Source organism: Oryctolagus cuniculus, chromosome 13 (assembly GCF_051225735.1).
Source record: "Oryctolagus cuniculus isolate XC-2025 breed Fujian yellow rabbit chromosome 13, ASM5122573v1, whole genome shotgun sequence".
Lineage (NCBI taxonomy): Eukaryota > Metazoa > Chordata > Mammalia > Lagomorpha > Leporidae > Oryctolagus > Oryctolagus cuniculus.
Window position 1 is genome coordinate 17725245 of NC_142879.1, and position 62611 is coordinate 17787855.

Genomic DNA, 62611 nt, shown 5'->3' on the forward strand with positions numbered 1-62611 from the left:
CTTCGGGGAAAATCAGAGGTGACTTGACCCCCAACAGTTAGCGATTGGGCATCCACAGCCCCTGGGACTAACAGGAATTGCCAGCTGCTTTCCTTTGCCATTGGCAACGAAAGAGTTCCCGGGAGCCATTCGTAAGGTGCGAAACCCGAACAGCTTACTCGGAAATCCCTGTTCTCGCTCCCACCCCGTAGCACGCCTTTCTCCCCGCAGCCACGCGCCGCGCTAGCCTCCAGCCCTGCATTCCAAACCCTGCACGCGGATCCTCTGCACCTGCTCCACCGTTAAGCCTCGGTCCCTAGGGCCACTCCCTCAGGCCGGGCCCTGATAGCCACTCCCACTACTGCCCTGTGTCTGCAGTGTCCGGCCAGACTTCTCGGGGAAAGCCATGTATGCACTGACCGCTAAAAGGATTGGTTCTGGGTCGCACCGAGGACACTGGGCCGAAAGCCACCGGCACTCCCCACGCCCATCTTTAGATTCCTGAGGCTTGGGGGTAAAATAAGCTGGTTTTAAAACAGCTCTTCCTGATGCAGACCCCTCTCCTCCATCCCCACCCCAAGCCCTCCCTCCTAGCAAGTCCATCACGGCCTTTACTCCGAACGAGATCGCTGACCTCACCTAGGACCCGCGTTCACCTAAACCCTCAGCGACCCCGGCCGGAAAAGGCGCAGTCTTCGCTCCAGCGGCAGAAGGCGCTGTCTCTGGAGGCTTCCGCCCGCTCCCCGCCCCCCGCCGCGGCCCGCTCCCGCCCGGCTGTGGTGCGCAGGCGCGGCTTCGCGGATTGGCCGCGCGCGGGAGCCGTCATCCGGTGGCGGGTCCCGGCCTCGGGGCTGGCGGGCTGAGGGGAGAAAAGATGGCGGCAGCGGCGGCGGCTGGCGCGGCCTCCGGGCTGCCGGGTCCGGTGGCACAAGGATTGAAGGAAGCGTTGGTGGATACGCTCACTGGGATCCTGTCCCCGGTGCAGGAGGTGCGGGCGGCTGCCGAGGAGCAGATTAAGGTGCTGGAGGTGACGGAGGGTGAGTGAGGCGGGACCGTCACGAGGATGGCTGGGACCTGGGCCGGCCGCACGATCCGCTGACCGCCGCGGGGGACCGGCGGGGCACAGCGGGGCAGCGTCAGCCGGTGGAGGGCTGGGCGCCGAGGAGCGGAGTCGCCGGCGGGGCGGCGAGGGTCGCGGGAGGCGGAGCCTCGGCGGGGAAGGGGGCGGGCGCGGAGCCCGGGGTCGCCGGGGACGGAGCGGGGGGCGCCGGCCGGGCCGGGCTGAGTGAGTGTGGGAGCGGGGTCTCCGGGCGTTGTCTCCCCCAGCTCGCGGTGCTGGCATGGGAGGAGGGGGTGAGAGAGGAGGGTCTTGAGGAGGCGGCTATCAGCGTGGCGGACGTCATCGGACAAGTTTCTGCCTTTTGTAAACCCAGCTGGTTGTTTGCACTCTCCATGCCTTCCCAGAAATTAAATTAAGCGCATATGCACTGCCTCGCCTTCCTGCCCGTGCTCCCCCGTTTATTTCCACAGTGATATGCACTTACTATAAAACACACACACACACACAACCCTGTGTGCAATTCTCTTTGGAAGAACCGTTCATCCTTTGTTTTTGATTCTTTGTCCACATCCTGCTATTGTGTGCGCTAAAGTGATGGAGAAGAAAATGAGCTGTTGGTTTGAGATTTCCTATCAGTTTCCTGCTGAGGGGGCCTTTCTTTCCCAGTGTAGCCACCTGACAAAGAAGAACTGGATCCTCGAATGGCAAGAAACTCTTCTTGGTCCTTATGTAAGGATTCTGTCTGGTCAGAAATTCGCTGGAACTGCAAATCATCAGAATCTCCCAGCTCAACTAAGTATTTCCACTACCACGCAAAGGCCTTTTCAGAGAGAAGGGGCAGTGTCCCTGGTCTGACCAGTCACGCTCAAAACCTCGAGTTAACTCTCCCGTTGGGTTTATTTTCAGTGAAAAGCATTTTAAGACGAGTCATCCCTAAATTTGGTTTTGTGTTCACTGTCTCAGGATGTGACAGCTGTTGAAAGCAAATTCCCTTCTGTTGCAAATACGTTAAAATTTGGGGGTGCGGCAGGTTAAGGACCATTTGGAAGGCCCCGTTGTAGTTGTCATGGTTCTGCCTCCTACTGAGTAGGAGAAAGCTGATTGACAGCCATGCACAGATTGCTCGGAAGGAGTTTTTGTGCCCTCCAGGTAGAATTCCTTTATTCATGGTCGTGTCTCTGCCTCTGTTGGGTGTAAAGGAGGAAGAGTAACAAAGCAAAGGAAGCACACCACCTTTAAGTTGCCACTTGAATGAAGTTGAAGATCTGGTGCAGAATGGCCCCACTGGACCTGCCCTGAATGATGCGCAGTGTCCCTGGTGCTCCAGATGCGTTTCTCGTGGGCCCTGGCTCATGTTGAAACCGTCCGGCACGCTGCCGCTCCGTTTGGAACCCATCTCAGCTCTAGCCAAGCGCATGGTCTTGTCCAGGCAAAGGCAGTTATAGACTTCATGAGGTCTTCTTTAGATTCTGGTCTGTCGTGTTATCTTTTGAGGTCTTGAAATCAAAAATTAAATTTCAGCAGCACAGAATTTTGATCTGAGCCACTGGTGGGAGGTAGGCTGAGCCCACCCTCCTTTCCCCCCATAGCGTACTGGTAATGTGCTGCTGGAGGGCATGCTGGGAGAGGCAGGGAAGGTAGGGGACGGCTTCGATGCAGTGACCTGGTACTCGTCCTCTAGTAATAAAGGCTTAGGATGTGGTTACAGGGCTGAGCAAATCGCGAGTTGAGTACAGTGCCTCTGACTCCTTAGAGACTGTGTCTAGAATAGTCTGACTCTTTACGTTTATCCACACAGCTATAGAGATTCCCCCTTTCACCTATCTTTTAAGTGGAGGGTGGTGGTTCATTCCTTGGATGCTCTTGGGGCCTTTACCACTTTGTCTTTGCCATTGGATCCAGAGGACGTCGTATCTTGGATCTGTCTCAGTCTGAGGTCTCCTGGATGTGGATGAGTAGTTTCTTCTCCACCGGCCATAACTCCTCTCTGAGTGAAACTATAGCCAGGATTTAGCCAACTGTGTGGCCTGATGTGTTTGGTTGGACGTTGCTCCTGCTGTTAGAAGGCCCTGAAAGCACAATGAGGAGCCATTCTTGCAAATGAAGAAATTATTTTCCTCTTTAGAGTTGCTTTACACTTGTTTATTCCTAGGTTGAAGGAACTTTGCTTTCTGGTCCTCAAAAATACTCTTTCTTGAAGTTAACAAAAAACCATAGTTGGTGTTTTATTAATTGTGTTCTGGTGATCTCTGAATCCTTTTTTTGGTTCCATAGGGTCCAGGGTAGGGTGACAACTAGATCTATTTCCTCTGTCCTCTCAAATAATGACACTGTCTTTGTGAGCCCTTTGTTATGGCCTACCATAAGAGATCAGTCCTACCTAGTCCTTGAGATTAACTGGCCTGTTCCCTTTGCCAAAAAGTTGTGCTGCCATCCCTGGCTGCCAGTGAATGACCCCTAGTCTTGAAGATTAAGTGGAAGAATCTTTAATTCATGGGGAATGGGCACAGGTCAGCTGTCAGCTCTCTGTTAGAAGGACAAATGGGTTGACATGCTCTGGCCAAATTGTACCATAGATGGGATTTTGAGAAGCAGTTATTTTAGGAAATAGAGTTGATAGAGTCCAAAGTACATCCTGATCATTAAGTCTGCCAGATGATTTTTCCTGAGCGATAACTTGCCTATAATTATTAGCCAGAATGGGTGCCTATTTTAAGCCAATAAAGTGTGTATGTATGAGAGACGCACCTGACTCATATAGTGTGTCAGTCTGAAAAGGAGCACGGGAGGTTGCTTCATCAGCCTGGTGTCCTGGAATGACTTTGTTGAGTCCCTGCGCTTGCCATTTTCCAACGTCACGTGGATCTAAGAGAAACCCAGCGAACCTCTCTGAATACAGCCTACTTAACCGGGTTAATCAGAGAAGGAGGTGGTACCAGTGACCGCGTTGTTTAGACAGCGCTGCCATCCTGAGCTGGGAGGAGCATTGCTTGAACATTTGGACGTTCCTGTGCTGCTCAGTGTTCAAGAGATAATTGTTACCCTTCATTTTTCCTGGGAGGGTTGAGATTGTGAGTTTGATCAGCAGGGTTTCTGGGAATTTAGTTCTGCCTAAATAGGATAAAAATGAAAAGCCTTTTGCTTTGTTAGAGCATTCTTCTAATTCCATTTTATTAAAAGGCAGGGTCATGTCAAGCATTTTGTAACCATGGTAATTAAAAAAGACTGGGGAGTTTGCGAACTGCCGAAAGCTCTTACGTCGAAGTCTGATATTTTCTACTTCATCAAATCTTTTCTGTTCTACTTACAGTAAGATTGACAGCTGAGTATGTCAGCTTTATATCTTAAAATGGGGTTTCCTTCCCTTTTTTTCCTATGTTTTCCCCAAAGGACAGCGACAGCGTCACGCAAGTGATGACATGAGTTGCTTTGCTTTTCCCGGCCTGGCCAGCATAGCCCAGACTTTCCTATGCACTAGACTTAGACTCTGGACCGTTTTCTTCTTGTAGTTATTTCTTTCCATCTGTTAGGAATGAAGACATTTCCCCCGTCGTCGGCTGGGACTTAGTCTGTTCTGTCTTGTTTCCAGCAGATATGTCACAGAGAATGCATTTTCCCCCTTCCACCACCATTACGTTGAACTGGGGAGGGGTGGAATGCTCCCCCTCACCTTTCCTGGCATCCCGATGCCGTCCCGATGCCTGCGTTGAGTTCCCCATCTTAGATGTCTAGAGAGATGATCCTGCTGGCTGGAGGTTTGCTTTCTGGTTCTCATGGGCACTTTTCTGGCTCTCTTGCAGTCTAGCGTAAGCACTGTCCACCTGCGAAGGGCGCCCCTCAAGGATCCAGACGCACTCCTGGGCATGTGGCGGGCACTGAGCCGAGCGGAAGGCGGCCGCGCTCGGAAACAGGCCAGTGGTGGAGTTTTCTTTTTCCTTTCATCTGTGGTGTTGTGGGGGCTTACTAACCCCCGTGAGACAGAGGGGGCGTCTCCAGAGCTCTGTTCAGAACTCTCCTTGTCCAGACAACCCCTGTTTCCAGTTCTTCCTGCTAGCTGACCGTCCAGGCACGGCCACGTCTTACCGCTCCAGAAGGCTTTTAAAGCGGTAGCCTGTACTTCTTAACTGATCCCTTGTCCTCCATGCTCTTTGTTCTAAGTCCGGTTTTAGGTCATGTGTTTGCCAGGTTGGGTGAAAGGAGGGAAGGGGAGCAAGGATAAGGAGAGAGGGAAGCAAAAGACCCAGACTGCAGGATGAAAGAGGGCAGAGGATTTCTTGGAAGTCGGAGGACAGTTTGGGATTGGAGTAAAGGTGCAGTAGAGAGCCCAGAGTCAGGGTGAAAATGCAGTTACCAGAATCGGTCTATCCTGTTTTTCCTTGGGGAAAGGAACTAGGGAGGTTAAGTTTCCTAACAGGAATGGGCTTTAGAATGCTAACTTTGTATGACAGCTGTCTTGCGGGTGTTCTCCTTTAGGTTAACTTCATAGGTTGAATCTCAGTTTAATCTCAATGGTTCCTTTCCAGGCAAAGCACAGTGAAATGGCTGTGTGTGTTGTGTCTCTTGTATTTTTCTCTACCTCAATCACCCCACAGTGTCATTCAGCTTTTCTTTTTAATGTTTTCTAAAGAAATCATGTTAAAGACACTAATCAGTAAAACTAGAAATCCCCACAGTCACATCCAGTAAATAGGGTTTTTACTGCTTAATAATCAGCAGTAGATCAGCATCTGTGCTGATCAGATTTAAAACAAGACAGAGAGCTTTAGGATTTTATTTTTCTGGATTTCCCTTCTTTGTGTTTTATGGCAGAGTTCATGGTGAACACCATGTTACCATTGACATTCCTTGGACACAGCTCTTCATATAACTTCTAAGTAAAATAGAGCTTAATGGATGTGACTGTTCTAGAGTAACTGATATCCCTATATTTCTACACCTGTAAGTGGCGTAGACAGAATAAATTGAGTTAAATAAAACAAGTTAATTTAAAATAAACATTCTGCGGCACATCAGTTAAGATGCCCATGTTCCATATCAGAGCGCCTGGGTTTGAGTCCTGCCTGCCTCCACTTCCGATTCAGCTTCCTGCTCGTGTGCACCCTGGGAGGCAGCAGGTGATGTCTCAACTATTGGATCCCTGCCACCCACATGGGAAACCTGGATGGAGTTCCTGGTTCTTGGCTTCAGCTTGGCCCTAGCTGTTGGCAGTATTTGAACTAACAGATGGAAGATCCCTCTGTCTTGCTGTCACTCTGCTTTTCAAGTAAATACGTAAAACTTTAAAAAATAATAACTTACATTTTCCCTCCATACCCTAATAGAAATGAATTATTTGTCTTTGAATTTTTGGAGGTTGTAAGCCAGAGTTGATTGTGTGGTTCCCATTTTTGAAACTCTGGAAGCTTGTAAGAAGAAAATCTATTCTGTTTGTTCTGTTTGTAAAATTTGTCTTAGTTACCAGTGATAACCATCTTCAAATATTTTCTTTCCTATTAAGTGTTGTGAGCAGTTGTTTATGTTACTTGAACTTTCCTTTGTCCTCTTGCAATGTGAAGGAAATAAGATTTTAGAGAAGATCCATCTTACAGTTCTTGCTCAAGGTACAGATCCCTTGGGTGATTTAGGTTTCTGGCCGTCACATAGGTCTTAATCTTCTGATGATCTCTTAATCTTGTCATCCTGTGCAATCTCAGTGGCTGGTGAAGCAAGGTGGTTAGAGGAATTTGGAGTATGATGTTTGATAGGTCACCAGACACGATTAGTTTATGATTATGTTAGAAGAGCCCCCAGATGTTGTGATCATCACTAGAATGCTACCCTCACCTGGCACAAATGTGAGAAAGTATATTCATGTTAAGCTTTTTCTCTGGTTGATGAGAAAGGGCCCCCAATTGTGACAAGCCCTTCACATGAAGTTGCCTGGTCTGTATGCTTTCCTGGCTCTTCTGGCTCAGGCCGGAGTGGGCCCGTGGGAAACCTTCCATGAACCATAGTGTCATCCCAGTACTGTGAGAGTATCAGTGACCTCATTTAGTTTGTAGTGATGACCCACAAATTGTGCTGTTGCCAGGAACATTGAAACCTACATCACAGTGGCCCATGCAAACATTATATAATAGTACCTTGAAGGAAAATGTTGTATGTCCCAAGTAATTTATGAACATGCTTGCGGATCATTCTGAAGGAAGTCACTTGTGGTACACCAGAACTGGTTTACTGTGTCCAGGGGGTTAAGCCTGGGTAGACATTCTAAGCAGATGTAATGTTATCAAGTTAGCATCCATTATCACACTAAGCATCTAAACTCAGGCCAGCAACATGGCACAGCAGGTTAAGGCGCCACTTGTGATGCAGGCATCCCATATATTGGAGTGCCAGGTGGAGTTCTGGCTGTTCCACTTCTGATCCAGCTCCCTGCTAATACACCAGGGAAAGCATCAGAAGACGGCCTCGGGTTGCGGTTTCTGGCTCCTGCTTCAGCCTGGCCCAGATGTAGCTGTTGCCATTCGGGGAGTAAACCAGCAGAACCAGCAGGTGGAAAATCTCAAACTCTCTCTCTGTCTCTGTCTCTCTCCCCGACTCCCCACCCCCACTTTTGTCACTCTGCCTTTCAAAAGAAAAAGAATCTGAATTCAAAGGGAGTTGTGGGTTCCTTACTAGTGCTCTCTCTCGTTTTACATAAAATTCACATGTGCATTTCAGTGTGCTTTTTTTTTTTCATTAAAATTGAACATTGGTGTCCGAGAGGTGTTCCTAAATTGTATCTTACTCATCTGTGTTTCACATCCATTTCTGAAAGTTGACTCCCCTATGTTTGGATTATAGACATCTCTTTGTTTCTGAATGTGAGTGCCGGCTCAAATCCCAGCTGCTCCACTTCCAATCTAGTTCTCTAATGCACCTGAAGACTTATGTATGTATTTGAAAGGCAGAGTTACAGTAGGAAGGAGGGAAAGAGAGAGGGGTCGATTGATCTTCCATCTGCTGGTTCACTCCCTGGAGGGCCACAGTAACCAGGACCAGGCCAAAGCCAGGAACCAGCTCCATCTGGGTCTCCCACATGGGTGCTGTGGACCAAATATGTGGGCCATTTTCCCCTGTTTTCCTAGGTGCAAGAGCAGAGAGCTGGATTGGAAGTGGAGCAACTGAGACTTGAACCAATGCACTTACAGGATGCTAGCATTGCAAGTGGCAGTTTAACCCACTGCACCACAATGCAGGTTTGAAAGTCAGAGTTACACAGAGAGGAGAGGCAAAGAGAAAGAGAGAGGTCTTCTATGCCATGGTTCACTCCCCAATTGGCTGTGTTGATTCAAAGCCAGGATCCAGGAGCCTCCTCCGTGTCTTCCACTCAGGTGCAGGGGCCCAAGGACTTGGGCCATTTTCTACTGCTTTCCTGGGCCATAGCAGAAAGCTGGATTGGGAGTGGAGCTTCCAGGTCTCGAACTGGCGTCCATATGAGATGATGGCGCTTCAGGCCAGGGTGTTAACCCGCTGCACCATAGCACCCGCCCTCCAAATAAATCTTAAAAAAAAAACAAAAAACAAAAAAAAAACGTAAGAATTCAATAAAATGGCCAAATAAAACACAAAAATCAGTGGCTCATATATTCACAGACAATAAAGCCTAGAAGATTTTTATTGATTTTTTTTTAAAGATTTATTTATTTACTTGAAATTCAGAGTTACACAGAGAAGGAGAGGCAGAGAGAGAGAGAGGTCTTCCATCCGCTGGTTCACTCCCCAGTTGGCCGCAACAGCTGGAGCTGTGCCCAGCCGAAACCAGGAGCCTGGAGCTTCCACCAGGTCTCCCATGTGGGTTCAGGGGCCCAAGAACTTAGGCCATCTTCTACTGCTTTCCCAGGCCACAGCAGAGAGCTGGATTGGAAATGGAGCAGCTGGGACACGAACTGGCGCTCATACAGGATGCCAGCACTGCAGGCAGTGGCTTTACCCGCTATGCTACAGAGCTGACACCACAGAGGAAACTTTTTTTTTTGACAGGCAGAGTGGACAGTGAGAGAGAGAGACAGAGAGAAAGATCTTCCTTTTTGCCGTTGGTTCACCCTCCAATGGCCGCCGCGGCCGGCGCGCTGCGGCCGGCGCACCGCACTGATCCGATGGCAGGAGCCAGGAGCCAGGAGCCAGGTGCTTCTCCTGGTCTCCCATGGGGTGCAGGGCCCAAGCACCTGGGCCATCCTCCACTGCACTCCCTGGCCACAGCAGAGGGCTGGCCTGGAAGAGGGGCAACCGGGACAGAATCCGGAGCCCCGACCGGGACTAGAACCCGGTGTGCCGGCGCCGCTAGGTGGAGGATTAGCCTAGTGAGCCGCGGCGCCGGCCCACAGAGGAAACTTTTTAAACACTTCTGTAAAACTTAGATATGAACAAATGGAAATACGTACTCAGTTGCTGGATAGTACAGCCCAACATTATAGATGAGCTAGACAAGTTGATTTGGGGTAAAGGATATTCAACCTATGTAAACAGAAGTGGTGTTGCAGGTCACTGGTAATGAAGGTGGACTTTTTAATAAAGAATGTGGGATAGCTGCATAGTCACTTGGAATTAGATCTGTATCTCACACCATGTAAATAAACTCCAAATGGATTAGGAATCTAGGTGTAAACAATGAAACCATACAAGTACTAGAAGAAAACGTGGATAAATTTCTCTTTAACCTTGACATTGGGAAAGGCTTTCTAATTATGACTCAAAAAGCCAGAAGCAGTGACAGAAAAAATAAATTGGGCTGCATACATTTTTTTACAGTTTTCATGTCCATAAAATACATAAAAAAGTCAAAAGAGAACTGACTTCCCCACAACATACTCATAGACAAAAGGATAATATCTTTAATATATAAAGAACTGTTAAAAATTGAGAAACAACCAAAATGCCAACTGGAAGAAGGTGGGGTGGGGGGCAGACGTGGACAATTTCCCCCTTCCCTCTAAATGTCATTATAGTGGCTTTCAAACAAAAAATTATTTACGCTCACTCATGGTTAGAGGAATATAAAATAAAACAGCACTGAAATACCCTTTCTCATCATTCTGTTGGCAGTTCTGTAGAGAAATACATTCCTGGAAGTGAGAATTGGTATAATCCTCTGAAGGAAACTTGACCATACTCAACACTGTGTAGGCGCACTAACCTCTTGACCCACAATCCCAGTTGCCGGGATCTACCCTGAAGACATACCTTCAACAATAGAAAATACAGACACAATATTATTCATTAGAACATTGTTTATAAAAGTGGAATATTAGAAACAATGTAACTGTCCATACATAGGGGAATAGTTGAACAAAGTTGCATACATCTAAGTAATGGCATTTTATGCAGCTGTAGAGAATGAGGAATCTGAGCTGATTTGGATTGATTTCCAGGATATAATGTTAACTGGAAAAAAAAAAAGCATAATACTCTGCTTTTTTATGTCAGCAAGAAGACTATAAGAAGTTGTACAGGGACCGACACTAAGGCTTAGCAGGTAAAACTGCTGCCTGCAGTGCCGACATCCCGTATGGGAGCCGGTTCGAGTCCTGGCTGCTCCACTTTTATCCAGCTCCCTGCTGATGGGCCTTGGAAAACAGTGGGAAGATGGCCCCAGTGCTTGGGCCCCTGCATCCACTTGGGAGGCTTCTGGCTTCCGACTGTTCCAGCTCTGGCCATTGTGGCCATGTGGGGAGTGAACTAGCAGATGGGAGAGCTCTCTGTCTCTGTCTCTCTCTCTGTAACTGCCTTTCAAATAAATAAATAAATCTTTAAAAATGATGTACATATATCTTCTTCATTTGTGCAAGGGAAATACAGGAAAGATAAACCAGAAACCAGTTGGTTACCTATTCAAGGAGTGGGTGGGGGAGGGAGGTGGAAGAAGGTAATGAAAACAGGTTATTGGGAACGAGAACGAGTAGAGTGACACTTCCTGGAAGGAGTTTTGTGTGTGTGTGTTTTTTTTTTTTTTTTTTTTTTTTTAAGATTTATTGTTTATTTGAAAGGCAGAGTTAGAGGTCTTCCATCTGCTGGTTCACTCCCCAAATGGCCATCGGCCAGAGCGGGACTAATCTGAAGCCAGAAGCCAGGAGCTTCTTCCAGGCCTCCTGAGCGTATGCAGAGGCCCAAGCACTGGGGCCGTCTTCCACTGCTTTCCAAAGCACATGAGCAGGGAGCTGGATTGGAAGTGGATTGGCTGGGACTCCAACCGGCATCCATGTGGGAAGCTGGCACTGCAGGCGGCAGCTTTACTGGCTATGGCACAGTGCCGGCCTCGGAAGGGACTTTTTGTAAATAAAATCAGCAATGTGGAAGAGAACCCAAAATGGAAGACAAGTAATAAAAAATGAACCTAACCGTGTTATATGTGAATAACAAAGCTGTTACTGGATGGTCAGGAAGAAAACCAGCCTAATTTGGAAAGTAGTATAAAGGTGTTTCACAGAGTTCATGGAAAAATAGAATTAAGTTCATTTTGGTGCAAAAAAAATTTTGAAATCCATGCATATGTGGGGTCTTCAAAAGTTCGTGGAAAAATGTATGTTTTGGAAAAACTGGACTTAAAAGAATTTTGTTCAGAAATAAACTTACTGTTTAATTCCAGTTTCCACAGACTCTTATTTAATAGGCAGAGACAGAGAGCTCTCATTTGCTGGTTCGTTCCCCAAATACCCACAACAGCTGGAGTGGGGCCAGACCAAAGCCGGGGTCCAGGAACCCAATGCAAGTATCTATCACATGTGCGTAGCAGGGACTACCACTGAACCCAGGCACTTCCGTATGGGATGCAGGCATCTCAGTCTGTTTTTTTTTTTTTTTAAGACAGTTTTGTTTTTTTAAGATTCACTTATTTGAAAGGCAGAGTTACAGAGAGACAGAGGCAGAGAGAGTTCTTCCATCTGCTGATTCACTCCCCAAATGGCTACAAATGCTGGAGCTGGGCCAATCCAAAGCCAGGAGCTTCTTCTGGGTCTCCCAGGTGGGTCAGGGGCCCAAGCACTTGAGCCATCTTCAACTGCCTTCCCAGGCCATAACAGAGCTGGATTGGGAGTGGAGCAGCTGGGACTTGAACCGGCGCCCATAAGGGATGTCAGCACTGCAGACCACAACTTTACCCTCTATGCCACAGTGCTGGCCCCTCAGTTTTAACCACTAAACTGAACACATTCTCCACAAACTGCTTGAAGTGCCATTGTATTTGCATATTGTGAGCTAAAGAAAAAATAAGTATATGTAAAAATTCTTCCTCAATCTGTTTTTCATAGGGTATGGGCTAATAATTCTATAATTATGTTAAATTGTAAGATGGAACCAATAAGTCAATGCATTGTAGATAATGAGAGCCAGGTTTATCACTGTAAAAGGAAGAAGTTACAAATGAAAGAAGAAAGAGTAGAATGAACCTTGCGATAATGGGTTGACATTTGAGGTGTCAGGATGAGGGACAGACAGATGTGAAGGTGTACTATATTCCCTAGCTGCATCCTCAGAGGGCCTACAGATAGTGACACTTCGATAGCAATGAGCATTCCCAGTACCCAGATCTTGGTTTCTAATTCTCCACTAAAAAGTACAAGGGTTCCTTGGAGAAGATTGATTCCAGGACATAGGCAGAGAAAATAGAAGATAAGCCTAGCACATCTTGTGATAACCTAACAGAAAATAAGAACCGGTAGTGGTGTTGATGCAGTGGGTTAAACTGTGTCTGACTCCTGGCTGCAGCCTGGCCTAGCCCTGGCTGTTGTGGCCATTTGCATGGGAACCAACAGATGGAAGATAAGATCTGTGTGTGTGTGTGTGTGTCTTCTTCAAAGCTTTTTTAAAAGAGAAAAAAGGGGGACCTATGCTGTGGCTTAGCGGGTGGAGCGTCCTGCAGTGCCGGCGTCCATGTGGACACCGGTTCAAGTCCCAGCTGTTCCACTTCTGATCCAACGCTCTGCTATGGCCTGGGAAAGCAGTAGAAGATGGCCCAAGTGCTTGGGCCCCTGCACCTGCACGGGAGACCCAGAGGAAACTCCTGGCTTCAGATTAGCACAGCTCCAGCCTTTGTGGCCAACTGGGGAATGAACCAGCGGATGAAAGACCTCTCTCTGCCTCTCCTTCTCTCTCTGTGTAACTCTGACTTTCAAATAAATAAAAAAAATAATAAATCTTTTAAAAGAGACAGAGAGAGAAGGGCCAACATTGTTAGCACAGGGGGTCACCAGCATCCCATATTGGGGTGCGGGTTCCAGTTCCAGCTACTCCACTTCCCATCCAACTTCTGGTAATGCACCCGAGAAGGCAGTGCATGACCACCCAAGATTTGGGTCCCTGCCACCCATGTGAAAGATCAGGATGGAGTTCCTGGCTCCTGACTTCAGCCTGGGACAGACCTGGCTCTGGGGGGCAATTTGGGAAGTGAACCAGCAGGTGGAAAAGCTCTGTCTCTCCCTCTATATCTCTTTAGCGTTGCCTTTCAAATAAATACTTTTTTTTTTAATAAGTAAGAAAAGACTTGAAAAAAGGTAAAGGCAGATAGAAGTAGGCAGGAACCAACTGGAAGGCATTCTAGTGACCAAATTGGAACAATTTGAAATACAAAATTGAAAATGATGCTATTAAATAGAATAAAATAAATACTCATGAGTCCACATACATCTGAACAAATAAAGGAGAAGGGACAGTTCTATTTTATAGAAGAATTCCAATTAATAAGTGAAGAGCAGTGGGGCCAGCAATATGGCGCAGCAGGTTAATATGCCGTGGCCTGAAGCACCAGCATCCCATATGGGCGCCAGTTCTAGTCCCGGCTGCTCCTCTTCCAATCCAGCTCTCTGCTGTGTCCTGGGAAAGCAATAGAAGATGGCCCAAGTGCTTGGGCCCCTGCACCCACATGGGAGACTCAGAAGAAGCTCCTGGTTCCTGCCTTGGGATCAGCACAGCTCCGGTCATTGCGGCCATCTGGGGAGTGAACCAGTGGATGGAAGACCTCTCTCTGTCTCTACCTCTCCTTCTCTCTCTGTGTAACTCTGACTTTCAAATAAATAAATAAATTTTAATTAAAAAATCCTTAGCTCATTAAAAAAATAAGTGAGGAGCAGTGTGGCAATATAAAAATCCCTATTAGGCATATAACACAGTTAAAATTGTTGCAGGCAGCATCTACAGAAGGATGGGTGCCAGAATCAATGGGTGAGAATTTGAAAAGAGACAGGATAATGGCACAATCTCAAAATATCTTTCCCAAAATTTTTTACCAATTGCAAATGAAAAGTCAGTACCTTTACAGTGGAGAAGAGCCCTGACCTTGCTGGGTGATCAAAGTTAACATTGCCAGTAATACAAATAGCAACATAATTTAGTCCTTGATATGATATACTGAAAACGCAGGCATCACTTTCTGATATTCTTGTCAAAAATGCTTGACCTTGGGGCTGGTGTTAATAGCTTAGCAGGTAAAACTCAACTTGCAACGCTGGCTTCCCATCCTCGAGTTCCAGTTTGAGTCTCAGCTGCTCCACTTTCAATCCAGCTTCTTGTTGAGCAGCACTTTGGAGGTAGGTGACTATGACCAAGTGCCTGAGCCCCTGCTACCCATTAGAGGACCAGGATAGAGTTCCTGGCTCCTGGCTACAGCCTGGCCCAGTGCCTGTTGCAGCCATGTGGGAAATGAACCAGCAGATGAAGATCTTTGTCTCCCTGTCTCTCTATCACTCTGCCCTTCAAATAAATCAATAAATTGTTGTTGTTGTTGTTGTTAAAGATTTATCTATCTATCTATCTATCTATCTATTTGAAAGAGTTACAGAGAGGCAGAGAAAGAGAGGTCTTCCATCTGCTGGTTTACTCCCCAGATGGCTGCAACAGCCAGGGCTGGGCCAGGTTGAAGCCAGGAGCTTCATCTGGGTCTCCCCGATGGGTGCAGGATCCCAAGGACTTGGGCCATCAGCTGCTGCTTTCCCAGGAACATTAACAGGGAGCTGGATTGGAAGTAGCGCAGCCAGTACTCAAACTGACGCCCGTATGGGATGCCAGAACTGCAGAAGGTGGTTTTATCCACTATGCCACAGTGCTGGCCCATCAAAAAAATATTTTTATGATTATTTTATTTACTTGAGAGGCAGAGTTATGCGAAGAGAGAGGGAGAGACAGAGAAGTCTTCCATCTGCTGATTCACTCCTTAAATGGCCACAACCATCGGAGCTGGGCCCGTTCAGAGCCTGGAGCTTCTTCCCAGTCTCCCACATGGGTGCAGGAGTTCAAGGACTTTGGCCATCCTCCATTGCCTTCCCAGGCCATTAGCTGAGAGCTGGATCGAAAGTGGAGCAGCCGGGACTTGAACTGGTACCTGTACTGGATGCTGGTGCCACAGGCAGAAGCTTACTTGTTACACTGCAGCACTGGCCCCCAAAGTGTTCTCATCACAAAAGACAAAGCTTGAGAAAGTGTCGCACAGGTTGGAGGAAACTAAGGAGACATGACAAGCAAATACAATGTGGAATCCTAGGTCGGATCCTAAAACAGAAAAAGACAAGGGAAAAGGCTGAGGAAATTCTTATCAAGTGTAGTTTAGTGAATAGTACTGTGCCCACATTCCTTTCCTGCGTTTTGACTTTTGAACAACTATTAGGTAGAATGTAAGTGAAGGCTATCTGTGAACTCTCTGCTATTCTATTTTTCTGAAAATTATTTCAAAATCTTTTTTTTTTTTTTAAAGATTTATTTACTTGAAAGGCAGTTACAGACGGAGAAGAGAGAGCAAGAGGGAGAGGTTGAGGGAGATCTTCCATCCGCTGGTTCACTCCTCAAATAGCTGCATTGGCCAGGGCTGGGCCAGGCTGAAGCTAGGAGTTTCATCCAGGTCTCCCACATGGGTGGCAGGGGCCCAAGGACTTCTTCCATTGCCTTTCCAAGCCCATTAGCAGGGAGCTGGATTGGAAGTAGAGCAACTGGTGTCCATATGATGCTGGCACTTCAGGTAGTAGCTTAACCCACTGTGTCACAGGGCCAGCATCTCAAAATCATTTTTTTTTAAATATTTATTTATTTATTTGAAAGTCAGAAATATACAGAGAGAGAAGGAGAGGCAAAGAGAGAGAGGTCTTCCATCCGCTGGTTCACTCCCCAGTTGACTGCAATGGCTGGAGCTGCGCCGATCCGAAGCCAGGAGCTTCCTCCGGGTATCCCACGCAGGTGCAGGAGCCCAAGAACTTGGGCCATCTTCTACTGCTTTCCCAGGCTATAGCAGAGAGCTGGATTGGAAGTGGAGCAGCCAGCACTTGAACCAGCACCCATATGGGATGCCAGCACTGCAGGTGGCAGCTTTACCCTCTGTGCCATAGCACAGGCCCCCAAAATCATTTTTTAAAAATATGAACATGGATAACTTTTGGTAATTTTCAACTTGGTACACAGGACACTGTATTTAATAGCTCTTTCTTGATATGAAGCTTTTCTGTTGCATACATACTATTGGATGGTTATTCCATTGAGGTTCAGTTATGGAACTTTACATGGAAAGTTACTGTAGTTTCATAGATAGGAAAGCCAGTGGGCAGTAAAAATAATAATGGCAGGGAACTGGAGCAGGCGTTGTGGTGCAGTGGGTTATGTCACCACTTGGCAGTTTCCTGCTAATGTGCACCCTGGGAAGCAGTGGGTGATGGCTCTAGTACTGGGCTCTGTGCTACCCAGGTAAGAGACCCAGATGGAGTCTGGGGTACCTGGCCCACCCTTGATGGTTGCAGGAATTTGGGGAATGAACTAGCAAAAGGAAGATCTCTCTCTCTCTTGCTTTCTCTCTGCCTTTCAAATAATAAATTCTTAAGAAAGTTCTTGGAAAATGGAATCAAAAGATGTTTATTCTTGTAAACTATAGTCTTTTTTTTCTTAAAGTTTTTAACTGTGTGGCAGGTATTGCAACATGAATTATTCAATTTTCAGAGGATTGCTTGATAAATAGATATTATTATTCTCATTTTTGTGACTAAGGAAACAGGCTTAGAAACGATATGAAGGGGCCAGTGCTATCAGCCTGCAGTGCTGGCATCCCATATGGGTGCTGGTTCATATCCTGGCTGCTTCTCTTCCAATCCGTCTCTCTGCTATGGCCTGGGAAAGCAGAAGATGGCCCAAGTGCTTGGGCTCCTGCACCTGCATGGGAGACCTGGCGGAAGCTCCCAGTTCCTGGCTTCAGATCTGTCTAGCTCTGGCCGTTGAGGCCATCTGGGGAGTGAACCAGTGGATGGAAGATCTTTTTCTCTGTCTCTCCCTCTCTGTAACTCTGCCTCTCAAGTAAATAAATAAATATTTAATTAAAAAAATGAATGAATGAAAGGATATGTAATTTGCCCAAGGACAGAAGTGGTTGCTTCATGATTTGAACCTCAACTTGCTTAAGCCCAGGTCCATGCTCTTTTTTTTTTTTTTTTTTTTAATTTATTTGACAGGTAGAGTTATAGTGAAAGAGAGAGATAAGAAAGGTCTTCTTTCCGTTGGTTCACTCCCCAAATCACCACTACGGCTGGTGCTGCGCCAATCCGAAGCCAGGAGCCAGGTGCTTCTCCTAGTTTCCCATGTGGGTGCAGGGCCCAAGGGCCTGGGCCATCCTCCACTGCACTTCCGGGCCACAGCAGAGAGCTGGACTGGAAGAGGAGCAACTGGGACTAGAACCCAGTGCCCATATGGGATGCCAGTGCCACAGGCAGAGGATTAACCAAGTGAGCCATGGCGCCGGCCCCAGTTCCATGCTCTTAATGGTTCTAATTTAGAGCTGCCTCCAAGTGGGAGCTTTGAGCAGGCTCATCCCTCCCATTCAGAAAAGCTGTAGATTATGGTGTCTAGTTGCTGTTCTTCACTGTTCACTCTAGCACAGTACTGCATAGTAGAAACACAGTGTGAGTAATGTGTGAAATCTTAAGTTTTCCAGTAAGTATATTAAGAAGGTAAAGGAGTCACATAAGATAAGTTGTAATAGTATATTCATTTAACCTGATGTATGTGTAGTATTATTTAAACATGCAGTCAGTGTAAAAGTTAAGATGTTTTACTTTTTCCACACTGAGTTTGCAATCTGGCATCTATTTTACATTTGAGCTGTCTCAGTTCTCACCTCCACATTTCAGGTACACAGCCATTGTGGCTAACAGCTACTGTACTGGATAGCACAGCCCTGGGTAGTGAGATGTACTCTAGGTCTCAACTTTTTCTTCCTCTTTTTTTTTCATAGATATTTGGTAGTTCACTCCTTAGGTGTACATTTTATTTTGGGAGTAGAATTGTTTTCACCCTCAGAGTTACTATTTGTGTTGCCATATTGGGAACAGTTCATTTGCAACATTTATATTTTCGGGCTGAGCCTGTTGAAGCCAGATTTTCTTAGACTTAATCATCTCATATCTGTGGCATCTCTAGGCAGCTCCAAAAATCTCGGTTTTTACATTTTCCTAGGGGTCAGACAGTCCCAGTTCTCAGTGAGTTGCCACATTCATTGGTCAAGAGGAAGGTGTTGCTATCTTGAAAGGGAGGCTGGTTGAGGATGCAGCGTGGTGATTGGAAAAGAGGAAAGGCTGCTGGAACTGGTCGTTGTAAGAAGCTGTGCTGTACAGGCCAACCTGTTTCTCTCATTTGAAGGCATCAGTCTTAGAAGTTAGCAGCACCTTTGGAAGCAATGGATCTGGTTTCATTCTGTAGTGTTTTCTTGTTGGCATCAGAGTTAGAGCCCAGTAAATTGCTCTGGCTTTCCTGGATACTCCTAGACTCACAGTAAAATGTTCTCTTTCAGAATTTGGTGTTCACTTGGCAGAGCTGACTGTAGATCCCCAGGGGGCACTGGCAATCCGTCAGGTAAGCCAAGACTGGCCCAATTTATAAGTAATTTCCCTTTTGTGGTAATGAAACTTTGTTATAGGAAAGAGAAAGAGTAAGGATAATTTGTAAGTAACCTATGATTTGTACCAGATATGGGCATAATTGAAATGTATCAGGCAAAGTGTGTGGTGTCTAACTTTCTTTTGCACACACTGGCTTCTCTTCACAGCTGGCGTCAGTCATCCTGAAGCAGTATGTGGAGACTCACTGGTGTGCTCAGTCAGAGAAGTTCAGGCCTCCTGAAACGACAGAAAGGGTAAGCACGGTTTCTCGATGAGTCTGCCTGTGAGAGTGGAGGGGCCGTCTTGAGAAGTTAAGCCGTCAGCATTCTCTGACAACATGGAGCCATCTGAAGACGAGACAGAAGAGGAGATTGGGGGATGGTGTTACGGGCGCAGTGCTGTAAGAACTCGAGCATCAGGCTGGCCTGTGTTCAAATTCCAGTTCTGCCTGTTACAATCTATGAGATAATTGAAAATTTATTGAACTTCTAAGCCCTAGTTTCCTAAATCCCTAAAATTAAGATTAAAATACCAACTCCAAAAAGTTGAGAATTAAATGAAATTATTTCTACTTTGTACAGAGATTTTGAGGTATAACGTCTAGAACAATGCTACCATTTAGACAGTTATGATCATGTTTTGAACCTGTGACATCCAGTATGATAGCTATCAGCTGCATGTGGCTGCTGAGCATTAAAATACAATTAGTGCCACGGAACTGAAGATTTTGTTTAATTTTAATTTAAATGGACACATAAAGCTAATGACTACTGAAATGAACTATATGTTTAGAGATCACAAATGAACTCTGTGAACGGATTATTTCTCCCGTGTATATATAGGATTTTCCTGTGAACATATAGTATCTTATATACATTTTTGTAGCACTGGGCTCCGCTGGTTATTTAAAACCTGATCTAATGACAAATGGACTTTCTCCTCTATAGGCAAAAATTGTGATCCGGGAACTATTGCCCAATGGATTGAGAGAATCAATAAGCAAAGTGCGCTCCAGTGTGGCCTATGCAGTATCAGCCATTGCCCACTGGGACTGGCCTGAAGCCTGGCCCCAGCTCTTCAACTTGCTCATGGAGATGTTGGTGAGCGGAGACTTAAATGCTGTCCATGGAGCCATGCGTGTGCTGACAGGTACCAGAAGCCTTTTCCCTGGTATTGGCACTTGGATCCTAAGTGACAGGAGTCTTACAAGAAGCTGTGTGTTAGAGTGGGGATTGTTACCAGTGCTTCTCCTTCCTCTTATACCTCCACATCTACCCTCCAGTAACTCCCCAGTTAATTCTTGGGGAATTAAATTGGTATAATACCAAACCTTAACCTTTTAAGGATACAGTAATAGCATAGTGACTACATATTCAAATTTTGAATTCACATTCTGGCTTTACTTTGACCCCTCATTGAGCCTGAGTGTCTTTGTATACAAAGATTAGGATATATCATTAGATGATAATACCGACTACCTCAAAGGAGCTTTTGGTAGCTGAAATGAACTAAACAGATGCCAGTGTTGTGACACAGCTTCAGTGCCAGTGGTTCAAGTCCTGGCTACACCATTTCTGATCCAGCTCCCTGCTAATGTGCCTGGGAAAGCAGCAGAAGATGGCCCAAGTGCTTGGGCCTCTGCCACTCACATAGGAGACCTGGATGAAGCTCTGGGTTCCTGGCTTCAGTCTGGCCCAGGCCTGGCCGTTGTGGCATTTGAAGAACGAGCCAGCATATGTATGATCTCTGTCTCTCTCTCTCTCTTTCTAACTCAGCCTTTCAAATAAATAAGTAAATCTTAGGGGAAAAAAATGAACTAACCTATATAAAGTGTTTAACGTAATAACTGACATGGTAAGTAAATACTGAGTACATTTTAGTCATCGTTTTCATCATTATATAATATTTCCATTTAGTTCAGCCAAGGCAAAGAATAGTCAAATGAAATTTTTTGTTTGGAAAGCAAAGAGATAGAGGCAGACAGAAAAAAAGAGATCTTCCATCTACTGATTCATTCCCCAAATAGTCACTGAAGCCTGGAACCTGGTCTTCCATGTGGGTAGCAGGGACCCAAGTACTTGGGCCATTACGTGCTCCCTCCTAGGGTGCACATTAGCAGGAAGCTGGAATGGAGAGCAGAGCAGAGCTGCAGCTGAGACCTGAACTCAGGCACTCTGATGCGGGGTGTAGGCATCCGAGCAGCGTCTGAACTACTGCGCCAAACACCCACCACCTCAAATGAAATTTTTAGTTTGCCTTTTTTTTTTTTTTTTTTTTTTTGACAGGCAGAGTGGTGGACAGTGAGAGAGAGAGAGACAGAGAGAAAGATCTTCCTTTGCCATTGGTTCACCCTCCAATGGCCGCCATGGCCGGCGCGCTGCGGCCGGCGCACCACGCTGATCCGAAGGCAGGAGCCAGGTGCTTCTCCTGGTCTCCCATGGGGTGCAGGGCCCAAGCACTTGGGCCATCCTCCACTGCACTCCCGGGCCACAGCAGAGAGCTGGCCTAGAAGAGGGGCAACTGGGACAGAATCCGGCGCCCCGACTGGGACTAGAACCCGGTGCGCCGGCGCCGCAAGGCGGAGGATTAGCCTAGTGAGCCGCGGCGCCGGCCTTCAAATGAAATTTTTATCATTATTTATAAGAAAGAAGATAAAAACTGCGTAGCTACTAATCCTGTTATTTAGCCAACTTAAAGAATGTGCAGTCTTAAGTATCTTTCTCTCTGTTCTGAGCAGTTGGTGAAAACACTTTAATTTTTTTTTTAAGATTTATTTATTTATTTGAAAGGCAGACTTACACAGAGAAAGGAGAGGCAGAGAGAGAGAGAGAGAGAGAGGTCTTCCATCCGATGGTTCTCTCCCAATTGGCCGCAACGGCCAGAGCTGCGCCTATCCGAAGCCAGGAGCTTCTTCCAGATCTCCCACACAGGTGCAGGGGCCCAAGGACTTGGCCCATCTTCTACTGCTTTCCTGGGCCATGGCAGAGAGCTGGGTCAGAAATGGAGCAGCTGGGACTCTAACTGGTTTCCATATCGCTTCAGGCCAGGGCATTAACCTGCTGCGCCACAGCTCTGGCCCCCACTTGAATGTTTAGTTCAAGGAGATTTGATGGATAAACCTGTAAAGTTATCAGTTTGTAAACTTGTTTAATTTATCAGTCCCTCCAAGAACTTGCTTTTGTATATCCTTAGATTTGGTCTGAATGTCCTAGTTCTTTGCAGGTTGCTCTGCTTCCTGTCCCCTAGATGAAGTCACTACTCTTTGCCTTCAAGAAATCCTTACCTGAACTTTAGCTATGTTACTCATCTTTTAGAAATCTTCCATTTAGCATAGCAATTACAATGCCTGCCTCCCACAGTGGAGTGCCTGGGTCCTATTCCTGGTGTTGGTTCCTGACTCCAGCTTCCTGCCATTTGCAGACCCTGGGAAGTAGTGGTAATGACTCAGTTCCTGCCACCTTCATGGGGGACCTGAGTTGTGTTACCAGATCCTGACTCCAGCACTGATCCAGGCCCAGTTACTGCAGGCATTTGGGGATTGAACCAGTTAATGAGGGAGCACACGTTCTGTCTGTCTCCCACCCTTCCTCCCTCCCTCGCTTCCTTTTTCCTTCTCTGTTACTCTGCCTCTCACTCAAATAAATTAATAGGAAAGATAGGGCTGACGTTGTGGCACAGCAGGTTAAGCTGACACCTGCAACACTGGCATCCCATATCAGGGCCAGTTCAAATCCTGGCTGCTCCACTTCTAATCCAGCTCTCTACTAATGTGCTTGGGAAAGCAGCAGAAGATGGCCCAGGTGCTTGGGCCCCTGCTTCCTGTGTGGGAGGCCCAGAGGAGTTCCAGGCTCCTGGCTTCAGCCAGGCCATTGCAGATATTTGGGGACTTTCCATTCCAGGGATGGGAGATACCTTTTTCTGTGTCTGTCTCAATATGTGTCTCTTTAAAATAAGTAAATAAATCTTGCTATTTAAAAAAGGAAAGACATCTTTCCCTTTTGTGCAGTTTTTACAGATCCCGCCTATTTCTTACGTGTTTCTCTGTAACTTACTGGCTTTCCTGAAATGTCTTTATGTGGTTGTGAATGCCAGTTCTTTTTTTTTTTTTTTTTTTTTTTTGACAGGCAGAGTGGACAGTGAGAGAGAGAGACAGAGAGAAAGGTCTTCCTTTACCATTGGTTCACCGCCCCCCAAATGGCCGCTGCAGCCGGCGTACCGCACTGATCCAAAGCCAGGAGCCAGGTACTTATCCTGGTCTCCCATGGGGTGCAGGGCCCAAGCACTTGGGCCATCCTCCACTGCACTCCCTGGCCACAGCAGAGAGCTGGCCTGGAAGAGGGGCAACCGGGACAGAATCCGGCACCCCGACCCGGACTAGAACCTGGTGTGCCGGTGCCGCAAGGCGGAGGATTAGCCTAGTGAGTCGCTGCGCCGGCCTAGTTCTATTCTTTTTGAATCACAATCTGCTGAACTTGGCATCCTGGCCAGTGTTACAAGTCCATGTGATATTAATGTTAGATATTATCAATATTATGTCAAAAGAAAATCCTTCCTCCTTCTGTATAAAACTCCCCCTTCCAGCACCCCAGCTGCCTTTTTTTAGCTGTCCTGTATATCACTGATTATCTATAACAAACTTCAGTTTTTAGCTCAGATACACAGCAGATTTATCAACAAGATCAAAGTGTTCCCTGCCTGGATTTTCACTTCTCTTTTCCTTACATGTCCTTTATGACCTATTATTTGGGTGACTTGACGTGGAATTGACCTTCTGGGTTTTTCTATACAGCTTCGTAGTGCCAGGATCTCAATTAACAGATGTTCTACAAGGAAAGGAAGCCTTTTGCCTCCCAGTCTTCCAGCACGAGGGGAAGAAGAGTGGCCGTACGTTATCCCAGTCAGGATGCTGACTAAGGAAATCATTGCTCAGTGAGATCACTTTTCTGTCAGCCACCGGGAAAAACCATTGTGGAAATATGTGTCCTTTGTAGTGGCGTCACCAGGCACAGAGTGGAAGGCAGCCAACTCCATTCCCAGAGAGCTCTGCTCCAAATATTTTCAAAGGAAGGCAGACTGTTCTCTGACAAAGGAACTCAGGCATGCGTGAAAGTCAGGCATTGGTGGACGGTCAGGAGCCACTCGGGGGATGGGACTGACTCTTGAGGAATTGTTAGGATACTGTGCCATGTTCCAATCAAACTTACCTATGGTATAAAAGACTACCAGGGCTCATGGGGTAAAGGAAGTACAAGCATAGCGACCAAGAGTTGAAATACGCAGTTTTTCCTTGGTCTCAAAGAATTTTGGAGATTGAGGTGTTGGTGGTATTCTAAATTTTTCCTGACTTGCTGAATGGCCTTGGAAAATCTATTTGGGACTTAGAGCTATAAGGTATTAATAAATTGAGACTGCCAGGAATGCTTATGGGAGAGTCAAAAATGTGGTTATGCATTTATTAGAATTAAATTATACTACATTTTCCGTAAAACTTATTACCAATATGCTATTCATCATAATTGTTTGAACTAATCTTGGAGTTGGGAGGGTTAAATGAAATAGAACACCCACTGATCAAAACTCAGGATTTGGCCGGCGCCGCGGCTCACTAGGCTAATCCTGCGCCTTGCGGCACCGGCACACCGGGTTCTAGTCCCGATCGGGGCGCCAGATTCTGTCCCGGTTGCCCCTCCTCCAGGCCAGCTCTCTGCTGTGGCCCGGGAGTGCAGTGGAGGATGGCCCAAGTGCTTGGGCCCTGCACCTGCATGGGAGACCAGGAGAAGCACCTGGCTCCTGCCTTCGGATCAGCGCAGCGCCAGCCGTAGTGGCGATTTGGGGAGTGAACCAACGGAAGGAAGACCTTTCTCTCTGTCTCTCTCTCTCACTGTCCATTCTGCCTGTTAAAAAAACAAACAAACAAAAAAACAACACCTCAGGATTTATTGTTTGGGAGGACACCATGGCTAGTAAGGAAGACCCAGCCTGGAGTATTTGATCTCTGTTTGACTTGAGGGGGTGATAGTGCCTGCCATGTGGAAAGTAGGAATCTGGGAAACTCCAACTTGCATGTCCAGCTGTGTCCCTTCCTGGGCATCTCAGCTGGTAGTGCTGCGAACAGGCGTTGGAGAAGTAAGCAGTGATTGGAACTTAAAGACTCGTATCTCCCTGTTTAGCAACATGGAGTATGAGATCCTTTTTGCTGTCTGCTTTATTTTTTGGAAGTGAAGGGAAAGGTGACTTCTTTCCCTCACCTTCTTCAAGCTTCCTCCTACAGATAGGTTCACATAGGAAATCACTCTCTTTCAGTTTGCACTCCGACTTTTAGGTCAATAAGTGGCACCTACTGAAAGAGCAGCATAGCAGGATGGCGTTGCAGCCAGGTATATTTGTGCAGGTTTTGTGATGTGCATTGAAGCAGGTTGCCAAGGAAGAATACTAAGAATGGAACCAAAGATAAAGACCTGTAGTGCCCCTGGAGGTTGACAGATGGGCACAAACTAACTTAAAACTTAATGTGGGCTTTTCCCAAGTTAACCCAACAAGGACTCGTGTGAAGTCCTATTACAGATTTCCTTCCAGTGTTTACATTAAGGTCTTCTTTCATAATCTCTTGTGTTTTGTTTTATCTCCATGCTCTCCCTTCCCTCTGACAAATAATCAGTCACTCCTGTTTCTCCTTCTCCAGGAAGAGGCCCCTGGGCAGTGTCCTGACCTGCACACTGCTGGGGAACTGCCACTTAGGAGCAGTTCTGGAGTTTTTGTACTAGTGTCTTTATAAAGTAGTTCTTTTTTTTTTTTTTAACAGTATCACTTGTTTCTTTGTAGAATTCACTCGAGAAGTGACAGACACACAGATGCCACTTGTTGCTCCTGTCATTCTCCCAGAGATGTATAAGATCTTCACCATGGCTGAGGTATGAAATCTCAGCTCCAGGATGACAGCAATAAGGGCTGTTCAGGCTCTGTTCAGCCTCCGCGTCTCAGGTGGGAGATCATGGTGTTTGCTGTTGATCCCCATACCGAAAGACTAGAGTGGACAAATATCTGGATTAGCCACAGACTTTTCACTCCTAATGACAAGGGCAAGCCTTTGATAAGAGTCAAGTAGCTGGGGCCGGCGCTGTGACGTAGAAGGTTAGGTCTCCGTCTGCAGTGTCGGTGTGTCATATGGGGCTTCTCCACTTCTGATCCAGCGCTCTGCTAATGTGCCTGAGAAAGCAGTGGAAGATGGCCCAAGTATTTGTACCCCTGCACCCACGAGGGAGACTTGAAAGTATCTCCTGGGTCCTGGCTTCAGCCTGGCCATTGGAGAGTGAACTAGCAGATGGAGATTGTGCACATTCTCTCTCTGTCTCTCCCTCTCCTTTCTATGTATTTCTATCTTTCAAATAAATATTTTTTAAAAAAGAGTAAGATAGCTGAAATAATATATATATATATATATATATATATATATATATATCTCATATCTCCTGGCATCTTCTAACTCCTAAGTACCTTGTGTCTTTCTGCCACCTGTGAGTTCCCTTGAGGTATCCCACCTAAGCTAAGTGGAAACAGTGTGTCACTGCATTGCACATAATACACCCTTAATATACTGTACATGGATTTGATTAATGTGTATGCGAATGATAACTCATCTCAGTAAGCTATGAATACCCCATGGGTAATGTTTTAGCCCTCCCATTCCTTTCTAGTCCCAGCCAGTTGTCTGCATTTTAGAAGTACATTGGCCATGTTGGGGTTCCGAGAACCCTCCAGCCTGACCTTTTTAATCAGATCTGCTCACAGAGCCCTTTGTAATGAGTGAATCCGAATGAGTTCTAACATGATTCTGCTCCTTTCCTATTCTGAATTACAGAAGTCTGTTCCATTTTTAATTTTTTTTAAATTCTATTTATTTATTTGAGAGGCAGAGTCACAGACAGAGGAGGGAGACAGAGAGGTCTTCCATCTGCTGGTTCACTCCCCAAATGGCCTCAACAGCCAGGAGGTTCCTCCGGGTCTCCCATGTGGGTGCAGGGGCCCAAGCACTTAGCCATCTTCCATTGCCCTCCCAGGCCATTAGCAGAGAGCTGGATTGGGAGAGGAGCAGCCCGGATACAAACTGGCACCCATATGGGATACTGGTACCTCAGGTGGAGGTTATCCTGCTACACAGTACCGGCCCCAAAAGTCTGTCCCCTGAACATGAATTAATTAGTTCCTATCTCTTTAAGGGATCTGATGTCTTATGAGGATTGATTATTCATAGTTTTACTTCTAGTCACAGATGCACACATACATTCACACTTTCATCTCATGACTGTGCTGTCACCTTTTTCCCAGGTGTACGGTATTCGAACCCGTTCCCGCGCTGTGGAGATTTTTACCACTTGTGCCCATATGATCTGTAACATGGAGGAGCTGGAAAAGGTGAGTGAGCCTACATCACATTGAAGAGTCTTTATCTGTTGTAGGCAGAGCAGTGGTACGCTCCTTATAGCAATAGCAGAAAGTACAATAAGTGGTGCTTAGATAGAGCTAACGTTTTGATGAAATTTTTAATTTGTAGGTAGCATGACCAAACACCTTATCTAGTACCATTTTTATACCACTCATCACCAAGAACTCTTACTCTTTGAGGGCCCTCTCATGAGAAACAGAGCTACCTGCAAATTGCTGAGCCCTGTGATTCAGGAGCGGTTATGGAAAGTTGGTCCATATGTGATAGGTGTTAAGAGGGCTGTGGGGAGGAACTGCAGGTGTTGGTTAAGGAAGTAGGACATCCTGAGGAGCACCAAAAGTGATTTTATAGCTGTGCCCTTCTGATTGTGACCTGAGCCTGGAAAGAGCTGTGGGTGCCTCAGGTTTCAGTGTCTGATATGTATGCCAAAGCCCTGGGTGAGAGGCTTGTCCTGCCTTGACACTGATTTCTGTTCCCAGGGGGCAGCCAAAGTCCTGATCTTCCCCGTGGTGCAGCAGTTCACAGAGGCCTTTGTTCAGGCCCTCCAGATACCAGATGGCCCCACGTCTGATAGTGGGTTTAAAATGGAAGTCCTGAAGGTAAACCTTGACTGCCAGTGAGACATTTGGAGTTTGAGGAGGAGGTTTTAAATCATTGATTTCTTGTCTATCACTTGTTAACTTCTCAGGCAGTGACAGCCCTGGTGAAGAACTTCCCAAAGCACATGGTGTCCTCCATGCAGCAGATTCTGCCTATTGTTTGGAATACCTTAACCGAGAGTGCGGCTTTATATCCTTTCCTGAGACCTTGAGGGCCCCCCCACCTCCTGTGTGTGGGCGTCGGCTTTGGGTCATGTGGTTCCACTTGATGTGTGGAATGTGATCGAAATGTGTACCATCCCCTTGTAGAGTGTGTATAAAGCAGATTCAAAATTCTGTTTCTTTACTCTTCATCATACTTATGTGAGGACAGAAGTAAATTATACAGAGGAAGTGGAAGATCCTGTGGATTCTGATGGTATGTAGTTTATCTGATCTTTACAGAAATATACCAGTTAGTGGGAAGAGAAATCTAGGAGATGCTTCACTCTTAAATGCGTTTTCTAATTGAGGTTCCTTTTGGTGTATTAGACGTGAGGAGATGAGACATGACCGTCTTCTGTCTATTCCTACAGGCATTTAAATAAATCACGTAAAATCATAGGATTCCTGAGTTGGAAATGATCTCTTAAAGGCCATTTATCCAGCTTTCTTCTGCTGTTTTGTCTAGTCTAATTTTGAAGTCCCAGATGATGTTAACTTTTCTGTTTGAATATTTTTAAGTATTGCAGATCAAGAATAGACATGCTAGAAGAAATATATTCAGTGTTTCTGGTTCTTTTACTTGGAAAACCAAAGAGTATTTGATATCCTCAAAGTTCCTTTTTCTTTTTCTTTTTCTTCTTCTTCTTTTTTTTTTTTTTTTTTTAAGATTTATTCAGACATTCATTTGAAAGGCAGAATGACAGAGAACAGGGGATCATCCATCTGCTGGTTCACTTCCTAAATACCCACTGCAGCCAGAGCTGTGCCAGGCTGAAGGCAGGATCCGGGAACTCCATCCTGGTCTTCCAGGAGGGTGGAAGGAATCCAAGTCCTTGGGCTGTCATGTGCTGCCTCCTAGGCACTTTAGTAGGAAGCTGGATTGGAAGTGTAGTAGCCAGGACTGAAATAGCCCTCCAGTATGGGATGTGTACATCCCAGGTAGCAACTTAACCCACTGTGCCACAACACAGCCCTTAAAGTTCAGCCCTTCTTCCAGTCCAATCCCTTAGGACTAATAATTTTCAGGCACTTTAAATATTCACTAATAATGTAGTTATTTATTTATTTTTGGACAGGCAGAGTGGATAGTGAGAGAGAGAGACAGAGAGAAAGGTCTTCCTTTTGCCGTTGGTTCACCCTCCAATGGCCGCCACGGCTGGCGTGCTGCAGCCGGCGCTCCACACTGATCCAAAGGCAGGAGCCAGGTGCTTCTCCTGGTCTCCCATGCAGGTGCAGGGCCCAAGCACTTGGGCCATCCTCCACTGCCTTCCCGGGCCACAGCAGAGAGCTGGCCTGGAAGAGGGGCAACTGGGAAAGAATCTGGCGCCCCGACCGGGACTAGAACCCGGTGTGCCGGCGCCACTAGGTGGAGGATTAGCCTATTGAGCTGCGGCACCGGCCAGTGTAGTTTATTTCTAGCGTACATTCTTATCATTAGTTCCTTCTCTTGCGTGCATTAGTTCCTTCTCCTGCGTGCATTCTTATCATTAGTTCCTTCTCTTGCGTATTTTCTATAGGTGAAGTCCTGGGCTTTGAAAATCTCGTCTTTAGCATATTTGAATTTGTCCACGCCCTACTAGAAAATAGCAAATTCAAAAGCACTGTCAAGAAGGCCTTGCCTGAGTTGATATACTATATAATCCTGTACATGCAAATCACTGAGGAGCAGGTAAGTAATATTTGGGAGACAGTCATCAGCTTGTATTTGGAAGGTGCAACTTGATCAATATGAAACCTTGGTCAAATGAACAGCAAGTCTAAAAATAAACATGAGAATAGCTCTGTGTGGAGTTCTAGGAAGCCTTTGACATCATTTTATTGCCAGTTCCCTGGGTATTATAGCTTTATCAACTCCCAAATTGGGTAATTGGGCTTCCAGAACACTTCTATTAGGAAGATCTTTTCTGGCCTCTTACCAAAGACCTTGGTATCCCTGGGAACCTATTCCCTCCCCAGATGTAGTGAAATGTAGAGAACAGATCGTTAGCCTGTTGGTCATTCAAACTGGGAAAGAACTCTCAAGATAAGATGGTGCCCCGAATAAGAGAGCACAGGAGCTGGCATGATTTCACAGTAAATATCCCATCACATTTCCTGTATCCTGAATAGATTCAGAAAATCTATCAAAGAATAACAGCTGATTGATGGTAGCAGAGAACAAGTAACCGCCAAATTCTGAGGTAGAGTCTGCCAGGGAGAAATAGCCAGTTCCCCCTTCCCTTTGTAGAAGACTTGTTTCTCTACAATACAAAGTAAGGCTTTTGAGGATACAGTTTGTTTGGAATCAAAGGTTGAAGTCTTCTTTATCTGTAAGGGAGCACATTAACCAGATTAGCAGCCTCACAAGACCTACCTTGATCATGTCTTCAGATTAAAGTGTGGACAGCCAACCCGCAGCAGTTTGTAGAAGACGAAGATGATGATACCTTCTCCTATACCGTTAGAATTGCTGCTCAGGACCTGTTGCTGGTAAGAGGGTTACCTTGCTACTCCAGCCAGATCATCCTAATCAGCCACTTGAGGGTTTGCTGTTCTTCCTAGACGTTTAACCCAAGTGTTTGTTGCAGTGTTTGTTGGGTGGCTTTATCTCAGACTATTTTGGGGATACAAGAGAGCTTCTCAAATGAAATTTGAGACTCAGAGATTCCACAATCCTTGTCACTGATTCTGATTTACCAGTTGGTATTGAATGTAAGACTTTTGCAGAGGATAAAGTACTCCAATGAGTAAGAAAGTTGAATCAGTAACATTTCCATTTAATCATTCTTCACCAACAGTCTATAGCACACACCCAAAGTTTGCAAAATTAAAAAAAAAAAAAATACTGAACATCAGATATCTGCTCAGGTTTCCTTGGCATCTCCCGGAGTTCTCTCTAGGCTGACACGCTGCGGAGAAATTGCCACTTGCTCCCTTGGTAGGAGCAGTGTTGGTGACTCACCTCTCATCGTTATCTAGTATTTCTAGGTACCAATGAAAGATTGCGCTCGTTCTCGATTAGTGGATTAGCCTTGTTTTTCCATAATTGGGCTTCAAGGGAGTAAACACCTGGACCATTGTCCAAAGCCGAGTCCATCGTTTTTAAGTATGATCTGCTGCTTACAGCTAAAAGGAGCAACTGGCTCCTCTTAACTCTGCTTAGGCGCTCAAAATATAGATATTACTTCTATTCCATTAGAGTTCTGAGCCAGTGGGGCACAGTTTTAAAACCTAATCAGTTTTGTGTGTGTATGTGACATACTTTGAACTGTTTACTTCCAGCAATTCTCATTAAAGCAGTTTGCAACTGAAATGCATTTAATGTATAAAATAGGCTTATTAGCCTTTCTTTATCCCTAGGCCGTGGCCACAGATTTCCAGAATGAGAGTGCAGCAGCCCTGGCGGCTGCAGCCACTCGACATTTACAGGAAGCTGAGCAAACAAAAAGCAGTGGCACTGAGCACTGGTAAGAATGAGAACAGATGCCTAACCTGGGGACCTGTTTGGGGCATCTTTTTTTTTTTTTTTTTTTTTTTTTTTGAAAGGCAGAGTTAGAGAGAGGCAGAGGCACACAGAGAGAGGTCTTCCATCCACTGGTTCACTCCCCAAATGGCTGCAACAGCCAGAGCTGAGCCAGTCCAAAGCCAGGAGCTTCTTCCAGGTCTCCCACACAAGTGCAGGGCCCAAACAGTTGGGCCATCTTCTACTGCTTTCCCAGGCCACAGCAGAGAGCTGGATTGGAAATGGAACAGCCGAACCTCAAAACAGTGCCCATATGGGATGCTGGTGCCGCAGGCGAGGGCTTAGCCCATTATACCACAGCGCTGACCCCAGGCCATCAGATTTAAGGCAAACAAATCTTTGCTTTGAATCATTGTGCCAAAGCAGTTCATCCCAATCTTAAAATGATTGGATGCTTTTAACTTAGCTGATTTAGGAAGCTTTGAGAGGAAGTAGTTTTATTTTATTTTTTGAGAGTTTATTTATTTGAAAGGCAGAGAAAGAAACAGAAATCTCCCATCCTCTGGTTCACTTCCCAAATGCCTGCAGTAGCCAGGATTGGGCATGTGCAAGCCAGGAGCCGGGTCTAACACATGGGTGGCAGGAAGCTGGAATGGGAAGTGGAACCAGGACTCTAACCCAGATATTACGAAATGGGATGCAAGACTCCCAGTTGGTGTATTAACCACTTTGCCAAAGGCTTGCCCCTATTTTTGTTTCATTTAGAAAAATCTGTTGTTGGGGCCGGTGCTGTGGTGTAGTGGGTAAAGCTGCTGCCTGCCGTACTGGCATCCCGTATAGGCACCAGTTCGAGTCCTGGCTGCTCTACTTCTGATCCAGCTCCCTGCTATGGCCTGGGAAAGCAATGGAAGATGGCCCAAATCCTTGGGCCCCTGCACCTGCGTGGGAGACCCAGAAGAAGCTCCTGGCTGCAGATCAGCCCAGCTATAGCCATTGTAGCCATTTGGGGAGTGAACCAGTGGATGGAAGACCTCTGTTTCTCTTTCTCCCTCTCTGCCTCTGCCTCTCTGTAACTCTGCCTTTCAAATAAATCTTTAAAAAAAAAAAAAAAATCTGTTACTAAATTTCAATGTTTTCAGCCTACCGGTTTAAATTGGAGGGGTAGATAAATGGTTCCTTTGGGGCAGGTTAAGCTGGAATACCCTTTTTAAGTCTTCTTTCCTTAAATATTTGTCTTTTTTGTCAATATAGCTTGTTTCACCAGGCTATGGTATCCCTTTGACAGGTGGAAGATCCACGAGGCATGCATGCTTGCCCTGGGTTCAGTGAAATCCATCATCACGGACAGTGTGAAAAACGGCAGGATCCATTTTGACATGCATGGGTTCCTGACCAACGTCATCCTTGCAGACCTCAACCTCTCAGGTATGTCTCAGTGCGTGTCAGCGTTCTGGAAAGTCTCTAGGCCTGGCAGCAGCTCAGTTATGGTGTTCACTTAGGTGGAACAGGTGCACGTATGTCCTTGGGGTGGAAATTGTACGTTAGAGCTTGAGCTCGCCTGAGCCTCTAGAACAGTCCAGAGATCTTGACTCGGGCTTCTCCGAGTAGGAGACTATTTTTCCTCATTCATAAGTCCTCTCTGCTGTGTGTCTTTCCTCTCCAGTGAATGCTCCCATTTGTAGCTGCTTTTGGCATTTGAATGGAATGTGAATCTGGCTGCTGTAGCCTGAGAACTCTGGCTTATTGAGTCCAGAATGCCCTCTAGCACTCTGTCAGACTCATTCTTCCTGTTTATTTCCTGTCATTTTTCTCATACTATATTCTTGGACATTAGCCACATAATTAAAATGTCCCATTCATATTTCCATGTTAGCCTTTGCTGTTAAACTGATTTCTCCAACAAGGCAGCGTAGTAGCTAAGAATCATTGTCCATGTAACAATGTGTGCTACGTTTCTGCCTATGCCATCCTTAGGACCAGATCCCCATTCCAAAAATATTGTTTTTGCTGCTTCTCTCAGTACCTAAATCACAGGACATTTGACAGTGTTTTCTCCATCTGTTTGTTCAGTTACCTCTCTCTCTTTTTTTTTTTTTTTTTTTTTTTAAGGATGTATTTATTTGAAGGTAGAGGTGCAGAGAGAAAGGAAGAGACAGAGAGAGAGCAGTCTTGTATCCCATCCACTAGTTTCATTATCCAAATGGTCACGACAGCTAGGGGTAGGCCAGACAGAAGCCAGGATCCCAGCACTCTATCCAGGTCTCCTTCCTAGGTGGCAGGGGACCAGGCACTTGGGCCATCTTCTGCTGCTTTCCTGGACCAAAGCAGAGAGCTGGATCGCAAGTGAAGCAGCCAGAATTTGAACTAGTGTTGCAGGTGGTGGCTTAACCTAACCTGCTGGTCTCAGCACTGGCCCCAGTTGTCTGTTCTTCATAAGATAGCCTTCATTTGAAACCATGCTGCTCTGTGACTCCACACGGCTAATTTGTTACACAGCGTCTCACTCCATCACTTCCATTCTCTTAATCATAAATGGAAGTGGCTGCATATCCAGACCTCAGGTTGACTGGCGATATCTTATCTCACTGCACACTCACTCTGTGCTGCTTTATATTGTAGTTGGCGAGTGTGTTTTCTCTCCTGCTAGGACGGAAGGTCTTTGAAAGTAGAAATCATCCAAGTGCATCTTTGTATTCTACAGTGCTTTGCCTGTGATAAGCTTTCCATAATTACATGCCGAATGAACATATGGGGATTTCGCAAATCTGTCAACATTTTCCCTGCAGTTTTCCCTAGCAAATAAGCTTCAGAAATTTAGAGCTTTTAGAATATTTGATATTCTTAAATTCGTATCTGAGAAAAAGGCCCTATATGTGTTATTTACAAGTGTGTGTGTTTATGTGTTAATCCTGCTTCTAGCTGGAAGCATTTCTGCACCAATCAGACTTTATTTAGTCTGCAGACTCATTTGGACTCTTTTTTTTTTTTTAAAGATTTATTTATTTGTTATTTATTTATTTAAAAGGCAGAGCTACAGAGAGCCAGAGGCAGAGAGAGAGAGGTCTTCCATCTGCTGGTTCACTCCCCAAATGGCCGCAATGGCCAGAGCTGAGCTGATCTGGAGCCAGGAGCTTCTTCCAGCTCTCCCACACAGGTGCAGGGGCCCAAGGATTTGGACTTGGGCCATCTTCTCTTTCTGAGGGCACAGCAGAGAGCTAGATCAGAAGTGGAGCAGGCAGGATTCAAACCAGCGCCTGTGGGGAGCAACTCGGACTAGACTAAGTTACTGGAATTAAGACTTATTCTATGCATCTGCTCTCCCACAATATGGCACTGGGAGAGGAGTAAACAACTTCTACACAGCTGCCTCCAGTTCGACCAATAACCTGCGGGAACTGATCCTGCTCCTGATTGGAGGAGAGCAGCGTACTCGGCGTGTGGGTAGCAGAGTTGGGATTGGTGGAAGAGGACTATAAAGGAGGAGAGAGACAACATGCACGAGGAACATCTAAGGGGAACATCCGGATAACATCTGAGCAGCCCCTGAGAGAGCCGGCCGGCGGTGTGCCGCTCCCCCGCGGAAGTGGGGAAAGTGGCAGGGGGAGCCGCCCTTCCACAGAGGTGGAAGGGTCGGCAGCCAACCCAGGAAGGACCAGCAGCAAACCCGGGAAGGGCCGAGCAGACAAAAGAACAGCGCAGGGTCCTGTGTTGTTCCTCCGCGAATGGGGGAGCGACAAGCGCCCATATGGGATGCCAGCACCACAGGCAGCAACTTAACACACTATGCCACAGCACCGGCTCCCCTTTGGACTCTTAAAAGTTGTCAGCAATCCCAAAGATATTTTTATGTAGGTTTTTGTTATCAGTATTTGGCATACTAAAAATTAATACGAGAAAGGTACTTTCCGTTCCATTAACCTTTATCAGTTATAATCTCACATCATGTAACCTGGAAAACTTGCACCTTAATACATACATAACCTTCAGGAACTGTATTTTGAGCACTACTGCTCTACATAATATATATATAAATATTATATATAAATGATATGTATTTATGTTAGGTTGTATTCAATAGTTCCTATCAACTAGATGTTTATTGTGTAAGTATTAAGTTAAGCCCTGTGACAGGGTGAATAAACTTCGTGTCTCCTGTAACACCAGTGGCTGGAATATGAACAAAATATGACACATAAGAAAGCTAAGGACACAGAATTACAGTGACACAGAAATAACTAGGATTAAGTCAACCCAAAGGATTGGTTGGGTAGTGCAAGGAGAGGCAAATATGTTGACTTGTAATATAAGCAGAGCAGAGCTGGCAAAGTAAGATGGACTTGCTGGGGAGGGGACGTGTTCTTAAGTTTCAGTGGCGTAAAGAGAAATCGTAGGGCCGGCGCCGCGGTTCACTAGGCTAATCCTCTACCTTGTGGCACCGGCACACCGGGTTCTGGTGCCGGATTCTGTCCCGGTTGCCCCTCTTCCAGGCCAGCTCTCTGCTGTGGCCAGGGAGTGCAGTGGAGGGTGGCCCAAGTGCTTGGGCCCTGCACCCCATGGGAGACCAGGAGAAGCACCTGGCTCCTGGCTTCGGATCAGCACAGTGCGCCGGCCACGGCGGCCATTGGAGGGTGAACCAACGGAAAAGGAAGACCTTTCTCTCTGTCTCTCTCTCTCACTGTCCACTCTGCCTGTCAAAAAAGAAAAAGAGAGAGAGAGATCGTAGATAACGCTGCTCTTGAGGAGCCTTGAGTGCCATACTCACCAAGGTGACCTTCATTTAGTGGACTGTAGACTTCATTGACAGGTTTTAAATACAGGAATGACAGAGCTATAACTTTTTTAAAGCACTCATTTTATTTATTTGAAAGGCAGAGTTAGAGAGGGAGAGACAGAGAGAGAGGTCTTCCATCTGCTGGTTCACTCCCCCGATGGCCACAACGGCCAGGGCTAGGCCAGGCTGAAGCCAGTAGACAGGAATTTCATCCAGGTCTCCCACATGGGTACAGGGGCCCAAGTGCTTGGGCCACCTTCGTTGCTTTCCCAGGCACATTAGCAGGGAGCCAGATCAGAAGTGGAGTAGCCAGAACTTGAACTGGCAACCATATGGGATGCCAGCATTGCAGATGGCAGCTTTATCCTCTATGCCACAACACTGGTTCCCAGAGCTATAATTTGTAGAGTCCTAATAGTGGTCCAGGAGTAGGAAAAAACAGACAGTAGAGAAGGCATTGAGAGGATAGCTAGACAGTGAGAGCTGGGGCTGGGAACTGGCATGGTAAGGTCTTGTTAGTCTAAGAGTATTCAAGATCAGCTTTGTCAGAGGTTCAAAATGAAATGGGAAATTGATCCGATGCCAAAAGCACATATTTGCTTTTACCCTATAAGATCATGCTTTTTCTCTGAAATAAGTTTTACACATTCAGTAGCAGCCAGTTACTTTCAAAAGGTGAGTGGAGGTGGGAGGGAATAAGGGCATGTAACGGGAACTTTCATCACTCAGCCCCTATTGTTGTATCTTTCTCCCAGTTTCTCCTTTCCTCTTGGGCCGGGCACTCTGGGCTGCCAGTCGGTTCACTGTTGCTATGTCCCCTGAACTGATCCAGCAGTTCCTGCAAGCAACAGTTAGTGGTCTTCATGAGACACAACCCCCCTCAGTTCGAATTTCCGCTGTGAGAGCCATCTGGGGGTGAGTATGTTACCTTAAGGTATGAACTGCTTTATGAGGAAACTACTGAGGCTAAATTCCCCAAACCACAGAGGTCCCCAGAGTCGTATCTTGCTCGGAAATCGCTGCTGAAATCTTTCAGGATGAATGTGGGAAAGAAGCTCTACTGGGGACGTGGCTTTTATGAGAGGAGGAGAGGAGAAGACGTCCTGTTCCCTTTGCTTCTCATTCCTTTTCCATTCACTCCAGCACTGGAATCATCTAGGCTATGTCCCCTTCCTTCCTTCCTTTTTTCCTTTTTACTCCCTCCCTCTCTCCTTTTTTTTTGAGTTATTTATTTATTTGAAAGGCGCAGTTGCAGACGCAGAGGGAGAGAGGACTTCCATCTGCTAGTTCACTCCCCAAATGGCTGGAGCTGGGCTGATCCAAAGCCAGTGGCCTGGAGCTTCTTCCAAGTCTCCCATTTGGGTACAGAGGCCCAAGCACTTGGGCCATCTTCCACTGCTTTCCCAGGCCACAGCAGAGAGCTGGATTGGAAGTGGAGCAGCCGGGACTTGAACTGGTGCCTATATGGGGTGCTGGAATTGTAAGCGGTGGCTTTACCCACTATGCCACAGCACCACCCCCCCACACACACACCTTCTCCCTCCCTCCCTCCCTCCCTCCCTCCCTCCCTCCCTCCCTCCCTCCCTCCCTCCCTCCCTCCCTTCCTTCCTTCCTTCCTTCCTTCCTTCCTTTCAGATTTTTATTTATTTATTTGACAGGTAGAGTTACAGACAGTGAGAGAGACAGAGAGAAAGGTCTTCCTTCCATTGATTCACTCCCCAAATGGCCGCCACGGCTGGAGCTATGCTGATCTGAAGCCAGGAGCCAGGAGCTTCTTTCCTGGTCTCCCATGGGGTGCAGGACCCAAGCACTTGGGCCATCCTCCACTGCCTTCCCAGGCCACAGCAGAGAGCTGGACTGGAAGAGGAGCATCCGGGGCTAGAACCCGGCGCCCATATGGGATACCGGCGCCACAGGCGGAGGATTAACCTAGTTCGCCACTGCTCTGGCCCCTCCCTTTCTTTCAAAGGTGAAGAACCTGAGGCTTGGAGAGAGAAATAACTTGCATAATTGATTAGTGACAGAAACTGAATGAGAACCTATGCCTATGTCCTTTTGTGAATGATTGCCTCTATTTTTTTTTTTTTTTTTTTTTTTTTTAGATTTACTTATTTATTTGAAAGGCAGAGTTATAGAGAGGCAGAAAGAGAGAGGTCTTCCATCTGCTGGTTCATTCCCCAGATGGCCGCAACAGCAAAACTGGGCCGATTCGAAGCCAGGAGCAAGGAGCTTCTTCCTAGTCTCCCGTATGGATACAGGGACCCAAGCACTTGGGCCACCTTCCACAGCTTTCCCAGGCCACAGCAGAGAGCTGAATTGGAAGTGGAGCAGCCGGGACTTGAACTGGCACCCATTTGGGATGCCAACACTGCAGGTGGCGGCTTTACCCACTATGCCACAGCGCTGACCCCTGTTGCCTCTATTAATAACCATATTTGGGATAATGTGGCCTAGAAACACTGTTTATTTTTTTCTGCTTTTACCTCTCTTTTTCACAACTTGTGTACCACAGACTCAGTAATTATTTACTTATATTTCTACATTGTTGTTTTAAGGAATATTTTAAGATCCAAACTTAAGCATTTCAGTTGCATCCTCAACACTAGTAACACAAAATTCATCTTCCACTTCCTGCCGCATCTTTTTGCCTTTTGAGGCAGAGGTCAAAGTGCCGCACGTTATTTGATGTCTTTAGAACGCATTGGGGAACTGTTTATGCTATCTGTGTTTATGTATTAATGTCATGACCATGATAGAGACCCTTCTCTTTCTGCTACAGCCTGGGTAGAACAGATCTTTGGCTCTAAAGTATGCAACTTTCTTGATGACATGGCGCATAAGACATACGAATGATGGCGTCTGACCTCTCAGACTGTACATTTTGAAATTTAAACTAACCATAAACGCTTAGAATGGGAGGTGTGAAGGGGAGAGCGGGGATAAGGCACAGCTGAGTACTGCAACAGAGATGGATCCACAACCTGGTCTAAGAAGTGGAGAGCTGTCGAGGTGCCAGTGCCACGTCAGATCTTGAGGGGAAGCTAGGTCAGAGCAAGCTAATGGAAATCAAGGCATCGTGGATGAAGATCAGTCTGTGGACAGCTCTGAGACCAGAACCTGTGGTTCCCCTGGCATTGAGGATTTCTGACAGTTGGCGCTTGACACTATTTATTAAGTGCATACTGAGGGCCTGGTTTCTGTACTAGATTCTTCTGACTTACAGTAACACTGTTTTTATTGCATCTTGACTTACTGCTATTCCAACAAAAATGAAAGTAAAGACAGGCTGTATATTTTAACAGTGGATCCCATTGGACATGCATGGTAATCAGCACCTGGTAATATTTGTAGACTGGACAAGAAGCAAAGACAGTAGGACTATGTAGAAGAAACTTTAAAAACTTTAAGCCTTTCAGACAGTACACCAATGTTATAAGTACGCTTAGATTATCTGTATAAATTGATCTCATTTTAGGTACAAAATAGGCTCCCATTAAATATTAGTTGTATAGGGCCAGCACCACGGCTCACTAGGCTAATCCTCCGCCTTGCGGCGCGGCACACCAGGTTCTAGTCCCGGTCGGGGCGCCGGATTCTGTCCCGGTTGCCCCTCTTCCAGGCCAGCTCTCTGCTGTGGCCAGGGAGTGCAGTGGAGGATGGCCCAAGTCCTTGGGCCCTGCACCCCATGGGAGACCAGGAGAAGTACCTGGCTCCTGCCATCGGATCAGCGCGGTGCGCTGGCCGTGGCAGCCATTGGACGGTGAACCAACGGCAAAGAAAGACCTTTCTCTCTGTCTCTCTCTCTCTCTCACTGTCCACTCTGCCTGTCAAAAAAAAAAAAAAAATTAGCTGTATGATAAACATTAAAAGCACTGTTAACTATTTGAAAATAGTGGGACTATCCATAGAAATCTAGGAATGTGACTAACACAGTCTGAGGTATCACAAAGCAGTTAACTTAATAGCTTGATAATTCGGTTGCACCGCTAGGACTTGGATTTGCTTCAAAGCAGAAAGGGAGAAGTAGAAAATTTCAAAGGAAGTAGTGAAGAATAAAGCAGAGATAAATTCACAAACATAGAAGTGGTGCCGATGTTCCTGTGATGTGCCACAGGGAGATGTAAAAGCGTACCTGTATTCTGGAAGCAGCTTTGTAAATGTTGTGTATAAATGCTGTAGTATGTGAGTTGACTGAGAAAACAGCAGCTGAGAGATGTACTTTTGAGTCATTCTTGTTTGTCTGTTGCTGTCTAGTTACTGTGACCAGCTGAAGGTCTCAGAGAGTACCCACGTGCTGCAGCCCTTCCTCCCCAGCATCCTTGATGGCTTAATTCACCTGGCAGCCCAGTTCAGCTCAGAGGTCCTCAACCTGGTGATGGAAACCTTGTGCATTGTGTGTACAGTAGACCCAGAATTCACAGCAAACATGGAGAGCAAAATCTGCCCCTTCACCATCGCCATCTTCCTGAAGTACAGTAATGGTATGCCCACGAGAGGGTGTGTTGCTGGGGGGCACCAGCGAGTGGGCGGGGGCTGGTGGGTTCAGGGGAAGGTCCCTGGGTATGATGGGCTTGAGCATCATGAGCAGAGAAGAGGTGTGCTGTCAATGCAGCAGCTTTAGAATGTGGACCCGTTCTGCAGCACTGATGCTCGCTCTCGTGAGGCCTGGGGGGGGGGGGGGGTGGACAGTGAGTAGAAGTCTGACAAGCAAGAGCCAGGATTCAGAGCTTTGCTAACAGGAGAGGAAATTGAGCAGCTAAATGAAAAGCTTCCTGAAAGAAGACACCTAGAACTATTAGAAAAGGAGATACTAAAGAAAGAAAGAGACATTTATGAACAAGGTGTGGATCAAATGTATCTTATAGTAAGAAAACTTTGGAAATATTTTTTAGAAAAGATTAATCCCTGCATAAAATGAAGTACAAGAGTGCTTCAAGGGCCTGGCGCTATGGCTCATGTAGTGCTGGCCTCCCATATGTGTCCCATTGAGCTCTGGCTGCTCCAATTCTGATCCAGCTCCCTGTACGCATGTGTGCAACCTGGATGAAGTTCCTGACTTCTGGCTTCAGCCTGGCTGTTCTAGCCATTTGGGGAGTGAAACAGCAGGTGGAAGATATCTCTCTCTCTCTCTCTGTGTCTCTCCTCTCTCTCTCTCTCTCTAACTTGGACTTTCAAATAAATAACTAACTCAAAAAAAAAAAAAAAAAAACAAAAACAAGTACTTCAGAAAGTTTGTGAAGGAACAAGTGCTGTGGCACAGCAGATTAAGCTGCACTTAGGGTGTCATAGAGGCATAACTCAAACCAGCCCTCTGATACGGGACACTGGCGTCACAGGTGCTTTCTTAACCCACTGCACCACAACACCAGCCCCGAGTCTGCCTTTCAGAGGAAGAAATCTCTCTTTATTTTTAAAGATTTATTTATTTATTTGAAAGGCAGAGTTTACAGAGGGAAAGCCAGAGAAAGAAATCTTCATCCACATATTCACATCCGAGATGGCCGCAACAGCCAGAGCTAAGCCAGCCTGAAGCCAGGAGCTTCTTCTAGGTCTGCCACATGGGTGGCAGGATTCCAAGAACTTGGACCATCTTCTGCTGCTTTCCCAAGCACATCAGCAGGGGACTGGATTGGAAGCAGAGCAGCAGGAGCACAAACTAGCACACATATGAGATGCAGGTGTTAAAGATGGCAGCTTTACCCACTGCACCACAATGCCAGTTCCAGAAAGATATCTTAAAAAAAAAAGTTTGTAGAGAAGGGGAATTGAAAGAGAATCTTATTTTAGTGCAAGCATTTTGAAATTCCTGCACAGATATTAGTATACATTTTTCTTTTTTAAAAAAGATTTTATTTATTTATTTGAAAGTTAGAGTTACAGACAGTGAGAAAGAGACAGAGAGAGAGGTCTTCCGTCCGCTGGTTCACTCCCCAAATGGCTGCAACGGCCAGAGCTGCGCCAATCCGGAGCCAGGAGCCAGGAGCTAGGAGCTTCCTCCGGTCTCCCACACAGGTGCAGGGGCCCAAGGACTTGGGCCATCTTCTGCTGCTTTCCCAGGCCATAGCAGAGAGCTGGACTGGAAGAGGAGCAACCGGGACTCGAACCAGCATCCATATGGGATGGCAGCACTGCAGGCAGAGGATTAACCTACTGCGCTGTAGCACTGGCCCCTAGTACACATTTTTCATGAACTTTTTGAAAACCCCTCTTAATGCATAGATTTAAAAAACAAACTTTTAAGATTTATTTATTTATTTGAAAGACATACCAACAGAGAAAGATATCTTCATCTGCTGGTTCATTCCTCAAATGATTACAACAGCAAGGACTAGGAGAGGCCAAAGCCAGGAGCCAAGAATTCCATCTGGTTCTGCCATGTGTGTGACAGGAGCCCAAGTACTTGAGCCATCATCCACTGCCTTCCCAGGTGCATTAGTGGGGACCTGGATTGGAAGGAGAAGAGCTGGGGTTTGAGCCAGCACTCTGATATAGCATTGCAAATGGTGACAACTTGCTGAACTACAATGCCTGCTTTCTCTGGTTTTTAAGTTTTGTTTTTGTTTTTGTTTTTTTATGTTTATTTACTGCCATCTGCTAAAGAGGCAGAGCAACATAGAGAAAGAGAGATCTTCCATCCACTGGTTCACTCCACAAATGCTTGCCCCAGCCAGGGCTGGGCCAGACCAAAGCCAGAAGCCATTAACTGTGTCTACATCTCCCACGTGGGTGGCAGACACCCAAGTACTTGAGCCAATACCTACTGCTTCCCAGGGCACTCACTAGCAGGAGGCTGGATTGGAGGCAGAGAAGCTAGGGCTCAAACCAGGCACTCTAATATGGGATGTGGGCATTCCAAAGCAAAGTTTTAGCCATTGTGCCAAAACCCACCCCTAAACTTCTGTTAATATGAAGTACAGTCATATTATGCAACCTTTAAAACTCAAGTCTCAAAGTAATACTTAAAACCATTGGGAAGTACTTACATTATAATAAGTGAAAAGCCAGTATCTCAAAAAAGTCCACAGAATATGAGCTGCATTTGGGTTTTTGTTTTAGAAAAGGATGTGTATAGGGGCCGGTGTCATGGAATAGCAGGTTAAGCCACCACCTGCAACACTGGCATCCCATATGGTCGCTGGTTCAGATCCCAGCTGTTCTATGTCTGATCCAGCTCCCTGGTGATACGCCTGGGAAAACAGCAGAAGGTGGCCCAAGTCCTTGGGCTCCTGCACCTGCATGAGAGACCAAGAAGAAGCTCCTGGCTCCTGGCTTCGGCCTGGCCCAGCCCCAGCCATTGTAGCCATTTGGGGAGTGAACCAGCAGACAGAAGACCTCTCTGTCTCTTCTCCCTCCCTCTGTAGCTATGCCTTTCAAATAAATAAATCTTTAAAAAAAATTTTTTTTAAAGAAAAGGATATGTGTATTGATATTTAGGCAGAAAAAAATACCGTCAAGATATTAAGCCGGCGCCGCGGCTCGATAGGCTAATCCTCCACCTTGCGGTGCTGGCACACCAGGTTCTAGTCCCGGTCGGGGCGCCGGATTCTGTCCCGGTTGCCCCTCTTCCAGGCCAGCTCTCTGCTGTGGCCCGGGAAGGCAGTGGAGGATGGCCCAAGTCATTGGGCCGTGCACCCGCATGGGAGACCAGGATAAGTACCTGGCTCCTGGCTTTGGATCAGCGCAGTGGCCATTGGAGGGTGAACCAATGGCAAAGGAAGACCTTTCTCTCTGTCTCTCTCGCTGTCCACTCTGCCTATCAAAATAATAATAATAATAATATTAAAATTAAATTAAAAAAAGAAAAAAAGGTATTAAAGGGTAGTTATCTCTAGGTAGTAGATTTGCAGTTTTTTTTTTAAATGCTTTTCTGCAGTTTAAGTGTTTCTGAGTGGGTATATTTATTAATACTTTTTTATTAGAATACTTTAAAAGTATTTTTAAGAGGGAACTCCGGGGCTGGTGCTATAGCACAAGGGGTTAAGCCACAGTCTGCAGTACTGACATCACAGGTGGGTGCTGGCTTGAGTCCTGGCTGCTCCACTTCTGGTCCAACTCCCTGCTGATACACCTGGGAAAGCAGCAAAGGATAGGAAGCTCTTAGGCCCCTGCATTCATGTGGGTGACCTGAAGAAAACTCCTGGCTCCTGGTTTCACCTGGCTGAGCCCTGGTCTTTATGGCAGTTTGGAGAGTGACCCGGCAGATGGAGGATCTCTCTGGGTTTCTCCTCTCTGTAGTTCTGGCTTTCAAATAAATGAAATAAAGATTTTTTTAAAAAATAAAAGAGGAAACTGATATGAAGCTCAGGAAAATATGGTGAGGTACAGATTACTATATATTATGATATGCTAAATGATATGATATACTAAGCATGTTGTTTGATTTGCTTTTTTACTTAAAAATGTATCCTGAAGAGCTTTCCACATTATATTCTTGAATATATCCCACGCTTTTCAATTGTGGTATAGCATTCCTTTTATCCAGTTCTGTTAATGAACAGCTAGGTTGTTCACAATTTTTTTCTATTAACATACAGTATCAGTGGTCTTTTAACATACCTTTTAATGCACAGTACATATATTTTTACATGCTAATAGAATAGGATATTTTTATTATACATATATATTATTTATATAAATGTTTGTGCCATGCTGGAGCAGTTTACACAGCATCACAGAGGAAAAGGAAGAAAGATCATTCAAAAAGTATGTGGAAAATATAGGGAAGGGCGCTGTGGTATAGTAGGTTAGGTCTCTGCCTGCAGCGCCAGCATCCCATATGGGCGCCGGTTCATGTCTCAGATGTTCAACTTCCAATCCAGCTCTCTGCTATGGCCTGGCAAAGTAGTGGAAGATGGCTCAGGTGCTTGGGCCCCTGCACCCACATGGGAGATCTGGAAGAAGCTCCTGACTCTTGGCCCAGAGCCTGGCCCAACCCTGACCATTGTGGCCATTTGAGGAGTGAACCAGCAGATGGAAGATCTCTCTCTGTCTGTAACTCTATCTCTCAAATAAGTAAATAAAATTTTTAAAAATAAGAAAATTAAAAGATTATTTTGCTACAACAAATTGTGAAATCCATGAATAGCTTTTTCATATGTATTTTCCACAAAAAATTTTTATTTGAAAGTCAGTTGGCCGGCGCCATGGCTCACTAGGCTAATCCTCCGCCTGCGGTGCTGGCACACCGGGTTCTAGTCCCGGTCGGGGCGCTAGATTCTGTCCCAGTTGCCCCTCTTCCAGGCCAGCTCTCTGCTGTAGCCCGGGAGTGCAGTGGAGGATGGCTCAAGTGCTTGGGCCCTGCACCCCATGGGAGACCAGGAGAAGCACCTGGCTCCTGGCTTTGGATCAGTGCGGTGCGCCGGCCGCAGCGCGCCAGCCGTGGCGGCCATTGGAGGGTGAACCAACGGCAAAGGAAGACCTTTCTCTCTGTCTCTCTCTCTCACTGTCCACTCTGCCTGTCTAAAAATTAAAAAATTAAAATTAAAATAAAAAAAATTTAAAAAAATAAAAATTAAAAAAAAAAAGTCAGTTGCACGGAGAGGGAGAGATCTTCCATTCACTGGTTCACTTCCCAGATGGCCCTAACCATCAGGGCTGGGTCAGGCCAAAGCCAGGAGCCAGGAGCTTCCTTTGGCTCTCTCATGTGGGTTGCAGGGTCCCAAATACTTGGACGATCTTCCACTGCTTTCCCCGCCATTAGCAGGGAGCTGGATCCTAAGTGGAGCAGCCAGGACGTGAACCAGTGCCAATGTGGAATACTGATGTCATAGTCGGTGGCTTTACCTATTACACCAAATTCCAGCTACCCATACACTTTTTTTTTTTTTTAAGATTTATTTATTTATTTGAAATTGTTACAGAGAGGCCGAGAGAGAGAGAGAGAGGTGTTCCATCTGCTGGTTCACTCTCCAGATGGCCACAGTGGCCAGAGATGCACCAATCAGGAGCCAGAAGCTTCTTCTGGGTCTTTCACACAGGTGCAGGGGCCCAAGGACTTGGTCCATCTTCCACTGTTTTCCCAGGCCATGGCAGAGAGCTAGATCAGAAGTGGAACAGCTGGGACTTGAATCAGTACCCATATGGGATGCTGGCATGTAGGCGGCAGCTTTACCCACTATGTTACAGCGCCAGCTTGTCCCCATGCACTTTTTGAAGTACCCTTGTAGGTAAAGTTGATTGGACTACAGTTTCGTAAGACTCTGCTTTTTTGAGAGTTTCACCTTTTGCTCCAAAAATGACTTTGGGGTTCTTGTCTGTCATGACTACCCCCAGAAGGTGGTACGTGGCTCTCCTTGGGGAAAAGACAGGGTTTAGGTAGTTTTTGAAATGCTAGTGTCTTCTCGATCAAGTATCAGTGAAGTTTTGTTGTTGTTGCTTTTAAAAGGCAGAGTGACAGTGTGAATTGTCATCTGTCTTCTAGTTCACTCCCTAAATGCCCACACCAGCCAGGACTAGGCCAGGCCAACGCCAGGAGCCCAGGTCTCCATCTGGGCCTCCCACTTGGATGGGGTGATGGAGTCCTGCCTTCCAAGATGCACGCTAGTAGAAAGCTGGATTAGAGTGGAAGTGGAGGGGCTGGTACTATGGCGTGGAAGGTTAAGCATCCACCTGCAATGTCGGTTCAAGTCCCAGCTGCTCCTCTTCTGATCCAGCTCCCAACTGATGGCCTGGGAAAGCAGAAGACGATGACCCAAGTGCTTGGCCCTGCACCCACATGAGAGACCCAGAAGAAGCTTCTGACTCCTGGCTTCTGTCTGGCCCAGCGCTGGCTCTTGGAGCCATTTGAGAAGTGAACTAATGGATGGAAGATCACTCTCTATCTGTCCCTCTGTCTGTAACTGTGTCATTCAAGTAAATAAATAAATCTTTAAAAAAAAAAAAAAGAAAAGAAAAAAAGTGGTGGCTGGCACTGTGGTATAGTGAGCTACGCCTCTGCCTGCAGCACCAGCAATCCATATGGGTGCCAGTTTGTATCCTGGCTGCTCCTCATCCGATCCAGCTCTCTGCTATGGCCTGGGAGAGCAGAAGGTGGCCCAATTGCTGGGCCCCTGCATCCATATGGGAGACCTGGAAGAAGTTCCAGGCTTCTGGATGTGGATTGGCCCAGTCTCGGCCATTGCAGCCATTTGGAGAGTGAACCAGTGAATGGAAGGTCTTTTTCTCTGTCTCTCCCTCTGTCTGTAATTCTACCTCTCAAATAAATAAATAAATAAATCTTTTAAAGATAAAAAAAAAAAAAAAGTGGAAGTGGAACTTGATCCCAGGCACTCATTGTGGGATGCAAGTGTCTTTTTTTTTTTTTTTTTTTTTTTTGACAGGCAGAGTGGACAGTGAGAGAGAGACAGAGAGAAAGGTCTTCCTTTACCATTGGTTCACCCCCCCCCCCAAAATGGCCGCTGCGGCTGGCGCACCACGCTGATCCAAAGCCAGGAGCCAGGTGCTTCTCCTGGTCTCCCATGCGGGTGCAGGGCCCAATGACTTGGGCCACCCTCCACTGCACTCCTGGGCCACAGCAGAGTTGGACTGGAAGAGGGGCAACCAGGACAGAATCTAGCGCCCCGACCGGGACTAGAACCCAGTGTGCCGGCACCACAGGCAGAGGATTAGCCTAGTGAGCCACGGTATCTGCCAGGATGCAAGTGTCTTAAGCAGCAGTTTAGCATGCTTAGTGAGTAAGGTTTTTTTTGTTTGTTTGTTTTTTAAAAGAGTTACTTATTTGAAAGGCCAAGGTAGAGGGACAGAGAGAGGTCTTCCATCTGCTGGTTCACTCCCCAAATTGCCACAGTGGCCAGAGCTGAGTTGATCCAAAGCCAGGAGCCAGGAGCTTCTTCCAGGTCTCCCATGCAAATGCATTTGGGCCATCTTCCACTGCTTTCCTAGCTGATCTGAAGTGGAGTAGCCAGGACTCGACCTGGAACCTTGATGGGATGCCGGTGCCACAGGGAGAGGTTTAAACTGTTGTACCACAGTGATAGCCCCAGTTTTTTTTTGTTTGTTTGTTTGTTTTTTTGTTTGTTTTGTTTTGTTTTTAAGATTTATTTTATTTATTTGAGAAGCAGAGTTAGAGAAGGATAGGAAGAGATCTTCCATCCACTGTTTCACTCCCCAAATGGTTGCAATGACCAGACCTGGGCCAGACTGAAGACAGGAGCTTCTTCCGGATCTTTCACATGGGTGTGGGGGCCCAAGGACTTGGGCCAACTTCTGTTGCTTTCCCAGACACATTAACAAGGAGCTGGATGGGAAGCGGAGCAGCGGAGACTTGAACCACTGCCCATATGGGATGCTGGCATTGCAGGCTGCTACTTTACCCACTGTACCACAATGCTGGTCCCTAGTATTTGGTTTCGTAATCATCCCATGCTTCATAAGAATAAGGACCTTAAAGGTTTGCTCCAGAAAAAAAAAAGCCATATTTTGTTTTAAGAGTAGTTATTACTGACTAGTCATTGCTGTAGATAAAACAACCTAAGTACTGTGCCTCTTGGAGATTTGACATTTCTCCTGTTCTAACAGGTTATTCATGTGACCCTACCAGGTACCAGTTTTTGATAGGTAATCAGCGTAGACATTAACTAGGACCAGCAGTGGGCACTGTTAAGCCAGGAGCACATGCAGGCCTTCAGCAGGGGCCATTCCATGTTGCCTTATCCACTTCAGATCCTGTTGTCGCCTCACTGGCTCAGGACATCTTCAAGGAGCTGTCCCAGATCGAGGCCTGTCAGGGCCCAATGCAGATGAGGCTCATTCCCACTCTGGTCAGCATAATGCAGGCGCCGGCAGACAAGATCCCTGCAGGACTCTGTGCGGTGAGTGGCTACAAGGCTGGTGTTGGGGGAGGGTGGGCAGGCTGCTGTGCCCACAAGAACCATGGGTGATTGCTGAGGCTTTCAGAGAACGGCTCTTATTCCAGAAGTGCCCTCAGGAGCTGGACCCAACACCACCATTACACAGCAGCACCAAGCTGTCCCCCGCTGGCTCGTGCACTGCCATGCACTGCCCCTGCCGTGCTGCTAAGGGGTGGGCTGTTGTGAGGAGGCCGCGAGCACTCTGCTGTCAGATCGCTCCTTTTCTTTGGGACCCTTGCCGTTCAGCAGTGAGCTTCCTCTGGGTCGCTGTGTTGTATCCTCCCAGCAGGGCCTTGGTTTTGGACACCGGACCCCAGAGGCAGTTCCGACCCTTTCCTTTCTTCCTCCTCAGACAGCCATTGACATCCTGACCACCGTAGTGCGGAACACGAAGCCGCCGCTCTCCCAGCTCCTCATCTGTCAAGCTTTCCCTGCCGTGGCTCAGTGCACCCTTCACACAGACGATAACGCCACCATGCAGGTAACTGACTCGCGGGGACCAGAGTAGAGGAGACAGCTCCCTGCACAGGGCCTCAGAGCAGGCTGCCGGCTGCCATAGTCTCCTTGTTTAGAAATGTCAGCCTCGCAACACTGTGTTTACCTAGAGGACCAAGGAGGGGCTCTGGCTGCTTCAGCCAGACTCTGTGTGTTTTGAGATGTGTTATAACCTTAACGACTGGATGCCGGGCATCCTGCCCGTCTGTGTCTCGGTATTGCTACCACAGAACAGAAGAGATTATATACATGGAGACTTGTAGCCATAAGAAAGTCAAGATTTCTTGTTTGTGGAGTCCGCAAAGTGGTAATAAGCCTGTGCGTGCTCCTCTTCTGAAGTCCCAGTCCCTGGGTGTTGAGAACCGCACTCGATTGTAAAGGCTGTGGGAACTGAGTAACGATCGACCTGGAAATCCCTGGGCAAATGGTGGTTAATGTGAGGTCTGTGTTCGTTCCCATGAAGGCCTAGAGAGTCCCAGATCTATTTTTAGATCTGTTTTTCTGATACCAGAGGTAGGTCTTTGTGGCTAAAACTGGATTTGCTTGGCCATTGTCTCTTGGAATAGAAATGAGCATTTTTAGGCTGGCTGATTGGGAGGATCTGGTAACACATGTCTATAACAGACAGTTCCTGACTCCAGAGATGGGCGCTCTCTACGCTCAGGAGGAGGACTTGTCAGAAGAGCATGTGCTGGGTCAGGCTGAGGGCCTCCCAGCCAGTGGTCCCCAGTGCTCATCTTGTTTGCCACCTCTGTCTCCCCAGAATGGTGGAGAGTGCTTGCGCGCCTATGTGTCAGTGACGCTGGAACAGGTGGCCCAGTGGCATGATGAGCAGGGCCACAATGGCCTGTGGTACGTGATGCAAGTGGTGAGCCAGCTCCTGGACCCCCGCACCTCAGAGTTCACCGCAGCCTTTGTGGGCCGCCTCGTCTCCACCCTCATCTCCAAGGCAGGGCGGGAGCTGGGGGAGAACCTGGACCAGATTCTCCGTGCCATCCTCAGTAAGATGCAGCAGGCCGAGACTCTCAGCGTCATGCAGGTCAGCACAGCCCCGCTGGCGCTCCCTCCTCCCGCATGATGGGCACAGGGTTTGGTTGCGGGGCCTGAGTTGTTTTACCCTCTCTCTCACTGTCCTTTTAGAAAGTGAAGTAAATTGAATCAGTTCCGACCCAAGAAACAAGGACAAGAAAATCTCCCTCTCTCCTGCCCTTTGGGTGGTCCCCGCAGTGCGTTGTCTGTTTCTTGACTCGCCAGCCCACCCCTCTGGGCTCCTGTGTCTGTGAGGCCAATTCCCTGAAGCAGTGTCTGTTCTCTCCTAGTCTCTGATCATGGTGTTTGCTCACCTGGTGCACACTCAGCTGGAACCTCTCTTGGAGTTCCTGTGTAGCCTCCCTGGCCCCACTGGCAAACCTGCCCTGGAGTTTGTGATGGCTGAGTGGACGAGCCGGCAGCACCTCTTCTATGGACAATACGAAGGCAAAGTCAGGTAGGGTCCCATCTTTTTTCCCGGCCACTTGTCCCTACCCAGTTTTCTCTTCCTGACTTGTTCCATTGGCTTTTAGTTTCACACATCAAACTACCCGCATTTTTCCCTTTCCTTATTATTCTGCATATTTTTGGATAAAAAAAAAAAAGATTGTTTGGTAGGTGGAGCGACATGGAGGGAGGGAAAAACAGAGGGAGATGTTCACTCCCCAAATGGCCACAATAGTCAGGGCTGGGCCAGGCTGAAGCCAGGAGCCAGGAGCTTCTTCCAGGTCTCCCATATGGATGCAGGGGCCCAAGTACTAGAGCTGTGCTCTGCTGCCTTCCCAGGCACGTTAGCAGGAAGCTGCATCAGAAGCAGATCTGCCAGGACTCGAACCAGCCCTCTGATAGATTTGCTGGTGTTGCAAGCAGCAGCTTAACCCACTGTACCACAGTGCCAACTCCTAGTCTATATATTTGAATGGCTGCCATGTTGAAATCCCCACATGTACACCAAATATCTATGTTCTCTGCTGGCCGGAGAGCCGCCTCTGCCAGATTTCACCTGAGCTTTAGAACCCCCACCTTCTGACTGTGCGCCCTGAACCTCCGTCCCGGTGTTCTCGGCAGTTCACTGCCCACGCGATGCTAGCAACCCTGGTGTTCAGGAGCAGATCTCCTCGGGCCATCTCACAGGTTCTCACCTGCTGTCACCTACTCAGCTGTGGACAGAATGTCCACCATGAAGGAGAGTCTTAGGACAGAGTTCTTACCTCCTTGGAAGGAGCTCTGGGTGGGTGCTGGCTGACCTTTCGTGGCTTTTCCTTGCCAGCTCTGTGGCGCTCTGTAAGCTCCTCCAGCATGGCATCAACGCAGATGACAAACGGCTGCAGGACATCCGCGTGAAGGGCGAAGAGATCTACAGCATGGACGAGGGCATCCGCACCCGTTCCAAGACGGCCAAAAGTGGGCGACGCTGCCTGCCCTCGGGGCTCTCCCCAGCTCCTGTCGGGCTAGGGCTGCCTGGGGTGGCGGGCAGCGACATACTGTGATCTGTGTTTCTAAGGCAAAATTGTTAGTGATGGGTTTGATGAAGCAGAACACTGTAGGTTAACAGTAGCTCAGAACGTACGGTTCTTTCCTGTTGAAAATTGGTAAAAATAGTCCCAGGTGCCAACGGCCCGCAGCTTCCTATCCCTTCAGGGCTCTGTTGCATGGTCAGCATGTCTTTGTCACTGGGTTGTCTTTGGCCTGGGACTGCAGTAGTTCTTAGGAGTGAGTACAGAGCTGTTGTCTTTAACTGTAGGTTTATAGTCATCTCTGCTCCCTCATGCCCTACACAGTGACTTGGTTTCACAGCTTGATTACTGATAAAAAGCTCTCTCCTCTAATCTCTCCTAACTTCTGAACTGTGGTACCACCAAGCCGAATACAATTATTTCACTTTAGACCATCTTTTGGTGGCTGGGTACAGTCAGGAACAGTGGACACCTTGAGGGGTGGTGAACTCTGGTGAACCCAGGGACAGCCTAACTGGAGGCCTCTCCCTTCCTTTCCAGACCCAGAGCGCTGGACAAACATTCCTCTGCTGGTCAAGATCCTGAAATTGATCATCAACGAGCTCTCCAACGTCATGGAGGCCAACGCCGCTCGCCAGGCCCCTCCTGCAGAGTGGAGTCAAGGTGCACCACACTGACTCCTCGTAGACACTGTTTGTCTGACAGTTACAGAGAGAGAGGGAGAGACAGAGATCTTCCATCTGCTGGTTCATTCCCCCGATGGCCACCACAGCTGGGACCAGGCCAGGCTGAAGCCAGGAGCCAAGAATCTTCTAGATCTCTCCATGGGGAGCAGGGGCCCACTTGTGCCATCTCCTGCTGCGTTTCTCAGGCCATGAGCAGGAGCTGGATTGGAAGTGGAGCAGCTGGGACATGAATCAGTGCTATATGGGATGCTGGCGTCAAAGGTGGCAGCTTAACCTGTCACTCCACAGCGCTAGCCCCTCCCGCGAGACTTGTAACCTGGCAGAACGAGTTACAGACGGTCAAATCACCAGTTAGGTTTGTTAAGTCATTGACTTCAAGTTTATTGAATGGCTACTCTGGCTGGCACTGTGCTAAGCGTGTCAAGGGCTGCTTTTCAGATCTGCCTGTGGGCTCTCACAGAGTTTGGGGGCAGGGAACCATCCAGGAGACAAACTTAACTTTCTTGGTCTGGTTCCACTCAAGAGTCTCTTAGCCCTCCTCCCCCCTTTTAATATTTATTTCTTTATATGAAAGGCAGAGCGAGCTCTTCTATCTGTTGGTTCAGTTCCAAAATGGCCAACAGCCAGGAGCCTCCTCCAGGTCTCCCACGCGGGTGCAGGGGCCTCCTCCAGGTCTCCCATGCGGGTGCAGGAGCTTCCTCCAGGTCTCCCACGCGGGTGCAGGGGCCCAAGGATTTGGGCCATCTTCCGCTGCTTTCCCAGGCCACAGCAGAGAGCTGGATCAGAAGTGGAGCAGCCAGAGCTTGAACCAGTGTCCATATAGGATGTCGGTACTGCAGGTGGTGGCTTTACCCGCTATACCACAGCCCCGGCCCCCTCTCAGCTTTTTATCTGCCATCAGAACACTAGAGGTTCTTCCATTCAGACTTACTGGGAGGCTCCAGCCATCCCTGGTTCTCTCCCACTGGGGACCACAGCCCACATTGTAGAAGCCCTCAGAGCTCTTCTGTACTGGGATGTTTGGATTTGGGGAAGGAAATACATGCATATATATTTTTTTAAATAAAGATTTATTTATTTGATTTGAAAGGCAGAGTTACAGAGACACAGAGGCAGAGAGAGAGGTCTTCTATCCACTTATTCACTCCCTAAATGGTTGCAACTGCCAGAGCTGGGCCAATCTGAAGCCAAAAGCCTGGAGCTTTTTCTGGGTTTCCCATGTAGATGCAGGGGCCCAAGCACTTGGGCCATCTTCTGCTGCTTTCTCAGGCCATAGCAGAGAGCTGGATCAAAAGTAGAGCAGCTGGGGCCAGCGCTGTGGCATAGTTGGTAAAGCTGCCGCCTGCAGTGCCAGCATCCCTTATGGGCGCCGGTTTGAGTCCCAGCTGTTCCACTTCCATTCCAGATCTCTGCTATGGCCTGGGAAAGCAGTGGAAGATGGCCCAGGTCCTTGGGCCTCTACACCCGCGTGGGAGACCAGGAAGAAATTCCTGACTTCTGGCTTCGGATCGACACAGCTCTGGCTATTGCAGCCATCTGGGGAGTGAACCAGCAGATAGAAGACCTCTCTCTCTCTCTCTCTCTCTCTCTCTCTCTCTCTCTCTCTCTGCCTCTCCTTCTCTCTGTGTAACTGTGACTTTCAAATAAATAAATAAATCTTTAAAAAAAAAAAGTGTGGGGGGTGCAGCTGGGACTTGAACTGGTTACCATATGGGATGCCAGTGCTGCAGGCGGTGGCTATACCCACTATACCACCGTGTTGGTCCCCCATGTGTGTATTCTAGCTGCTTTTCTTCTCCAAGTAGATGACTCCAATGATATGTGGGAGGACCAGGAGGAGGAAGAAGAAGAGGAAGAGGATGGCTTAGCTGGCCAACTTCTGTCTGACATTCTTGCTACAAGTAAATACGGTAAGCAGTTTGGGAAGAGAACACACCTGTGCCAAGGATTGGGTGTCCAGCAAAGGGGGGAGGTGGGCTCACAAGTGATGTCCCTTGAGTCCTTGCCAATTTTGCCTCAGCCACCAAGGGCGGGGGGGGGGGGGGGCTGCGCCTCACTGCCCTCTTGTGGCTGTGTCTCACAGAGGAGGATTACTACGAGGACGATGAGGAAGATGACCCCGATGCCCTTAAGGATCCTCTCTATCAGATTGATCTGCAGGTAAGGGAGTCCAGAGAAGTGCGTGACAGTGCCCCAAGCCACAGAAACGGGAAGGTGGGCTCAGATGCCTTCTTGGTTCATCATGGGAGCTCTAGGGGAGGGGTTCCTGTCTTGCCTTCTGGTCAGGCACTTTGGGTGGGCGGGGACTTCACATCCAGTGTCTTCAAGCTGTGTTGTGAACGTCCTGCGGGTGCAATATGAAATCAGACTCTGGAGACATTTTGTTTTTCTGTGGGATTTCGTCCCTGGCTTGTACTACCTAAAGTAGATCCAAGAATACGAAGAAGCCATCTCTCAGGAAGCCGCTGTTTGTCTAGACGCCAGCACTCGCAGTACTGCAGGTGGTGCCTGGGAGCCCCCGTGACCTGCTCCCTTCTTCCCTCCAGGCCTATCTCACAGACTTCCTCTGCCAGTTTGCCCAGCAGCCCTGCTACATGATGTTCTCAGGCCACCTTAATGACAACGAGAGGCGGGTTCTACAGACCATCGGCATCTAAACGGGAGCTTTCCATGCGTGCTTCTCCTCCTGGCCCAGCCACAGACCATTTTGCAGCCCTCGGTGGCCTTGAGATGCACTTCTCAACCTGGAGTGGCTTCCTGACCCTCGGCCTTGGCCTCGCAGAGTGACACTGACGACTCAGACCAGGCCCCCAGTGCCGTCACATAGGAGTGCTGGGACAGAGGGCATTTCTCAAAGTCCCGGAAGATGACCCATCTTCAGAACCTTTCTCCTTCCCAACTCTGCCCCCGCTCTGTTCCTAGGGTCCTCTGCTGGCCATTCCAGGGCCGTTACTGCCCGGGCGGATTACGTGTCCATGGATTATTTTGCCCCACTGCAGGAGCACAGGAAGTCACGGCCATTTACATTCTAGAACAGACTGGTGTACCTTCACAGGACATCTGATGCGTTTGGATAGGAATCCCCTTGAGACATCACCAGGTTTCTGCACTCGGGCCGAGCAGGAGCAAGCAGGAGCAGCAGCACCTAAGCCCTCCCAGCAGCCTCTCCCCTCCCTCCCACAACACTAACGCTCCTCCGTGAAGGGAGTCATCTTCTTGTTTTGCTTCATGCATGACGCAGCCACTGCCCCCAAGCTGTTCCTATATATACACGCACACACACGGCATCAGCCAGACAGATGGCAATTTGTTTTTCCTTTTTTAGAAAAAAACATGGGGAAAAAGGATTTTTTTAAATCCACCTGGTCCAACTGTATTTAATCCGCCTCTCCCCCACTTCCCACAGTCGACAGTCAGAGGTCATCTCCCCTCGCCCTCAGGAGTCCTCCGACGTGAGTCGTAGCCCTCAGATTTGCGATGTGTATTTTTCTAGGACAGTAAAGTGATCTTCACAGATGCATTCAGTCCACTTGTGTAAGGTGTCTAAGCACCTCCTTGCCTTGTGTCCCCTCTAGAAGGAAAGTGGAAGAAGGAAACAGGGCTGGGTGGAGCCTGTGTAACATTCTCCTGTGCTTGCCAATTCTTAAAGAACTGAACAATTCTTAGAGAACTGGCACTGTTCAGTAAGATCTTTTTAGACATTCCCTTAACTGAGAAATTCAGCCCAGGAGGGGAGGCGAAGCCCGCCGCACCTGGTGCCCTGTGTCTCAGTAGCCACAGGGTTGTGTTTAGGCGGGTGATCTCGCTGAGAGGAGAAACACAGAGTGCGTCTGAGCCCACACCACCGGGGTGGGCCCCCGGAGAGCTCCATGGAAAAAAAACCCAAGGACGTTGTAGCTGGAAAAGACTGTGTGCCACTAGGTGTCCCTGCTGTCGTGCTCCAGGCATGCGGCTGCAGAGCCCTGAAGGTGCATGTGCACGCCTGCGGCTGTGTGCCGCCCCGCCCCGCCCCGCCCTGCCCCACTGCATCCTGAGTCGGGGACTCGCTGATGATGGGTGAGCGGTGGCAGTTCCGGCCAGGTGGTGCTCAGAAAACTCCAGCGCGGGCTTTGGTCTCAAGGCAGTGCCGGTTGAGTTTGGTGCTGACAAAAATCATTCCACAGGGTCCCGCCAACCTGGTTTTGGCACAAAAAGATGATCTTGGGCCAGCAGTGTTGCACTGCTGAGCTTGGAGAGGCCTGGGGCTCCGGGTCCCTGTGGGCCTGATTGCTAGAAAAAAACAGCCTACATCTAGTGCCTCAGTGGCCCCAAGTCCCTTGGTGAGGTCCTCCCTTCCCATGCTGGTTTTGTGGGACAGACTGGGCCTCCTGTCTGAGAGGAGGACTCCAGTCTGGAGAAAAGGCGCTAGTACCCGCTGGGTGGCCGCCCCTGGCCAGCAGACCAGCTGTGGTGGAGAGCGGAAGGTCTGGAGCCCTTGGCGTGCCGAAGCTCGTTTCCAGAGCATTCCTCGGGCAGCCCATGGAACCTCCATAGTGCTGTGTCCGCTCTGTTGGCGGCGAAGAGTCAGAGGCTGTCCAGTGCGAGCAGGAAGAACAGATCTCCTGGGGGCCAGTGGTGGTGACCGAGTTGAACTCGAGCTCCTATTCTGTCTCCTGCTTGACCAGAAGAAACTAGCTTGCGTCTGGAAAGGGCAAGGCTAACTGGTCGGGGGCTGGAGTTGAAGCGCGCGCCTACGGCGCCAGCACGCTGCAGAGCTCCCTCCCAGCTGAGCATCGGCCTGGACGCTGGGGCTGCCCAGGACTCTGAATGCAGAATTGGAGAGACACGAGAAGACTGGAAGGCAGATAAAGGCCCGGAAAAGGGAGCTGTGACCACAGACCATGGACCTGTAAGTGACGTTGGCTGGGAAGTAGGGACCTACCCCCAAAGGCTCCAGATCGGGGTAATGATGGGGTCCCTGCGCTTCTAGAAGATACTCAGTGCTTAAGAGCAAGTGATGCCGAGCCAGCCTTACGGTGTTCCATCTCACTAACCAGGTCACTGAGCGTAGTAAAGCATTCGGGGAGGGAGCTGTCGGTAACTCGAGCTGCAGGTCGGCCTGCTGTGGAGGGACTTCTGGTAATGTGGTGCCCCTGGACTCTGTCCTTGGCTCTCCTTTGACATGTATGAGGATTAATTAGCAACATCTTGTATGCCTTACCCATTCCAGAAAAGAACTTGAAGTCATTTACGGAAGAAATAGCGCTAGATGGTACTGCTTAGACACTGGGGTAGCAGGAAACCTCGGGGAAGCGTGACGAGTTAGGATCCGAGCTGTGGACGAGGAGACTAAGGGTGAGGGCTTTTCAGCACAGGCGGGGTGACAGTGCCATCTGCGGGAGCTGTGCTCACACAGCACCGCGTCTGAGGCCAGGAGCCGTGAATGTGTCCAAGAAACACCTGTGTGGCACAGTAGAAGCAGGTGCTCTGGCAGGGGGGTGGGGGGCGTGGAGGATCTTCCGTCTTCCTGGTCCTGCTGGCCCTCCCCGGTGCTGTGGCCATGGAGGGGCAGCCTGGGAGAGGAGGCGCCCTCTGCAGAGGAGAGCAAGCGCAGAGCAGCCAAGTTGTGTCAGGGCGAGAAGCTGAGACCAGGGGTCGCAGGACACTGCTTTGGGAATTAGAGGACTGCCCAGCGAAGGACGCCACCTCTCCCCAACCAGGCGGACCCGTAACCTGTAAGCAGACAATAAACACAAGGCCGACTTCTGGCTGCTCTGTTTCTTCTCCGTCTCAGTGAAGCCTAAACTAGAGACGTGCACAGCACATGCTGGGTGCTGAAGGGGTTCAGCCACCTCCCTGCAGGAGCTGGTCTCTTAGGGTGTGGCACGCGAGGGCTGCCACGCGGGAAACAGGCACTGTGTTCAGTTCCTGCTGCAGACTTGGGCGGGAACCAGGCGAGGCTGCCTGCAGGAGGCAGCCCTCGCAACGAGTGCTCACCGGGGGCCAGCAGTACCTCGAGGCATCTGCTGCTTCTGCCACCTCAGACCACCTCCCGACCTCCCGAACAGGCCGTTGTTGGGGCTGGAGGAAGGGAGCCAGGTGTGCACCTTACAATGCGCTTGGGAGCCGGGAGACAGGGATGCCAGGCGGTGGCCGCTGCAGTGTCCAGATGGGACAGAGCTTGGGCTGAGGAGGTGACCAGAAGGGTGGAGTGGGAGAGAGGGGTTGGTGCGCTGTTGAGGTGGAGTCATGAGGAGAGAGGAAAGGTTTTCCAGAGGGGCAGCCAGGGACACGCCCAGACCCGGCGGGGGGCGGGGGGGGAGTTCAGGGAGCCGTCGAGGCTGTGACAGCCGCCATGCAAGGCCCTGGTCTTCCCCACACTGCCAGGATTCTAGAAACAGCAGCCAAGAGGAATGGTTAATAAAACCCCCAAACTTGGAAAGACTTCTCTTTCGCCAAGACATGGTGCCGATCCACGTGAGCCGTCTAACGAGGACCCTCACATTCCGAGTTTTTTACTTTTTTTAGTAACTGAGAACAGGCTGGTGTAAATGACTCCGTCTTTTACACTCCTGTGAAATTCATGACTTCGTAGCACACGAGTGGGGGTGGCCGAAGGAGCCACTGGCCCGCCTGGGACGTCCTCCAGGGTCCGCAGTCGCTCTGACTTGGCGGTGACCACCCAGCTGGAAGATGCGGGGGCCCAGGTCGAGTGCCGTGGCCTCCAGCCTTGCCGTCCTCGTCTGTCCGCGACACAGGGAGCTAACACCTACCTCACTAGATTACAGTTAGAGTTAAAGATGATTTGGCGCCGCCATCGGTGAGCAGTGGCCCAGCCCACCCCCGGAGCTGGGAGCTATATTTGGCCGTCTCCCTAACTCTGGGTTTAACGGTGACTCAACTCCCTTTCACAGATGCTGCTGCTAAATTGGATTTGGTGAGGCTGGGCCCGGTGTGGCGGCCCTGCTGGGCTGCAGGAGAGGTGGCTGGGGGTGGCCCAGCTCCTGCACAGCAACTTTCCCGGCTGTGGGCGCTGTGGGCGCTGTGGGTGCTGTGGGCGCTGTGGGCGCTATGGGCGCTGTGGGCGCGGCCTGCGCGTTCCTGCTCTGTTCATCTGCTTCCCGAGGTGGTTTCCCCAGCGATCCCGAGAACAGTGTTGAATTGTTTGCATGTCTTTGCCTGAGGTGGTGCAGGGCGGACAGCAGGACACTTAGGACAGCCGGGCTTCTGGACCCAGCGGTGACCACTCCAGGGGAACTGAGCCTGTGACGTGGGGAGGGCGGGGGGGACGCAGGGCAGGGCGGAGTTCCCGAACGAGAAGTCAGGGACGGGAATCTGCTAGGCCGGGAGTATGAGGGTCGTGCGTGATCCCGGCAGAGCACCTGGCGATGAGAGAACTTCCTAGGGACAGGGCTACCTGGAGTCCCTGGAGGTGCTGGGCCCTGGGCCTGGACACAGGCCGCCGCTGCTGGCCCGCGGGCTTATGAGCATGTATCAGCAGAACCTGAGTGGGCCTAGGACCTCATCGTGGTTCGGGGGGGGGGGGGGAGAGAACAGCAGACTGAATTCCCCAGTGGGCAGCAGGAAGATTCAGTCTCATCTATTTCGATTAAAAAAATAAATGTATTCCACACCAGATCTGTGGTTGCAAATTCATACGTGGTCTACCATGCCTTGCCAACCCCCTCTCCTTCCCGGCGCAGGGCGGTTGGAACCTGTGCTGGCGCCTGTGCCCTGTGTGTGACCTTGGCTGAGTTCTTTTCCATCGAACGGGGAGAGAGAACAGACCAGCACACTTCTGCCACCTCTGACTCGGAGCTGAACCACAGCACGCTCCCAAGACCAGAGAGGCCTGAGGGTTTCTGCAAGCTGGTGGGGCCAGCAAGCGGGCGAGCAGCACTCAGCTCGGGCCCAGTGCCAGGCTGCCTGCGTTCAAGTCAGCTCTGCCCTTCGCCGGCTGGGCGGCTTCGGGTGAGCCCCTGGGCTGTGTGTCTCCCCCTGGGAACCCACGGGGCAGGTCTCGGCTTGGCGTCCGTTTCCTGGAGTGATTGTGAGATCAGTGTGGTCCCAGGTCTAATGCGGGTCTCACCACCTGCACCTACTCCTGCGGAGCTGGCCTCATCCAGGAAGACCCTCGCCTCTGTCAGTCCCTCTCTGCAGGCAGCAAAGGTGGAAACAGACCCTGGGGTGGAAAAGGCCGGCTGGTGGGCTGAGGCCTGTGCTCAGACAGCCGAGCTGCAACAGGGCCTTCCTCCTTACCCTCAGATCCCAAAATAACCCTGTCTGCCCTCGGGCTGTCCAGCTGGCAGGGCTGCGGGCTGAGTAAGGTACCATTTACAGATAACGTGGCCTCCCTGGCTGCCCCGCTAGCTGGGCAGGGCTCCTGTGGCTAGGCTCTGGCTGCCTGGGGCTGCTGCTTCTGCAGCCACAGGGGATGCCCAGGCGGGGGCTGCACAGGCACCACCCACGGCAGCCTGGCCACAGCCCCTCCCTTCCGAAGTACTGCCCGAGTGTCCTGGGCCTGCAAGCTGGGAAGCCTGGGTGCTGGCAGAGGCACTCCTGCAGAGACAGACCCCTTTGAGGCAGGGGCTGGCACCTGTGACACTGGCATCCACTTGGGTGCCGGTTCGTGTCCAGGCTGCTCCACTTCCCATCCAGTTCCCCTCCAATGGCCTGGGAAAAGCAGTAAAAGACGGCCCAAGTGCTTGGGCCCCTACACCCACTTGGGAGACCCAGACAAAGCTCCTGGCCTGGCCCAGCCTTGGCCATTGTGGCCATCTGGAGAATGAACCACTGGATGGAAGATCTCTCTTTCAAATAAATACATCTTTTTTTTTTTTTTTTTTTTTTTTTTTTTTTTTTTTGACAGGCAGAGTGGACAGTGAGAGAGAGAGAGAGACAGAGAGAAAGGCCTTCCTTTTGCTGTTGGTTCACCCTCCAGTGGCCGCTGCAGCCAGCGCACTGTGCTGATCCGAAGCCAGGAGCCAGGTGCTTCTCCTGGTCTACCATGTGGGTGCAGGGCCCAAGCACTTGGGCCATCCTCCACTGCACTCCCTGGCCACAGCAGAGAGCTGGCCTGGAAGAGGGGCAACCGGGACAGAATCCGGCGCCCTGACTGGGACTAGAACCCGGGGTGCCAGCGCCGCAGGCGGAGGATTAGCCTATTGAGCCGCAGCGCCGACCCAAATAAATAAATCTTAAAAAAAAAAAAAAAAAAAAAAAACACTTCAGGGCAGGGCACTCCTTCCTACCAGTAGCTGGGGCGCAGTGGGGCTGACCCCCACCCTCCTGCACACACACACACACCAGGAGAACAAACATCAGACAGTCTTTGATCTGTGACAAGGAAGATTAAAGGGAGACTCGGGGACAGTCCTCTGATCTGGAGAGATGTGTGCTTACTCTCCGTCTGTGGGACTTAGACCTGGATTCCTCCAGTTCCCCACTGAGCCGTGAGACCTTGGCCGAGGTCCTGGAGCTCTCCTGAGCCTTGCTCTTCAGCTGTGGATGGCCAGGACAGCCGGGCGCCGCAGGCCCCCAAAGGGAGGAGAGGAAGGTGCCGTTCCCTGCGTGCCGAGAGGCGGCAGGGCAGCCTGAAGCGCAGTACTGACCAGACAGGAATTAGGCTGTCCCAGTGGCTCAGCTCAGATCACTATCGCCAGAGAGATGGGGCAGGAGGCTGCAGGGCCTGGAAAGGGAAGGGGGCCTCGGGGTGCCCAGGCCGGCCCCTGGTCCTCCACCTACGGAGAGGAGCCTGCAGGAGT

The 62611-nt window shown here is 48.5% G+C and overlaps 1 protein-coding gene across 12 annotated transcripts; it reads left to right on the forward strand.

The window, feature by feature from the left end:
* Nucleotides 1-353: 353 nt before the first annotated feature.
* Nucleotides 354-58615, forward strand: IPO9 (importin 9). Of its 12 annotated transcripts, none has more exons than XR_016218800.1 (25): nt 784-1016; nt 4840-4950; nt 18807-18868; nt 19062-19148; nt 19842-20043; nt 25717-25805; nt 27220-27306; nt 27817-27936; nt 28026-28126; nt 28296-28354; nt 29658-29809; nt 30511-30609; nt 31480-31586; nt 32868-33007; nt 37109-37268; nt 40608-40834; nt 49014-49162; nt 49554-49682; nt 50460-50735; nt 51016-51182; nt 51996-52129; nt 52723-52845; nt 54274-54778; nt 54952-55028; nt 55415-58615. XR_016218800.1 is itself a non-coding variant. In XM_051820461.3 (25 exons), exons 5-25 carry the CDS (start codon nt 19983-19985, stop codon nt 55523-55525), a joined length of 2673 nt encoding a protein of 890 aa, XP_051676421.1. In that variant the 5' UTR covers nt 784-1016; nt 4840-4950; nt 18807-18868; nt 19062-19148; nt 19842-19982; the 3' UTR covers nt 55526-58615. The 12 variants fall into 12 exon arrangements, 6 of the variants coding, with proteins under 6 accessions (XP_002717647.5, XP_051676421.1, XP_089167416.1 ...); XM_051820461.3 differs by having other exon boundaries at nt 54674-54778; XM_051820462.3 differs by having other exon boundaries at nt 827-1016; nt 25717-25875; nt 54674-54778.
* Nucleotides 58616-62611: the final 3996 nt, after the last annotated feature.

Coding starts and splice junctions, on each gene's coding strand:
- IPO9 (XM_002717601.6), top strand. CDS start 854: ATGGCGGCAGCGGCGGCGGCTGGCGCGGCCTCCGGGCTGCCGGGTCCG. Junction 1,017..18,806: donor GGTGCTGGAGGTGACGGAGG/GTGAGTGAGGCG, acceptor GTTCTCTTTCAG/AATTTGGTGTTCACTTGGCA. Junction 33,008..37,108: donor TGCAGACCTCAACCTCTCAG/GTATGTCTCAGT, acceptor TCTTTCTCCCAG/TTTCTCCTTTCCTCTTGGGC.